This window comes from Equus quagga, chromosome 6 (assembly GCF_021613505.1).
Source record: "Equus quagga isolate Etosha38 chromosome 6, UCLA_HA_Equagga_1.0, whole genome shotgun sequence".
Lineage (NCBI taxonomy): Eukaryota > Metazoa > Chordata > Mammalia > Perissodactyla > Equidae > Equus > Equus quagga.
The window spans coordinates 11762858-11834946 of NC_060272.1; positions in this window are offsets into that span (position 1 = coordinate 11762858).

Genomic DNA, 72089 nt, shown 5'->3' on the forward strand with positions numbered 1-72089 from the left:
CCAACTCCAATCCCATCAACTTGCACAAGTCTTGTGTCCTATTTCCTGAGCCAACTAATCTGATGAACTAAATTATGGCAGGGCTATTTTTAGATCTATGTGTTTCTCCTGACAAATGACACATTTGCACTCTAAAGACTGTTTCCTTCTGTGTCAGATCCTACAAATCGGGCTCTTACGGGAATTTCTGGATAATGCAGGTCAGCAACAGAAGTCTTTGAGGAGTGCTGTGATTCTCAATTCATGCCCTATCATGAGATGACCTCATGTCTAAACTGCCTTTACTCACCCTCTATAATTCTGGAAAGTTTTAAAAACTTAATGCACAGCTTCATGTATGTTAACCCATCTTCAAAGATAGTTACAATTGCACATGTTGAATTTCAAACATGCATGAAGAAGAATGAATTCCTCCCTTCTTCCAGACTGGGTAGATTATTTGGGCCTGGAATCAGAACAGGAGGAAAGAAAAGAACGAATTCCTTATCTAATAGACAGTAGTCCTAGCAAATGTGATCGTCAAAGTCTGAGATTTAGAATATATATATATTTCCTTGTTTTTTGTGGTGGTTGTTTTTTAATTTTGTTGAGAAAGTTACTTCCATTCTCATCTGTAGAATGAAGAGATTTGATGAAATAAGATCTGAGATACCTCTTAACTCCAAGTCTATATTTAATTTGAGTTGGAATTAACTAGCAAATTACATTTAAAGGTAAGATCAACCACAGCCCATGCAAATTAGGTTTAAGAAAAACATTGTCTTTAGCTTTTAATCAAGACTTGTCATTTAGCAAAACTCCATAATCAGAACCCTGCCAACTGTTGATTAATCTCTATATAGGTTTTCAAAACAGTAGTCTGTTGTGCCTGCTTTAGGGACCTCGGATAGTAAACATGCTAAAAAAAATTTATTTTTAGTTGCAATTTAATAGAAAATATCAGAGGCTTGACTTGCAAGACAGCTACTGAAAAATTCCAGGAGTAGATTTAAAGAGGCTTTCTTATCTCTGTTTTTAACTTGTCTTCAGCTTTTCCTCTGTATGTGAGGTAGAGTGACTTTCGAGATTTTCAACTTGCTTCTACCTCAAGGTTCCATTGGGGAAATTCTGACCTTCTAGGAGCCAAAGAAGTTCTGTGGTTGGTTTCATTGCATAGGTCTCTGGGTACCCAAGCTTTTCATCCCACCTGAGAACGCTTAATCTCACCTTGACATAAATGAGTTACTAACTCCTCAAGATTATACACTGTCAGAGAAACTAGTGAACTCACTTTTACTCTTCTGGATATCAAATTAGGAAATTGCCTATGTCTTCCATTCCTGAATATTATCATTGTCACTGTTTATTCCATCAGAGCTCTCCTCTTAATAATTAATCAGAAAATAGACTGACATCATCCCCATTGTTTCTAACAGAAGCAGTAAGGTGGTTTAGAAAAATAACATAAAATTCTAAATTGCAAAACTTAGACCAAATCATTTCTCCAGCACTTATCAGTTGAAGGATGATGGGCAAAGGAAACTCCATTTTAGTATTATTTTCAGGTTAAATGGACTTGGATTGAGATGGTGCCTGGTACATACAGGGAGCTTGATAAATGTTAGCTCAGTTCTGCTTTGCCAGAACACACACACACACACACACACACATAAACACACACACACACAGACACACACGGTGGGAGCAAGGGGAGAGAAAGACAGAAAAACATACTCTAATTTAAATAGAGTCAAATTTGATTAAAAACTGTATATAGAGTGTATGACAGAGTGCGCAGAGGAAAAGCGGTAAAGATTAAGGCCAATTAAACTACTTTTTAGCTTCCTTTGTTTAACATTGTTTTGTTACATATTTGGTCAATGGTGTTTCCTTCTAGAATTTCAAGTACAGTCAAAGGATAAATGTTGGGAGTGTTGTGGGAACTTTCCACTTAAAGAATAAAGACCAGAAATTATGATAGCAGGAGGCCTTGGGAATTAATATTAATGAGTGTTTGGGGGAACCATTTCTGAGATTTAGCTCTTTGTAGTAGGGACTATCATAATCATTTCACTTAAAAAGCAACCCACTTAGCATGCTAATAGAAAATTCACACCTGAGCGAGGAGGCGCTCCCCCTTCCAAAAGCATTTCTCTTGTGCTGATTTTGATTGTACGTTATCTGGGGAATACATCTTCAAAGCTCTTCCTGTTGCCCTTTTTTTTCTGTGATTGCCTCAGAAACTTCCTGCTTCCTTTGACTATATATAACTCGTACCATTATCATGATGATATTTACCTTGCTGTGTCAGAGCCAGCCTTAATTTCATGCCCTGTCTTGAAATGATCAGCTGGTAACACAAGTCATTTTAATTGCTAGTCTATAAATTTTATTCTCCCTGAATGTCTATTAGAAAATGAAAGGGAAGCCGGCCCGGTGGTGCAGCGGTTAAGTTTGCATGTTCCGCTTCTCGGCGGCCCAGGGTTCACCAGTTCAGATCCCAGGTGCAGACATGGCACTGCTTAGCAGAAGCCATGCTGTGGTAGGCGTCCCACGTATAAAGTAGAGGAAGATGGGCATGGATGTTAGCTCAGGGCCAGTCTTCCTCAGCAAAAAGAGGAGGATTGGCAGCAGTTAGCTCATGGCTAATCTTCCTCAAAAAAGAACACGAAAGAAAATAAAAGGGAAGTATGGAACTAAAAGTGCTTTGTTAGTAATGGAAGAAAGAAAAAATGTTGTCCACTCATTGATTTTCTTTTTCAACAAATACTTACGGACAGGTAATTCTTGGTGCTGGGGAGATATCTGTGAACCAAAACAGACCAAAGCATCCTGCCTACATGGAGTTTATGTTCTAGTGGGGTAAGAATAATCACAATAAATAAGAAAAGTATAGAGTAAGTTAAAAGATGATAAGTGCCAAGGAAAAAGCATGGAGCAGAGCCGGGTGGGGGTGGGGGGTATTGGGGAATGTGCTGGGAGGTTGCAATTTTCAATAGGGTGAGCCTCCTAGGGAAGAGATTCTTTAGTACATATTGGAAGGTTGTAAGCGAGTTCACCTGTGGGCATGAGGAAAGAGCCTTCTAGGGTGAGAGAACGTCCTGAGTTATACAAAAAATGAGGCCAGTTAGTGGAGTAGAGAGAATTGGAGAAGGAGGAGATGAGCTCTGAGACGTAAGAGAGACTAATTTTATAGGGTCTTTAAGGCCATTATAGGAACTGGCTTTTATGCTGACTGAAATGGAAAACTATTTCATGGTTTTGAACAAAGGAATGACAACCTGCCTCAACTGTTGAAATGCTTTGAAGTTGACTAAAGGGGAATAAGGTGGAAATAGGAAGCTTTTTCAGTAGGAGATAAAAGATGATGGAAGCTTGGGCCAGAGTGATAGCAGTGGGGGTGGGGATAGTAGCCCTGATATATTTGAAGGTAGAACAGACAACATTTGCTAATGAATTAAGTGGAGCATTGAGAGATAGAAAGGCACCGAGGATGAATCCAAGTTTCTCGGCTTCAATAGGTGGAAGGTTATTGAAACTGAATAAAGGAACCAAGTCAAATGACTTTATAGCACAGTGGGTTCATTTAAATTATTGAATAAGTTGCTGAGATACATTCCAAGAGATTAATCACTATTTGACTTCAGAATATTTTACTTATCATTCAAGGCACAAGAATTTATGTGTCTATTTTCATGTTTAATGTTGAATCTGTTTTAATGTTTTCTTGTCTCAGTTTGGGATTGAACAAGGTTCAGAGCCCATCATTAAGTAGCCATTTACCCATTTTTGCTGCTGTTGTTGATTTTCTGGTTGTGACTTCAGATCCTGAAATTAATGAGAACTAGTCCTTGGGAAGATGGATTAGAGTCATTTGGCAAATGCCAGTTCCATTTTGTCTCTTATCACAACTTTCTGTTCTTTAAGGAACACAAGCTAACAAGAGGAGACAGGGCTTAGGGTTTTTTTTTATAATGCTAAGACATAGCTTTGTAGGAGGGCTTGCTGAATTCCAACTGAACTAAAGTATACTCTGTTAGTGTTTTTTCCTTTAAGTCCCTGCTGTAAGATAATAGCACTTCACAATATTTTTTTACATTTATCTGTATCGCAACCTCTCTAGAATGCTGTTGACAAAATGTTATGCTCTTAATTTTTCTCTTCCTTTTCCATTTTGAATTCACACCATACGTTTCTTGATGGTAATTTTAAGCATAGTCCCTGTGTAGTAATAACAGGATGAGTAAATCCATAACATCTTGATATGAATTTTGGGTTTTTCTGTTTGTTTTGGTTGTTTCAATAATTATAGCTAATTTTAAAAAAACAATTGTTACTTTCGAAATTTCAGTTGAAATAAAATATTGCTGTATACATGTGATTCCATTTATAGATACTAAATCTGAAACATTATAATTTTACACTTGAAAACTCACCCTAGTTTTGCTTTTACAATTTTTACCATTCATGTTCTCAGTTCATATGTAGGTCTATATAACACTACCTAAGAGTTTTGGTACATTTTTAGCAATCAGACGTTCTCTCTTCATATAGATAGTTTGTAGTTTCACATGGAAAACAGAGGTATGTATTTATAGTTGTGTAAATAAAGTAAAAATCTATAAGATACTTATATGATGACTATGTAAGAATGTTACAGTCATAAAAAGTTGGAACATAAGCATCTATTCAGATTGACAATTAGGTGAAAAAACAGCAAGGCTAAAAAGTTGTGTTTGGGGAAGGATTGTGAAAGATGGTAGAAAATATCGTTGTGGATTTTTTTTTCAAGATTAATTTTTCCTTTTTTTCTCCCCAAAGCCCCGCCATACATAGTTGTGTATTTGTAGTTGTGGGTCCTTCTAGTTGTGGCATGTGTGATGCCACCTCAGCGTGGCTTGATTTGCGGTGCCACGCCTGCGTTCAGGATCCGAACCAGCGAAACCCTGGGGCGCCAAAGGGGAGCGCTCGAACTCAACCACTCGGCCATGGGGCCAGCCCCTCGTTGGGGATATTTTGACAAGTGTCAGTGGGTTATTTGAGCAGTCACACGGAGTGGAAGAATGCTGAGTGTACAAAACATCACAGCCTGAGTGGAGGCAAAGTGCATTGTAAAATGTCTTGGAGATTCCTTGCTTTCTCTTAAAATTCACCCTCGCTGGTTGATGCCTAAATTCTGTAATCAGAGTTCATTTCTTTACCTGAAGTCTTTGATAGATACTTAAACATGTGAGGCCTCTACTCAGAGCTTCAAAGAATCTGTGGACTTTTAAGGGTACCAAAAAAGCAAAATGAAGCAATTCTCTCTTTTGCTTTGGCTGAATGATGGGAAAGAGAAGCAACAGCTTGACTATAGCTAAATAGCGTGAGAGATCTTTCTCATCCTCATGTACATTAATTGGGTTGGTTTTTACAGTTTGTTTTTTATATGAGTTACCATTTTCCCTCTTGCTATTTCAATCTTCTCTTTAAAATGTTTTAATGGTTCTGGAAAGTGAGAAGAAGGTTTCAGGAAGAATAAGTTCATTAGAGCATCCCTCATCCAAAGGAATGGGTCATTGCCTCGGAGCTGGAAGGACAGCCAGGTCCTCCCTTACCTGGTTGCCTAGTAACTTTACCTGAGTGGTCTCCTGGTGCTTTCTGCTTCCCTATATTTCTCCTAAGAGGCAAGTTTTATTTGGTCTTCAATCTGATGTCACAATATGTTACATCTAGTAAATGAACTTTTTAAAAATATGGATAAATTACCTATAGTATATGACGAACTCTTCTGGAGCTAAGCTAATTCCCCATTCTGCTGTCTCTACATTGAGAATTCATTCTAGGGGGAGGAAAAGAGGCTGTGCAGACAAACCACCAACATGTATCCTTTTGGGTTTTAACCATTTTTAACACTTTTAAAACAAAGCTTAGTTTTCTCAAATGTTGGACACATTTGGAAGGTATGGTTGATCTTTGGAAGGAGATGGCATAGAGAATTGAGAGAGGGATGTTTAAATTTGCTAGTCTTAGGAAAGAATGGCTAGTAGGAGAACCAGCAGTGAGAGAGTGAGAAAGCATATTTGGAGGAATTGAGGAAGGTCCTGGCAGACTTGTCTAAGGCGACTGCAGCACCAAACCTGGGAGCCATCCTTGACTCCTCTCTCTTACATCTGACCTTGGCTCTTTCAGCAAAGTCTGTGGACACTTCTTGAGAACATATCCAGAATGTGACAACTTCTTGCCACCTCCATTGCCAGAACTCCAGCCAAAGCCACCGTCCTCTCCCAGATTATTGCAAAAGATTTCTAACTGGTCTTTCTGACTCCACCCTTGTCCTTCCACAATCTAGAATCCAGAAACCAGATGAAGCCTGATAAAAACCAGGTCAGATGGCATCTGCACAAAATACTCCAATGGCTTCTCAAGACAATAAGAGTAAGAGGCAAAGTCCTTATGATCGGCTCTCACTCTGCCCCATCCACTGCTTTGCTAAACTCAGCTCCTACCCTTCTCTCTCTTGCTCACTCTGCTCCAGCTGTAATATCTTCTAGCCATTTCTCACACAGGCCGGGTAAGTCACCACTGATTGATCCTGCTTCCAGACTATTTTCCTCCCTGATAGCTATGTGTTTCCTCTGTCACTTCCTTCAGGTCACCTTCACAGTGAGGTTTTCCCTGGCACTCTATAGCATCACCTCCCCTCTTATCACCACCTGACATATTATATATTAGCATAGTACCTGTTGACATATTATGTGTGTATACATATCACATATGTATACGTATCTAGATTTAGATTGCCTGTTTCTTCTCCAGAGAATAGAGGCTCCATGGGGACACATTCTTCATCTGTTTTGTTCATTGCTGTGCCCTAGGACCAAGAACAGTGCCTGGAATATGATAGACTCTTATAATTATTTATTGAATAAATCAATGAATAACTTTTATCTTTCATATGATTTCCTCTGTGAAAGAAAACACGCTAATCCCCACTTTCTATGGTTCCTTGAAAGTCCAGACTTACTTGTATTTCATTCTGCATAAAAAGCATAAATTGTAACAGTGACTTTTGAAAGTCATTAAGTGCATGCTAAAGAAGAGAGAATTTAATGGAAAAGAGAGCATGACAAGACAGGAGCCAGTGTCAGAGTGCCTGTGTGTCTCTGGGGAAAGGACACTAAGATGAGCTACCCAAGGGCTCTCCAGGTGACTGTCAGCAAAGACATCAGGGCAGAAGGATGGGGACAACTCTGACTACTACCCAGATCCAATGGCATCCACAGAACCACTGAGTCTGTCAGGTTTCCTTCCTAATTGTCTCTGTAGCCTTTTCTCTTCTCTCTACTCTCACTGCTGCTTCCATTGTCTGCAGATTCTCTTGTCTGGATTCTAACCACCAGGTTTCCCAGACTTCAGTTTTGCCTCTTCCTTCTCGTTACCATGGTTGGAGAACTCTTTCCAAAAGGTGAATGTGATCCTGTCATGTCCTTGCTTACAACTCTTTGATAGCTTACCCCATTGATGGAAGGATAAAGTTCAAGTTCTTAATATGTTTCAAGGGAGTTTCTAACTTCATGACTCACTACTCTAGCTTTTAACATTCTTTTGCTGGACCACATTCTCTCAGACCCCTGGATAATTAGGAACATTGATTTCTCCACAGCCCTAATTCTTACTGCCTTGTAAGACTGGATCCTTCTGTTCATCTTCCATATTTGGCCTGGATGAGAAGACTTCTCTGATACCTGCTTAACTGAACTAGATGTCTTTATAAGAGTCCAGTAGCATCCTTACTATAGTACAGATTGCACATATTGCCTGTTATTGTAATTGTGTGTTTATGTATTGCTGTTTGCTCTATACTATAAGTTTCTTGGTTTGGACTAAATTTGCCTTGTTTACAGTTGTATTTTCAGTGCCTGTCACATATTGTGTTTTCAAGACTTGAGTGAATGATTTTGTTTCCCCACATGTCAATATCTCTGTATCATAGTCTAGGAGAATATATACCCCATTATAGGGAGTTGGGTGAAAAAAAATAAGACTTTCTACCCTTGGAAACAAATGTATGGGCTTGGGGCTAATAGAGAATGGCCCTTTGGAATGGCCTTTTCTTCTCTGGGGAAACGGTTTTGGACCTTGTTGGGGAAGTAGAGAGAGGGAGAGCATGAGAGAGGGATACAGATAATTGTCCTGCATTTGGAGACTGTTCTTACAGGGTCTTTCTTTGGCTCTAGAAAATCCCCCTCTGCTTCAGATCAAGGCCTCAGTTAGGGTGGTGTGTCACTCATGCTCCAAACAGGGAACAGAAGCCCACCTGGCTGGGGCATTGAAACTCACTGATGAAGATCCTGTCTACAGAGGTGTGGGCAGTGTTGGGGGAACAAACATGGGATGGGAAAAAACCAGGGGCCAGCAAAGTAAACAGCCTTTACTCCTTAGGCCTGAACAATAGCATTACCAGAGGCTGATGGGAGCTGGAGCTGGGCAGAGTCAGGAGCCTTGGAGGAAAGCAGCCACTGCCAAATCCATGGTCAGGATAGAGCAGGGGAAGAAATAGCCCCATCTCCCCCTCCTACTGTACTCTGGTCTTCTTCATGTGTCTACTACTACTAGCCAAACCGAACTAGAAGTCAGAGGGCAAGGAAACTGCAACCCATTGGGATCTGTCCACACCCCATGTGGGCATAGAGAAGAACAGAAAGAGCAGAGATGGCTGGTGGCTGAGGTTGGAGGTGGGCAAGCAGAGAACAAGTAGCACACACCATCACTTGGCTTTTTATTCAACACGCTTAGCTTGATGCTCTGAAGCTGACAGGGAAGATTCTCAGGCTTGATGGGCACCCCACTTTCCAACTTGTTTACGAGAACAGCTTGAGCACCATCTTCTGCGTTTCCAGTTCCCAGAGGCTTTTGTCTCTCCCTGCTCTTGACATCCCGCCGTCACTGTTAAGAGCAATGACTTAAACACAATCCCAGTTTCTCCAGTGTGTCACGGTCCTGCTCTACTGGCAGGGTACAGCTGATTCACATGCAAGGAGGCTGGTCCTGTGCCCGGCTGACCAGAGGTCACGCCTGAAGAGGCTGGATCCTTGGCCACCCTCTAGGCCACTCAGTAATTTGCAGGGGCTGGAGATGACCAAGGAGGTGATACAGTTGTGGCTCCACTACCCACGGCCGCTTCCTGCAACACCAAGTGCTCCATCTATAGGGGAGCCGAGCATACCTGGCGGAATTTAGTCCTGAGCTTTTTTCTGGAGATCTAAGAACCACTGATTCTTCTCACCTTCAAGAACCTCTTGAGGGCACTAGCCCGGTGGCGCAGCGGTTAAGTTCACACATTCCGCTTAGGCGGCCTGGGGTTCACCACTTGGGATCCCAGGTGCAGACATGGCACCGCTTGGCACGCCATGCTGTGGTAGGTGTCCCACGTGTAATGTAGAGGAAGATGGGCATGGATGTTAGCTCAGGGCCTGTCTTCCTCAGCAAAAACAGGAGGATTAGCAACAGTTAGCTCAGGGCTAATCTTCCTTAAAAAAAAAGAGCCTCTTCAAGTCTTGGAGATGCCACCTTGATAGGGTTGCCAGGATACTATTTGGGACATACTTACACTAAAAATTATTCATTGTTTACCTGAAATCCAGATTTCACTGGGAGTCCTATATATTATCTGACCATCCTACTTGGGTGGACACAACATAAAATGTGAGTGCACTGAGGCCTCCCTGGCCTGGAGCAGCCAAGAGAGACCCAAAAGATGAAATCGCACCAGTCCCCATGGGTAACACTTTATAGTACTTGGAAGTTTCTATCACTCACGTGCCAGGCCGCACCCCCAGCAGAAGTGAGGGGTGCACAAGGAGGGTCTTGTGTTCTCTTCCTGCCCCACCTCTAAAACTGACCGAAACTTCCTCATATGCAGCTTCCAGCAAGAAGTTTGTAATTGTCGGTTGTGACTGAACAGTCAAAATTATGTGAAATCAGCTGCCTAAATTTTGAAAAATAAGTTACAATTCTGTATGTTCTCTGATAGGGTCAAAAATTATAATTTGTCCTCAAGGGATAAAATGAAACCATTGGAAAACTTCAAGTGCTACCATGTCTAATAAATTGGTGCCCACCCCCAAAAGCAGTTTTAGTCGTGCTATATTTGTGTGCCACATTGCCAAACCCCAGCAGAGAGAACTTTTTTTTTTTTCCCAGAAAACTGAGTATCAAGGAGCAGACAAGTTGTTTGTGTCTGGGAATTTACCCAACCTTAGGACTTGGCAGCCTCTGAACTACCACTGTCAGAGTCTTCACTGGGCTGCTTCTATGTGACACACACGCACGGCACACACAGCACACACATATGCACACACCCACACACGCACAAGCCTGAGGCTACCTGAGGCTGGCTTGGGAGCTCGTGGGCAGGGCTGTGCCAGCTCCACAAAGCTTCCCCAGAGTGGCCCTCTACCCCATTCGGAACATCACATGTGGTGGGCAGGACTTTGGGTTCCCTCATATCACAAATGACACCCTCTCACAGAGAGTGCGATCCACGCCTTCTGCTCTGCAGAGGTCCCCAGTAGCTGATGAAAAGGAAAGAAAACCCTTTATGGGGACTGGGATAGCGAATCAAGTAGGCACCTGAAGGCTTACATTCTACTCTAAGAACCTGCATAGATTTTGAATTATACTTTATAATATATCCATTTTGGTATGACTCTAAAATATCTTAAATTATTTATATCTGAATAAAATTCACACTCTGGGAATTGGCTCAAAGTTTATCCTCTGGCTCCCCATATCCCCACTACTGTCTGTTTACTTTATCAGCCCGGATGTGGGCCAACACACCTGGACCAAGAGCAGGCAGGTGCCTAAAGAGCTCGTGCCCCATTTCCTGAGAGTTCACCATAGCAAGCCCAGCAAAATTGCATTTGGCAAGGATCTTCTCGCCTCTCGGCAGTATTTCATGTATCTTACAATAGTTTACGCTGATGGAAGAAAGGCCAGCCAGACTAGCTGTGTGACTCATCTATTTCCAGATACCCTGAAGGTGTTGGTTCTTGCTCATTTTTATGAGCCCTGGAAATTGTTAGTAAACATCCATCTGTGACCAAGGATAAATTTTTAAATTTGAAAAACCACTTAAAATTAGAGTTCCTGAAATCCATTATTTTTTTAAAAATCAACTCATTTGAAACAATGTTTTCTTTTTCTGTGGTATTGATATTACTATCAATAGAATCATTGTGATTGAAATAAATATTAAAAATGTACAAAGATAGATTCATCTGTGTTGTTTCATGTATCAATAGTTCTCTCTCTTTTATTGTTGAGTGGTATTCGATTGTATGAATATGTCATAATTACAAAGTTTTGATGTTTTTAAATTTGGACTAATTCTCTCATAACTGACTGCTAATTTAGTGATATTTAATTTTGAGATGTGAGATAATGAACTTTATAACCTAGAACATGGTGTTAAATTCTACTCATATTAGGCACTCAGTGAATATTTATAAAGTGAATGAATGAATGAATGAAAAGATATAACCTATAAAGGTAGCCTATAATTATGGAAGTTGCGTATGCTCATCACAGAATATTCAAGAATATAAAAAATAAGTAGAATAAAAATTTCCTAGCAAATAATATTTTTACCCTCTATCCTTTTCCTTTGTTTTACGCTTAGAATGTATGATGTGGTCACATATATATTTACTGATATACCTTTTCTTACTTACATTAATTTATTTTAATATTTATGTTCTTAACAATTTAGGATTTATTTTTGTAAAAGGCTTGAGGCAAGATCTAACCTTAATTTTCTTTTTCACTTGTGGCCTTTTAGAAAATATTCTTGAACAAAATGAGTTTCACCCCGTTGACTGGTAAGCACAGCTGGGGATATTTAAATGTTTGAATGACTGTGCCATTCATTCGAATCAGCACATTCTGAGAGGAAACGATGTGTCGGTATCTTGAATGACCATATTAGACCTGTGTTTATTTTATTATATTTTATAAAAAAATTACTAGAAATAAAGTATTTAAAAGATAATTTTCACTTTAAGATAATCCATATTCATTCCCCAAATTTTAGAACAATGCTTAAGAATATTAATTTGTTTATGTTTAATAAAATAGCACACATATAGAAAATTTTAATACAGAATGTATTAATATAGAGGTAATCCATAATTTTATGAAATGGATACTTTGCTATATTTCCTTAGTCCTTCCTTCTTTTCCCATTAATTTTTATATTGTTCAAGTTCAACAGTTAATAGGGATTTTTAAACACAATTAATGGAGGTATAATCAGGCCTTTGATATAAATATCACACAGCCAGAGAGATCTTCCACTTGATAGTTATTGCTTTTTCCCAATTAGCATAAGAGACTTAGCCAATTAATATAAGGTTTAAGGAACCAATGAATCACTGATTTTAAATGTATTGCAAAAATTTTCTTGCATTGAAATTGGCAATAATGTTTTTCTATGCAGCTTAAAAAGGGGAAACTATGTTTGAGTAAATTCAAGTTTCTTGGCAGTGTCCCAATCATGTGTAAATATTAGACTTTATTAGCTAGTACTGGAATAGAACAAAACCCAGGATTATTTTAACCATCATCAAAGATGGTACTAAATTCCCTGTGAACTATATGATAAAGGACATGGTATGATGCTTGCCGGATGGTGGACTATGAGTGGATGGGGAACTGGGGCAAACTCTGGAAACCTGCAGGGCCAAGGGTTGCTCATGGCCTTAAATCCACCCAATAAGCCAGGTGATTGCAGAGTTCAGCTGTGAGCTGGTGAAGGGAAAATGCAAGTGTGTTTTCATATCAGAGGTCAAAAAATTTTGTACCTCCTCCTGGCTAGAAGGAGACAGTGAATGTACTGTCAGCATTTGCATGTCATGCCTTTATGTGGGCATGGAATTTTCCACAAATATCACTATTTTCTATTGCCTTGCATCAGCCAATTTGCACATTTGCATTACTGGCCCTTCTCCAGTAAGACATTTGCTTTTGAGACCTCAATTTACAACTTTTATTTCCCTATTCCCTCAGTTCTTTGCTCCTATCATCTGAGTGAGGTTTCACATAATTTTTTTCAAAAAGTGTAAATGAGTGATATATTATCCAGTCCTTGCTCATCTAAAAATGTCTTTCCATTTTCCTCACACAGTAAAGCAACTCGGCTGTGTGTAAAATTGAGTCATAAAAGCTTTGCTTCAAAACGCTGTACAATGTCACCCCATTGTTCTATATTAGTTGATTGACAATGCTGGCAGGATTTTCGGGGGAAGGATATTATAAAGTGTTTAGAACTTGTAGAGCCTTGTATACAAATGACCTGTGTTAGTTAGCAAACATTTCTTTCATTAGCATTTTAATTATTGCTTCTGTTCTTGATGATTACTTAGTAATCCTGTAATTCTGAGAGTGATATTTTGCTCTTCATCCTTTATTTTTTTATCCCTTTCTACTTTATTGTTTACAGATCAATTTTTCTTTTTCTACAATTTCTAGAAATGGTTCTGTAGGCCGTCCTCAACATCAGTGATTCAGTTGGCCCCCGGGAGTTAATTACTCTTTGCTGCCTCCAGTGAGGATGGCAAATCTGTGTCCTGAAATTCAACCTTCTCTCCACCATCTATCTCTGCATCTTATTTTTTTTTCACTTTTTTTTTTTTTTTAAGATTGGCACCTGGGCTAACAACTGTTGCCAATCTTTTTTTTTTTTTTTCTGCTTTATCTCCCCAAACGCCCCCTGTACACAGTTGTATATCTTAGTTGCAGGTCCTTCTAGTTGTGGGATGTGGGACGCCGCCTCAACGTGGCCTAACCAGCAGTGCCATGTCCGCGCCCAGGATCCCAACCCCGGGCCGCTGCAGTAGAGTGCGTGAGCTTAACCACTCGGCCACGGAGCCAGCCCCTCTGCATCTTATTATAATCCCTTCATTCTCCACCTTTGCCTGCTTTTCTTCTTTCACAAAGACTGGATTTGCTTGCATGCTTATGAGAAGGCTCCATCACAGCAGTGAGCAGTGCCTCTCAGTTTTCATGATTTTCCCCTTAGTTCACAGTAATTTGCATGGAGATATGATATTTGTATTTTCCATTTCTATTTTGTGTGTAGAGGGAAGCAGTTCTAGCCGCATTTACATTTTTCCAGTAGCAGGTCCCTTTATAAGCATGCAGCTCCCACAGCCCCACAGCAGGTTTTTGTCTATTGTTATTTTCCGGGACTAAAATTGGACTTCCTCCTGTCCCTATTGCCCAGATCTCTCATGTTCAAGTTTCACTTCAGTGATAAAAAATGGAAACTATTGCCACTATATTATTACCCAGTAGGCATCTTTTAAGGAGGGATGCAGAATAGTGAAAGATAGGAGGTATCTGTATCTCGTTATCTACCATTAGTGTACAAAGATGAGATGCAGAAAGGGAAAATAAATGGATCCCTTTCTATAGCATCTGAGAAAATTGCTCATACAAATCCACACAAGAAGCATAGTGATGAATCTCAGTTTACTATGGCTTTTGAGGGAGAGGGTTTTGCTATTATTGAATCTTGACATGATGATTATAAAAAAATATCAAGAAGATGGAGAAGTGGAACAAAGGTAAAAAGGTAAAAAGAAGGTAAAAAGAAGGAAAGTAATAGATCAGATAGATTACTGTCATTAATTTAAAACTGAATATCCCCTGATGATACTGGAGCATCAGATCATCAACCCAAAACTTCACTGAAACACATTTTACTATGATTTATGTAGATAACTGAAAAATTGCTTCAGTAATTTTCTCTTTGCTTATCTACAAAGACACTATATTTAACCCCCCCTTTTAACCTCCCGTGCGATCTCGATCTGATTCTTTCTCTCCCTGTTGTTCGGCCGTTATTTTGCCACCTGCCATGTGCACAGGAGAGCTTCTGAGGGCAGGAAATAACTCCTGATATTTTGTTTCTTTTTCTCCTCCTGTGATGTTTACCAATGATTTAGAGAGGTTCTAGGCTGACTGATTTTTTTTTTTTTTTGGTGTAAAGTCTTACTTATTTTGACATTAAAGTTGTAAGTTATTTAATCACATATGCTTTTTTCCTCAGTTTAGCTTAGATAAGTTTTCATGGATCTTTTTGTTTTCTGGGCAATAGGGTTGTGGTCCTTAGAGAACCAGTTACCAACTGGAGTTAACGTTTGTGGTTTTGACTTCCTGGCATTATTCGTGAGAACAGGATATGACAATAGGTTTTTATATCCTATACTACAGAGGAAAAACTAACTTGTTAAAATACTACTCAGCCATAAAAAAAAAGACAAAATCATCCCATTTGAGACAACATGGATGGACCTTGAGGGTATGATGTTACGCAAAATAAGCCAGACAGAGAAAGACAAACACTGCATGATTTCCCTCATATATAGAAGATAAACTAATGCATGGACAAAGAGAACAGATTAGTGGTTACCAGTGGGGAAGGGGGTTGGGGGTGAGCTAAAGTGATAAAGGGGCACATATGTATGGTGATGGATAAAAATTAGACCACTAGGGATGAGCACAATGAAGTGTATTCAGGAATTGATAAACAATAATGTGCACCTGAAGTTACACAATGTTATAAACCGTTATAATCCCAATAAAATTGCTTGAAAATAAAGCAAAAGAACATGTTTTATTTAATATAGATGTCTCATGGTTGTCTTATATTCTGTGAAAACTCACTGGTGTAATTAAATTCCTTTGTCAAAATATTGCTCTTACAGTGCAAATAGAAATAGTTTCTATGTAATAGCTCAAAGATAGAGATTGGGAGTTGTGAGAACAGAGTCTCAACAGTTTTTCAACGGGCAACAAAAGCATGTCGTTACACCTCGTTCATCACCATTAGCAATGTTTCTAAATTATTTGCATGATATGAAAACACCAAAAATAGTAGTTGTCTGGGAGACAGATTCTGCTTCTGTTTTATCCATTGTAGCTAGGTGGCTGTGTACAAGTTACTTAATTATCTTATACTGCAACTTAACATTCATATGTATAAAATGAGAGAACTGAACAAGACGATTTCCAATGGCCTCTTCAGAATGAAAATGTGATGACCCTATGACTTAGAATAAATTCAAACTTCACATACATATACTTGTTTTGTGCAGACTTCTGTTGGAGACCTAAGGAAACACGTGTCTTCAAAGTAGGCCAAGGTATGCTCTGAAGGCATAGTTTCAAGTAGTGAAGTGGGGGACAAGAGCTTTTTCTGGGAAACAGTATGAAAGGTGGTGAGAAGTAAGTTAATGTTGGACAGTTGAGAGTTTTAAATATATATATATTTTTCTGCAAGCCATGGGGACCCACGCAGCTTTTGAGCAGGTGCATTTCATGATTCAAGCATGAACCTAGGGGTGGGATGGATGAGGAGGAACGAGACAGGAGCAGAGGCCTGGGAGTTTCCTGCAATATTCTAGGTACAAAATGATAAACACCTGGATCAAGAGGAGACAGGTATTCTGCAGATTCAAGAGAGATTTTAATGGAAGTATGACTAGGATTAATAAGAATTAGACCATCATCAGAGAAAGACACTGGGACTTAGGACTCATAGAATAAAGAGAGAAATGTGTCTGGAAAAAATATTTCCTTTTAGAAACTTTGGAAACATTGTTTAAAATATCATCTGGAAATTCAGAAGCATATTGGAGGGGATAGGCTTTGTGTTATTTATCTGGCCACGTAGTTTTTTTTTTGATGGGAGTTTTATAAACACGAACTTAGAAAAATAAAGTACATTTAATGGTGAAAAACTCATGTCCATCAGTGTCTTTACTGCTCCCTGTCTTTGGTAAAATAGCATTGCTATTGATAGGGTAATTTTACTGGTTCTTCTATTTTTGAGTGTCTAATTAGTTTTCAGTTGAAAATTAAGAAGCTGATGTAAATTAGATGTCAGAAAAAGTAATAGCTTTTTAGGATGTTCTCAACTCATATGCTACAGTAACAATGATAAAGAACTTTAACTACATGTTAAGGCACTTATTAGATGTCGAACTAAGCTTAATTTTTTAAAAATAAAAATTACTATAATGAATTAGCCTCCTATTTAAAATTCCCGGCATTCTACCATGATAATTAGTATGGATTCGTAATACATTAATAATCCCCTGCTTAAAAGCAGAGTATATTTTAAGCCACATGTTATTATTAATGTATTACTTAAGTGTATTCTTGGGCACTGACATTCCTAACTAGTTACATCTGAAATAAATAGAGCCAAGAGGTACATTCTTCTACTCAAAATCTACCTCAGGAAAATGACTTTTAATATTTGGAACACACAACTGCCTGAATCCTCTTTTATTAGATTAGCTGTCCATAGATAATGGTTAAAAATGATTGATAGGGGCTGGCCTGGTGGCGCAGTGGTTAAGTGCACACGTTCAGCTTCGGCGGCCCGGGGTTTGCCAGTTCGGATCCTGGGTATAGACATGGCACCCTTGGCAAGCCATGCTGTGGTAGGTGTCCCACATATAAAGTAGAGGAAGATGGGCATGGGTGTTAGCTCAGGGCCAGTCTTCCTCAGCAAAAAGAGGAGGATTGGCAGCAGATGTTGGCTCAGGACTAATCTTCCTCGGAAAAAAAAAAAAGATTGATAGTTTATTCATCAAGTTACTGGATGATTTGGTAAATTCCTGGTCAAGTCAGAATGGCCTTTTTATTATATATATTTATTTTTATCCAAGCATGTGTTATTAATTACTCCTTCATGTATTTTAAAATAAGCTATGTTATCTTAGGCTTCTGGAGTAAATTTTCATAATTGTAGAGAAGCTAATGCAGGAGAAAGGTTTCGAAGGGTTGTTTTAAGCTATGTTGCTTCATATCCAGAGACTCTCTGAGCTTGGCTGTTGATTGAAATAAGTTATGATGGGAGGAGCCAAGGGTATTGAGCTCCGTTTGACTTCAGTTCCTAGCAACAGAGCACAGTAGATCACATATGAATGATTAGCCTTGAGCCACAAGTTAGACTTTGTAAACATTTACAGGGTTGATATATATCCCTGAAAAAAAAGGGATATTTCTCTGCTGGAAACCTCCAATCTCCTTTCTCCTTCACGTGAAGTCCATCCAGGCCTAATAGATGGTGATGGATCCGGAGACTGAGTGGAAACTGATTAATTATTTCAATAACAATGATATTTGGAGCAAAGGACAGTGTTTAAACTTTTGGAATTGTTTTTATGGGAACATTTTAGTTTGGAAATGAGAGTGGCATTATAATATCACCTATCTGATATATGTGATAGAAATTAGCATTCAATTTTCCTATGTTTGATAGCTTGTTAAAAGAAACAATTGTACATACTTGAATTGTAAGCTATATAAATGCCTTGATTTTTAAAGCTATCTTTTATTTTCATTTTACGTTTTTCCTGTAAATATAATATATGTTAATACAAAGGTTTACATATACCTTCTTGGTTTTTGAAATTCACATAATAGAGTAATAGGTTTTTCTTCTTTCGAACTGCTTAAAAACTGTCTCCAAGAGGGTCTCAATTTGTATTAAATGTGATACAAGTAAATGTAACATAAAAGGAATATTTTTTTGAAATCAAAATCCAAGTGTTCATGAATAATGTTCCTTGAATTAACCTAGGCAATAAATCTCCTTTGAAATTTTAAGGAACATTGAAACTACTTCCAAGCCCGTGCATGAAGCACGTTGTCGTGAGATCTTCGAAAGAAAGGGTGAGAGTAGGTAGCTCTCCAGGCCGCTTCAGCAGAGGATCACTTGGCACTTTGTGTCTCAAGAGCACAAGCAATAAGTTTTCAACCATGTCTGTGATCAGCTCAGTAGACTCTAAGTAGGAACTCATTGGAAGCTAATCATCCCTGTCTTTAGATATCGCAAATTAAAAACGCTGTCTTTTCACACCTTGCTTCAGTTTTCACTCTGACCTCTGATAAGATGGAGTGATTTTTCCTGAGCAAATTATGCCCCAGTTTTATGGCCAGTGCTACCTTAGTCATTTTTTGAGACCCATCTCAAATAATATTTCTTCTCTAAAGACATTATTCATTCAAATAATACAATTCTTCAACATCCTTTTGCTTGTCTGGGTGCCTGGGTAAATTAAATGTCCTGCGCTGAAACAGCTCTAGAAAAGAAGAATGACTTCTAGAAGAAGAATGATTTCAGTTCTGGACATAAATTATGCATGTAAGTTTTAATAAGTGAAGATGTTTAATAATTTCTTAAATATATTTGAATGTGTCATCAGTACATAGATGATATTAAAGTTATGGATTTGAAAAAGGCCATTTAATGCAGATAGTGAGGTAAGTAGAACATCATGGAAGGACCCGTAGACTGCACTACATTTAAGAGGTTGCTGGATACAAAAGGGCCAAGTTAAAATATTTGTATTCCAATCTGATTATAGTAGTAGTGTATGCTCCTTTTAGAAAATAGGAGAAATGCAGAACAGCATAAAGAATAAAATTAAAATCACCTATAAGTTCATGTACTAGAGATGGTCACTATTAATTTTGTTTCCTTTGGTTTTTTAATTTTCATTTTAAAAAGAAACTTGTAAATACAGCAATTATAGTTTCCTAATCTTTTTTTAATTTAAATGAGAATGTCTAAAAATTCTTCAAAAACTTCTAGTGCCTGCACAGTAGTCCATCACATGGATATGCCAGCTTCATCGTTGGTACAATATATTAATTCTATTTTTCGGTTGATTCTCTTGCTTTTGGGGAAATATATAGGCATGTCATCTGAAAATTCTGGTCCATTTATCCGTCTTTTCTAATAATCTGTACATCTTATTCGTATCTCTTGTCTTATTACATTGCCTTGGTTTTTCAATCAAAATAAAATACTAGTGATAATGGACATTCTTATTTTGTTTATGATTTTAATGGTATTGTGTGTAATGTTTTAGCACTGAGTCATGTTGCCGGTGTATAACAGAAGTACCTCTTTCCAACATAATGTTTTAGATGCTATGAATAGGAATATATCAACGTTAACTTCTTGAATTTGACATATTTTTCGTCTATGTTCAAGGAAATATTGGTTTATAGCAGCATTTCCTAAATTGTGTCCTACAGTCACTCATTCTACTGTTTTATAGCACATTAATAATATTTTGTGAATAAAAGCATTTTATAATAATGAAAGTTTGGAAAACACTGATTTCTATATGCTTGGAAATTCATAATAGATATTATTTTATTATAGACTCAGAAGTTCTTCAGTTCAATAACAACAAACACCTTTAAAGCAAATTTCTCAAATTATTTCTTCTTGAGTTTAATGCGTATTTTATTATTTTTTAATTTTTGACTTTTTTTATAACTTTTGAGGGGGAATGAGATTTATCAGTAGCTAATAAGTGGGTTTCCTATTTTAACTCAAACTGAGTATCTTTTCTAGTTTATAGGAATGTTTAGACCATTTGCATTTATTGTAAAAACTGTATTATTTGGCTTTTGGTTTATGGTTTTTATGCTTCTTGGAGTTTTGCTTCTCTGCTGCTTCTTAGCCGTTCTATTTTATGCACAGACTCTTTGTTAGCTTTGTTATCGATTGCTGCATCACAAACCACCACAAACGTACTGGCAGGAAACAACAAGAATTGCTCATTATCATTACGTCTCACAATTCCGGGCTTGACTAGTCTCAGCTGGGCAGTTCCTGCTCTGGGTATTCAGGAGACTGCAGTCACATAACGGCTGAGGCTAGAGATTTCTCAAATGCTTCTTCCCTCAAACGTCTGGCAGTTGATACTGGATATTAGCTGGGTCACATCAGGGTTTTCAGCCAGAACACCCACCTGGGCCCTCTCTATGTGCCCTGGGCTTTTGCACAGAACAGAGCCTGGTTCCAAGGACAAGCGTCCCAAGACAGAGAGAGGCAGAACCATGCAGTATTGCCTTTTGTGACCTAGTACCAGAAGTCACGTAGTGTCACTTCAATCTTATTCTTTTGGCCAAGGCAATCACAAAGGCCCACCAGGTTCTAGAAGAGCATGTGGGATAGGAAATATTGTTGTGACCGTTTTTGGAAAATGCGATCTGCCACGATAAGCATTAGATTATTACTAACGATTATAAAGATTTTCAGAGATGTTCTTAAACATATTATTCATCTATAAAAGTGACTAAAACTCGCTAGTTTTTGGTTTTCATTTTGGAATATCAGGGATTTTTGCTGATTTTTCTTGCTTATCTCTCACTTATTAATTTACTTTAAAGTGATAAAAACTTTTTTTTTTAAGAACTGATGATCTCTCAAAATATTGCAAGACGTTAATTTTATAACACTATTTAGAAGATTTGTTAGGGTTTATTTCTCTGTATTTAACTGGTTTCATGCTCTCCACCAGTTCTTGATAACTCAATTTCTTCCTTTTTCTTGTATTGACTGTACTTCAGTTTGTTATTCTGGCATAGATCATCAATTGGATTGTTCAGGAGGCATTCCTAGGTGGTGCATTTTCTAAGTCCTTGATTATCCTTGAACTCTTCTTGTTTTCTACACTCCCATACCGATTTGGCTTCTGTGTAGATTTTGAGCTGCAATATTTTCCCTTTAGAGATTCATTCCTTGTGCTCTGCTTGGTGTGGGCACTCATGGGAGAAGTGAGTCCTCTGCCCTCCAGTATGACTGGTGCACTCTAAAGGCTACTGGCCCACAGAGGCAAGAGAGATGCCAAACTGGGTACCACTACTATGCTGAGGACTTTCCCCATGTCTAGCTCTAATGGGTTATGGGACCAAGATACCTTCCATTTACCTCCTCGATATTCTAGACTTTCAGAAGGCATTGCCTTCCTTCAGTCACATTTGATCCTCCCTATGTCTAGAAGATATTCTTTATTGGTTCTGGTATGGGAAGTAGCACCCATCATTAAGTTTCTAGAACGTAAAGAGCCCTCACTCCCATTTTGGGAGATCTTGTTGGTTATTTCACTGGGAATTTGGTGGGGTGGAGTTATACACTTGTGGTGACATAGGTATCTATCTTCATAAACCTTTATTTGTTTCTGAGTTAACAGAGAAGAAATTTCTGGTCTCTCTCCTTAGCAATTCAATATCTTAAGAAATGTAAGTATTTTAGATTGAAAAGCACTTAAGAGTCATGGCAACTAGAAACAATGTGTGATCCTCTGCTGGATCCTCATTCAGACAAATCAGCAACAATAGAAATTTTGAGGCAAATTGAAAATTTTAATAGGGCGGAGTATTAGATGACATGACAATGTATTGGAAAGGAGATATAGACATCGTTAATTGAAAAAAGTTACAAAGCCTGTGTATTATATTAATTTGAAAAAATGCATATGCATGTGTGTGTATATTGGGAATGATGCCCTTAGATGTAACAGTGGCGTTCTCTGAATGAAGAGAAAATGATGGGTTTATGTTTTACCTTTTCTATGTCTATCTACTTTCTGCAATGCACATGTACTACTTTTTAAACGATACCCATTTTATTTTTTTAAAAAACAATTACACACTTTCTTAACTTCATGGGCCAATGTAAAACCCCTAGCTGATAAGTTAAGCAGCTAACTTTCCTCCAGAAGGAAGAAGGACATGCAGACAACCTTGGTCTGTCCAGGAGGAAGAAGGACACGCAGACAAACTTGGTCTGTCCAATAAATGAGTTGGAGTTACTGAGAAAATCAATACAGATGCCTTCTAAGTGAGGGGAGTGTGTTTAGATTTTATATTTGTGTTATTCAGTTTCCATATATGTGTCAAGGAAGTTCTTAGAAAGCCAGGAAATTGTTAAGAAAATAGTCCCTTTTTTCTGCATTCAACTATAATCTCTGCTTGTTAGTAGCCATCAGAGTCTTCTAAGCAGGGTTTGTGTTGTGGCGGCTCTGGCCGTCCCGAGGCCGTAGCTTCTCTGGAGCAATGTTTGATTATAGAGGCTCAGGTCCTTTATAACAAGTGCCAATAAAAATAATAAAGACTTTACACATTTCGTGTCCATCTGCTTGGAACATGTTCTTGGCAAATGACCTGTTCTGAGTTGGTGGCTGAGACACAACAATAATAAAGTTATATGATTGTCGGTGGAGGAGTTTCATGGGCTTGCACAAATTAACTCAAAGTTACACTTGGTGATGGAAGAGAGTGAGTCCAAGATTCAGCACATGAAGAAACTAAGGTACAGAAATAATTAACTCAGGGTCTAAAATACTCCATTAATTGAATTGGGAATATACTTCTTACAGTTGATTAATTCAATCATTTATCCATTTATTTACTCTTTCATTCATTCAAGAAGTGTTTTTGAATCTGCACTGAATTATGTATTAAGAACTTGTCGTCAAAAGAGACATTGATAGTCACAAATAATTATAATACATTATTCTTGCTATAAATAGATATTTCTTCTATTTATATCTTCACTCAACAGATATTTATATCTTCACTCAACAGATATTTATAACATGCCTCCTATGTTTCAAATACTGTATTGGTTACTGTAAAGACAGTGTTGAAAGACAAACAAGATCCCTGTTCTGATGCCAGTTATATTCTGTCTAGAGGAGTCAGACGGTAAGTTAATAAATTAATAGGGAGATATCAGGTTGCTGTGGGTATTATGAGGAAAACACAGCAGACTGATGCGGTGGAGAATCTAGGGCACTCCCTCAGGTTGTTGGTCCAGAAAGCTGAGGATGACTCTTAACCTGAGGTCTGAACACCACACGAGGCCAGCCTCAGGAATATGTGTACCTCTCAGAGAGGGAGCAGCAGTGCAAATGCTCCAGGAAGGAAGCAGGTAGCAGTGTGGCAGGAACCTGGGAAGCTGGTTGAGAGGTGGTCTGGGGCTGGACACTGAGCCCCATAGGCAGACCCACCCCTTCCAGCCCTGGGGCCCAGGGCAGGAGTGCGAATGGACGCCGTATGCTCCAGGTCTAAAGACCTAACATTATAGCTCAGACTCACAGACTGTTAACTGGACTGTGTTCTCTGCTGCGACCTTGACAAACAAGCTTTCACAAAGAAAAGATTTTAAAATACTCACAGAACTTTGAGATTTGCATGACTAAACAGCAAAAGATTCAAGATGACCAAATTTTGTTATTATTGCTTATTTTTGGATTTTCTGTAAATGGGTCAGTGATCCTGTATTCATAAGTAATAAAAAAGATAACTTATAAACAATTATATTATTATTCCTTAGATTTTATTTTTCTTATTTTCATTTTAGCAAAATCTCTAATTAAACCTAAATGAAAAACAGTCAAAAAACACATTTTATTGGCAGCAATGATATAAAGGAATAAAAAATAAAATATAATTGTATTGGAAGTCTACAAAATTTAAATATGTCACCAAAAAATATGTCAAGACAAATCAAAAAGTTGAAAAATGTTTATATGCATTTTCAAACATAGTTGTTTTTCTAAAATATTCAAAATTACCTATTAGAATAAAAGGGAAATAATTATAATACATGTATATCAAAATTATTTATTTTAAAATTTTAATTACATTTTATATAAATATAAAATGTTCATTTTAGTTCTATAATATGTCTATATTATATTTTATAAATATACTACGAGGCTGGGATTCAGTACTGAATAGTTGTAAGGGTAAAGAATTAGGATCATGCCCCATGCTTGTTACATCTAGACTAACATGTATAGAAATTTGAGATAAAAATGAATGTTTTAATATTACAGAATGTTTCTTGGCAGCCATGTACATATAATGCACTAAATTGTCAGTACCTGTGGAACTATAAATGAGAACATGAAGAGAAGTAAGAAATGGACACTTAGCACTTTGGGTAAATAATATTTTCTTATGTAAGAATCTGCTGCCTCCGTATTGTCCTGGAGGAAGGATTTGATAGGATAACGAACGTGTCTTCTTATGTCTAAAGCACTCGAATCCTCTCTGGCCTCCAAAGAAGTAAGTGTCAATCACTGATGTTAGTGGTGGCACAGCCCACAGACACTCACACCACTTGGACCAAAAGTAGCCTTTGTTTTGAGGACGAAGGTAAAGGAAAGTTGAGAAGCACATCTTTGGGCCTGAATCTTGGTGGTCACAGGAGCAGATGTTCAGGGTTACAGACTGTGCCAGGGGCTGGCAAATTTTTCTGGAAAGGGCCAAATACTTTTGGCTTTCTAAGGCATACAATTTGTAGCTACCAACACTGTGGTTGCAGTGCAAAAGTAGCTTTAGACAATATGTAAATGAAAGGCTGTGGCTGTGTTCCCATACTGTTTTATTTGCAAAAATAGGCAGGCTGGATCTGGCCGTTGAGCTGTGGTTTGCCGCCCCCTGGATTGTGCTATGCCATCACTGAACTCCAGATCCCAAGTGACAGAGGCACTTCTGTGCTCTTTAATAAAGGAGTCGTGGGTGTGTTTTCGATGTGCTGAATGGTGGGGCCAAGAGCAGAGGCCCTGCTGCCGAGTGCTAAGGAGAGTTCTCCGGTAGGGAAGGGTAAGGAGTTTAGATTTAATCTAGGTAGGATACAGAGCCTTTGCAGGTTGTTCATCAGGAATATGTCATAATCTTAGTTATGTTTCAAAAAGATCCCACTCACTGCTGTTGGGAGAATGAATGAAGAGCTGTGAAAGCACAGAAACTAAAAAAAATAGATCGAGATTAGTCTCTCCGGGGGAAATCAATATGCTTTTCACAGAGCAGATGACATTTGATGTGATCACAAGGATAAGTTGAATTTTACCAGACATTGAGGCAGGGAGAGGTGTTTCAGGCACAGGTAAAAGTATGTGCAAAAGCAGAGAATTTAACAAGACTCAGCATATATTGGAGGTGATTAAAAAATTCAAAGTGACTAGAAAAACATGTGCATGAGGCAGGAGACAAGATTAAGGAACTAGGCTGGATCCTTGCATGCTACAAATGGGGCGTTGAACTGTGAGAAACAAATAAGGGACTGGCAAAGTCTTTAAGTGGGTAGGGTCAGATTTTATTTTTAGGTAGAAAACTGGGACTGGAGTGTGGATATTGGTCTGGAGCGGGAGAAACCAGTACCTGGTTGTGCAGTAATCCAAATGGAAGGTAAAGAGAACTGAAAAGGAAGCAGGACTGTGGGAACAGAAAGGGAAGCTAGTTTCAGAAGATCCGTTAGGAGTAACTCTGATGGGATTTGGCTGTCTGATTAACGCTAACCAGTGAGAGATGGCCTGAGAGCAGGAGCTTAAGGAAAGGGACACTTTCTAATTCTGTGTGTAATTCTGCAGCTCAGGATCCATTATCTAACAGGGGAGAGGGCCAAGCAGAGGTGTATGAGCCTCTCCCTCATGTTGCAAAACGGCCTGTGTTTAGTTCCGTGTAATTTAAATGTATCGTCTACAAAGGATATCCATTATAAAAGGGACGCTAAAATTCCAGGAAAGAAAATCTCCAAATACACTGATTTTTAAAAATTTCTTTTCATAAGAAAATTACTAGTATAATATCTCATACCAAAACGTGTGGTTGAAAGTTGCAGGCTTCTAATATCATGGTTAATTATTTCTCAAAATGTAATCTTACTCTTGGGGCCGGCCCTGTGGCCGAGTGGTTAAGTTCGTGCGCTCTGCTTTGGTGGCCCAGGGTTTCGCTGGTTGGAATCCTGGATGCGGACATGGCACCGCTCATCAGGCCATGCTGAGGCGGCATCCCACATGCCACAACGAGAAGGACCCACAACTAGAATATACAACTATGTACCGGGGGCTTTGGGAGAAAAAGGAAAAATAAAATCTTTAAAAATGTAACCTTAGTCTTTAAGTTGCATTTTTAAAAAGTAACTCAGTTTTCCCTTGCATAAGTGACAACAGATTGGTTTTCCTTGCTTTAAATTTAGTCCATTCTGTCTTGTCTTGTTCCCAAGAATGCTGCAAAAACCATGAGCAAATGTCCATAACTGTGGAGCTATTATGTAAGTATCTACTGCACCCATGTCAGCCATTAAGTCAGCCTTGCCCACATGCCTACAGTCTAAGGGAATCTGAGCAGTGGATGCTCCTTCATTCGTTCCTTTAAACCTTGTTGACTGAGAACTGTGTGCCAGGTGCTGTGTTGAGTGCTGGGGATAAAATGGTGAGCCTCAGTTCTCATGCAATTTGTAATCTAGTAAAAACAAAGGAAAAGAAATATAAAGGAAATAGGACTGAAATTCTATTTACTTTTGCATGTAACGATGTAATCATTGAGTAAAGACATGGTAGGGGAGAATTTGTAAAGTGGGGTAACCTTAACATCTGGGTTCCAAAGTATAATTTTGTAAAGTGGATGTTTCGGTCTGGTTCTCTGTAATACACCCTGACTGTCACCTATGAGGGAAGTTGGTAGAAAGAGTATAACCTTTTGAGTCAGATATAATCAATCCATTTCCAAATCCCAGCTCTGCAAATTACAAGTTCTTGGCCATTTGTTGTGTTGCTTAACTTCTCTGAAGTTTTTTCCCTGGGAAATGGATATAATTTATATCTACCCCAGAGTAGGAGGATTAAATGATATAGCATTTATAAAGCACTCAGCAAGTATGTGACACTTAGAAAGTGCTAGAGTAAATATTGGTTCATGGGGGGAGGGGGTATAGGGTGGGTAAGCTCTCACTAAGCACTGCAGGGTCTTTATGGGACTTGGTGAAGCTTAGCTCAACGTAATACATTTATTGTGTTTTGAACTGATAACCCTATTTTCTAAGTTTATTTGTCTAGGTGTGACAGGTAGTTTCTTCTTATGTGCCAAGTGGGATTGCCTAGTTTAGGAGTATTTTCAGGCAATTTCTTTCTCAGAGGGAGGGATTGATGCCTGCCAGGGACAAGAAATAGAGAAATGGAAGAGGTGACATGTCTGATTTGCTAGTTAATCTCGGACAATTCATGACATTTGCTATAGCGTAACTTTTCTTTTAGTGGATTTATGTTTTCATCACTCCAATTAGATTATAAACTATTAATGAATTAAGATTCTGTCTTATTGGCAGAATCTCGTACACAATAGGTATCCGGTAAGAATTTATTGATTAATTTCTTTTATTAGTGTGAGGTAGAAAGTGTTAAAAGAATATAAAATTCATAATCCCTTATCCAAAATCCTTGGAGCAGAAAGATATGTTTCAAAATTAAGGCCTAAAAAAATTGGAAATCTGTCATATCATATCATATCTATATGTCACCATGTGCTATACTATGTATAGTGTATCATATACTGTATTTAACCAGCGGAATCTGGGCAGCACCCCAAAACCCAATACTTCAAGATATCTGTAGGAAAACTATGATTGTTCATACTGAGGGGGATAAATAAGAGTGTAAAGAGCAACACATCTATCTGTCCAGGCCAGGTTTTGCCACCAAATGTGTTGAAAACTAAACTTTTGATTTTCAGACATTTTAGGATTTTGATTGTAGATATGGGATTGTGAGTCTTTTTGAAAGATGTAGGATGATCCTGACAGATATTATTCTGGTATATACATATCTTTGTGCCACATTAACCTTCTACAAATAAATAAATTTTGAAAGCTATTTTTTGTTTGTTTAGTTTTCTATTGTACAAAAGCAAATGAAGTTTAAGATTCCTAACATGAGACTGGAGTCCTACCATCCAAATAGTTTAATAGAAGTTAAAAACAGAAGCCTCGAATTGCTAAATTTCTTTGAAAGTATTGTCAATCAAAATAAGAGTTGGTTGAAAAATAGTTAACTTCAGAAGTTGTGGAATGATCTGTCATCATCTAAAATATCACTGTGGAGACTACAATATGTGGCTTTATTTTAAACTAACTAAATTTGATTTTTAAATAATCATTCACTTTTAAGAGAACTAGATATCTATTGATAAAAGATTTGAACCAGGTTTTGATTAGAAATTTTTCAAATTACTCTGAAATGAATCTGTAAGAGAAGCATTTTGTATAATACATTTTTGAAAAGAGATTGTAATGACATATTGGTTACAGATTCATTTTCATGTAGTTAATTCATTTTCATGTAGTTTCCTGATATGTATGATACATTGATTCTTAAGATAAAGAATAGACAGATTTATCAAGTAATTTTATTTCCCAATTCCCATAATCAGTCAGAACATCCATTTATTTCTAAGGTGGGTATAGGCATATCGATGGCTATCAGTTATTGAATATCTATAATGTGCTAGGTGTCGGTACAAATTCTACAAGTTCTACAGCAATCTGTACAAGTCAGTGGTTTTGGTGTTTGCGAGTATGATGACCATGAAGCATGATTCCAAAACTACATAGCTTTGTTTCTTTGCTTATGAGAGCTCTCCTCAACCCCAAGGTGGTTTGATGTATAGGATCCAGAAGCCTTTAGTTTTATGAATTTATGAATCTATTGACTTATACTGCCTCCTGATGCAGAAGAAAGAATAAGTACATCCTAGAAATTTCTCATTTATTTTCATCCACTTATCCTTGAAAGGAAATAAACTACATTGGACTTCGCCTTAGTTTTTCCATATATTTTTTATAACTTTTTGCCTAGAAAACAGAACACCGAGTCCCAGCAGCATGCTGCTGAGGCAGCCTTTGTATATTGGTTTGCTAGGGAGGCTGTCATAACAAAGCACCACAAACTGGGAGGCTTCAACAACAGAAATCAATCGTCTCACAGTTCTGGAAGCTCAAATTCCAAGACCAATGTATCAGCAGGGTCGGTTCCTTCTGAGGTTGTGAGGGAGAATCTGTTCTATGCCTCTTCCCAGCTTCTGGTGGTTTGCTGTCAATCTTCAATGTTCCTTGACTTGTAGATGCCTCGGCCTATCTCTGCCTTCATGTTCACGTGCTGTTCTCCCTATGTGTGCAACTATATCCAAAATTCTCCTTTCTATAAGGATGCCAGTCATATTGGATTAGGAGTCCACCCTTCTCCAGTATGACTTCATCTTAATTAATTACATCTGGAACAACCCAATTTCCAAATAAGGTCACATTCTGGAGTATTGGAGTTAGGACTTCAACATATGAATCTGGAGGGGGCACAATTCAAACCATAACACTCAGGCAGGCAAACAGTGGATATTTATGATGATTTGGACTTTTTAAAAAAATGACTTATGTCTCCTAATAGCTTTTTGTTTGGAACTGAAGAAATTATTAGAAGACTCAAAATTATTAAGCCCATCCAAGACAGAAAGATGGCAGCGAGGTCCTATGACAATGTCTCTAATCTGGGTGCTCTGTCCTGGAACAAAGATTTTAGAGTCAATAAGAAATTGAATTTTTCAATTCATTTAGATGGAGAAAGAGCACGTTTATTGATTTATTAAACTCAAGAATGTGGAGGTAAAGGAAAGGGCGTTGGATTGTGCAAGTCAAAGTTTGTGCCTTTTGTTGTAAATTATATATGGCCTCTAAGGATTTTCTGGCATGTTTGAGGTTAATATTTTCTCAAATTCATATGGGATTGCATTTATCTTCTAAAATTTCCTTTTCATGTGGTTGATTGGGATTGTTTTGACTATTGATTTTTATGTTGTTTTCTCAGGAGACACAAGTCTTAGTTTTTCGTCGTAAATTTTTGCCTTTGATTTTATTTTGTATCATAAAATTTTGCCTTTGCTTTCTTCTTCCTTGGAGAACAATCCAACTTCTTTCTCCCATTATCAGTTGAAAGACGGCAATGCTGAAGACTGCTAAAAAGGGAGTTATTCAGATTTCGATAACTAGTGTAACAGTATCTGAAGAATTAGAGTTGGAATGCAGAGTAAGGAACAGGAAAAGTCTGCTTTTCCTTCATAGCCAGTAAAGCAAAGACAAATTACATTATAAATGTGCATGAGTGAGGACAACCTCAGTTCTGGAGTTGGACTCAAGCTCTGGCTACTGTGGGTTTCCAATGGCCAATGCCACTCATCCCTGGCAGTGTCTTCCCACTACATTAGTTGCCAAATAGCATGGGGCAGCCCCTGCTCACACGGATGCACATCCTTGTCCCTGGCTAACACCTACCTGGTGTAAGGTACGGCCCAGGCAGGATGAGCCAGGGAAAGCACATTCTGGATTTGGAATCAGAAGACTCGCAGAAGAGTCCTGTGTGACAACAGGAAAGTAACTGAACCTCTAGGCTTTAAGTGTCTCGACTGGAATATGGAGATTATAATCTATCTCCCAGTGTTATGAGCATAAAAAATGGGAAACCATAATGAAAGATACAACAAAACATTGGTAGTAATCATATACTAATCTACTATATATCAGGTGCTCTAATTGTTTTACACACAACCATTATCCCTTAAGATTTTCACAGCAACCATACAGTGTAGGTATTTATTATTACTCCCCATCTTTCAGAAGAGAGAAATAGACTGAGTATTTTTCTTAAGTTCATAACAGCTTATAAGTGGCAGAGCCAGAGTAAGACATAACAGCTTTGCTTTTTCCATATCATTAAACAGCCTGTACTGGGCCATTTTGCCAAAAAAAAAATCTAATTATATGAGCCTTAGAGTAAGTCATTTCATGGACTAGAAACTTTCTTAATCTCTTCAGGGTAAACTTTGGTTAAAAAGAAAAACTTTTTATCAATTGCTGGTTCTTTTAACAGCCAAAATAATAACCAGGCTTACGAAAGTCTCATTTCAAAGGGATGTACACCATACCAACTGAAGAGACCCATTCTCTTTTCTTATAGAAATATGGTTTTGGCAGAAAAAGAAGGCGCAAAAGCATGGGTTCAATTTTCATTTTTAATGCTGACAAAAAATGCTTGTAAAGATGAAGATGTTTAAAACATTTCAGTCCTCATCCTGTCCTCAACAAGCCAGCCATAATAAGTGAATTTCGCTCAAGAGAAGGAGTATTTCAATAAGAAGCTTTCAGGCTTGCATTATCATCTGAATTATTCTTAAAATAACCCAGAGGTTTGAAATTGCCAAAATATACGCATGGGGCAGGGAAGGATATGAACTAGTTGATTTTGTTTAATAAAGCAAAAATCACCTCTGGATGATCTTTCAGGATGTCTAGATGTATTTCATTTCTAAATTCCTCATTTAAGTGTATTATCATTCTCTTCTTATCTAGGCTACAAACAAGAAAAATATATAATATTTCCTTGTTTTGTTATGTGAGTTTTGCATTCTGAGCATAGTTCTCTGATTCATATCCAGAGGTGCATGTGTTTGGTTCTTTGAATGCTAAAAAGTAAAACACTCTTTTTTGGTGAGGAAGATTGGCCCTGAGCAAACATCTGTTGCCAATCTTCTGCTTTATTCTTTTTTTCTCTCCAGAAAGCCCCAGTACATAGTTGTATATCTTAGTTGTAAGTCATTGTTGTTCTTCTATGTGGGATGCTGCCGTAGCATGGCTTGATGAGAGGTATATATGTCCATGCCCAGGATCTGAACCGACGAACCCCAGGCTTCCGAAGCAGAACAAGTGATCATAACCACTTGGCCATGGGGCCAGCTCCAGTAACATGCTCTTAATAGTTTTATGCTAAAATGTAACACCAACCTGACACCTCCTGAAAAGATCCATCTGATAAGATGGTTTGGTGGCCCAATTAATATTTTTTTCCAAAGTGAATATGGCAGTGGCGGTCATGGAGAGACCTGATTAATGGAGTAGGAAGAGTTGTTCTGAAATCATGTGAAAATTGATGTGGAAATCATGCTGTTAGTCCAGCAAATCCACTCATTTACATTTTTTTTAAATCCTCACTTGCAGATGGTAGAAAAGAAATTAAAGCTTTCAATCTAACAGCATAATCTTGTGCTTTTCAACAGTTGTCTGAAGATGAGATAAAGTAATTTTAATAAACCTTTTCAGGATATTCTACCTTTTATTGGATATCAAAGGCAGTACTTGCAATTTGTTAAGTGTACCATTGAAGGAGGACCAAGGAAAGCAAAATGGTAGTAACACAACAGTAGTTAAATTGTCAAACAAGGCTGCATAGCCAAGACCCCAAATCTGAGCCTGAGCATCTGTGTTCAATTTTAATATTCACTGCATGAGCATAATCCTGCTCTTTGCAGTTCTTCATATTTAATTCATGTTCTTATAAAATAGTAATAACTTGTGAGAGCTGTTATATTGGTGCTCTTTATATTAATAAAACTCAAAAATATTTCCTGGCAATGTGCATTAATTTTTCCTAGTCATTATGCACAAATTTTAGTGTTAATAATATTTGTTCATGGGTACAGCTAAACACAATCCATTCGTGTTTATAATTCTATTATAATGATGTATCATTTTTCATTTTACTAATTTTATTCTGACTATCTTTCCAGAAATCAGCTAGAGACTAGAGAGAGGCTTTGAAAGAAGGAGTTGGCGGTTGGGGAACTGGACGATCAGGGTGTCTTGATTGAGGCAAGGATAAAAGGCGTCTTTTTTTCCTTGTGGGTGGAGAGGAGGTGGTGAACCTTGACATCGACAGAGATCCTTGGTGGGCAGGGAAAAGACTGGTTACTTAGTGATTACTAAGTGATCACTCCTGTGAGGACACGTTAGCGAGGATCCTGGGTGTTCAGCTTTTATCGCCCTTAGTCAACGTGATTGTCGGACTCTGGACCCTCTGCATGAATGACTATCTTCATGCTACGGTAGCCTTCACGTAGCTACCAGGTTATCCTAAAGTTTGAGGAGCAAAGGTTTTCAGACCAAATTAAGATGCTTGAATCATGCAATTTATTTCCTCAATTTAAAACATACCATCAGATTCAAGGGGGAAGAGAGAGACGCATTGCACTTCTCTCAGTTGTACCAGGGATCGCTATGGTTTCCAATTAGATACATAAAATCTGTGGTTCTTCCTTTTAGGGGGTCCCTATGAATGACATAACATGTTCTACATTCCCATTACCCTGCCGGCTCCTTTCTATTCTTTTCTCGCTTGTTAAGAAAGTTTCTTGATAGATATCACAGTGCTGCATAGTAATCAACACCAGAAAAATGAGTTGTGCTCATGGTTTCCTCATGTCTTAACGGAGTCCTCTCTCAGCCTTTTGTGCCATTTTGCACATTTTCATCATTCTCTATGAAATTCTAAAAACTTGATGTTTGTGGAAGAGAGAAAGCATTGCCGTGTCAGGCCTCCTGTGAGCATTGAAACTTCCGTGTGTATTTGCATATATTTAGGTCTGTGTTACAGCTTTTCTTTCATCCGCACAGAAGTTTTCCCTCGAATCATTCCTAAAGGATGTACATTTAGCTGATGTGACATTCTCAGCCTACCTATGTGCTCACCTAGGTGCATCTGAGATGCTTCTCGGAACTTCACGCCCCAGTATACATCGTAACTACTCACAGTGAACATCAAGATTATCAGATGAGCAAAAGCCAACAAATAACCTCAGACTCCATGGACAGTTTCACTGACATGGATGTGGGATGTCAGTGAGGTTGCAGCCACATATTTTTGTCACTGTTGCTGTTCTAGTCCTATGCAAGCATGATAATAGGAAGATCTCCTTATTTACAGGCCACAGTGGGCAAGTCAGAGCGCACCAGCATTTCTCCAGTAGATCTGAAATATTTTGCTTGACATGTTTCATCAGTACTCTCATTAAACTGAAGCTATCTGGTCAAACAATGTGTCTGGAAGTTGGTGTGGAGGAGCTGTAGGAGATTAACAATGTATTTCTTTCCTCTTCTTGAATGATGGAGAGTAATCTGAGATTACGTTCTCCTCCTAAATGTGCCTCCTGCAACAAGAAAATAGCTTTGAGGGATCACGAGTTTGGAAATAATTAGTGTTGTAGTCACTCTAAGGCAGCCCTTTTGGAACTAGGTTTAATTCAATGCTTTGGAGTGTACCTGTGTCACCTGAAAGTGACACAAAATTTGGTGCATATACAATTTTTTTAAGGAAGAGGAGTCTTCGCTTTCATCCTTTTCTCAACAGGATCAATGATTTAAAAAACAATTGTCACTCCACAGTGAACATGTAACACAGGTTTTTGTGGACTACTATTAATTTATTAAAACACTTCCTTCTTCCCCCAAATAGAGCATTCTTATAATTTATTTGATAAAAGCAGCTTTCATAGTTTCAATCTCTCTTTCCAGTTGGGGGGAGGAGCACAAAGAGGGGAATCTTCTCTTGGATAATTAGCAATTAGGGCAGATCTGCCAGGAAGAGGAGAGTGCCTGTGTAGGTGGAGAATCCAATTAGAAAGTGCCTTCACCTGCAGCTCCCTGTGGAGTCACAAGGGCTATCAGTTGGCCCTCCTGATGGTGACCCCAGGTGGGACTCGGCAGGGGAAGCACAGTTGTTCTGGAGGGATCCCCTGTCCACATAGGTTTCAGGAGCAGTTAGCACAGCTGGCTGGAGCCACGCTGCCTTGAATTTAGGCTTTTACATTACAGTGTCATTTCTCTGCAATCCACTCATAGCATCCCAGAGCCAAAGCTTGACAGAACTTGACTCTGTGCGCTTGGAGATCCTTCTGATGGCCCTGCGTGTACAAGGACAATGCAGCAGCAGAGAGAGTAGCCTAACAGCTAGGTAGCATGTGGAAACTGCACGGACATTCCAAATCCATGTCAGTTAGGCTATCTCTAGAGTCTGAGATTATCTGAAGCGAGACTCCACAAAGTTAAATGACTCGCCCGAGATCACCAACTTAAATAGTGGAACAGCTGGAGGGAGAAGCCAGGTTTCCCAGCTCCTCCTCAAGCTTCACATTTCTCATATGGGTCACTCTTTTGGCACATAGTTGTTTTTATCCTGCTTTGCACTTCTCTGGCCTTATTTGAGGAGTATCTCAGTTTTCATGAGCCAAACTGAATTTCTTCTTCTCTTTTTAAATTTCTCCCCCAAATCTGATTTTAGAGTTATAAGACCTTCTTCTTTACTTCACAATTTTATTCCTTTAAGGGAAAAATGCCCCAGTTTCAACACAGTATTAAGTATTTGCTATGCTAAAAAGAAACCTGTTGCTTGGAGTTTTAGCTACAGCATTAGCAAAGTGTCTGGCATAGAGAGGACATTGTGGTATAGAAGAAATCTGTTGGTTGAAAGTTATTAAACAATTGTGATTTAATGCAACCAGGTACACACTGGAATAATAAGTAATCTGAGTGGTTAGAGTGGCTCAAAATGCAATGAATATTGAAGGAAAGTCTTGAAAAGAACAAAGACCGTTAAAATCTAAGATTGCCCTTGGGCATCTCATTTTACTTATCTCGATTGTGCTTTCATTTTATAAAGGAAGAAGTAAATATCAATCTTATTTTCCCAGAGATTTATTGTAAGGATCACATGTGCATGAATGGACTTCATACACTATAAGAGCAATATAAGTATAAGGCATTTGTTATTTCTTTGATTATCAATGCAAAGCTATTTGCTAGAATGCAAAGATAAATGCAGTCCAGACTCTGTCATCCAGAAGCTCATGATTTTCTCCTCTTCCTTTCCTGCGTAAAGAATCTGGTAAACTCAGATTCTTTAGACCAGTGTTTTTCTTCTGGGGGAATATTTGTCTCCAGACATTTTTGGTTGTCGCAACTGGAGGTTTGCTACTGGCATCTACTGGGTAGAGATGAAGGATGACACTAAACATTCTATACTACACAAACAGCCCCTGCAATAAAGAATTGTCTAGCCCCAAATGTCAGTGGTGCTCAGGGTAAGACACTCTGCTTTATTCCAAATAAATTTGATCAAGTGTCTCTTGACCACAGGAAATATTAGTTCTCTGCTTTTATAGTATCCTAGGAACACACGCAAACCTGTGTTGGCTCACCATCCCTAACATCGCGAGTCTATCTCCCCAGTTGACTGAGCATTCCATGAGGGCAGGGAGTTCTTTTTACCTTTTTGTTTATCGTGTTACTTCACACATATCGGACACAGTATTCATTTGTTCACTCATTCATTCATTCCAAACTTTTTATTTTTTGGCATCCATTATAGCTCCCTTCTAGAGTCTGGGATCCATGACTGGATAGAAATGACAAAAAGGCTTATCCTGTTGGAATTTATTCTAGAGGATGGAGAGTTCTTACTAGGAAACATGACTCTGACAGTTATTATTAAGTATAAGAATAGACAAGGTCACAAAGGAACAATAATTTTGACCTTCTAAATTCACCGAGCTGGACTGCAGTGACTAACAAGTGAGAAAGAGATGAGCACATCGTGCTCATCCGTTAGCAATGAGAGGAATTAGCAGACATTTCACAGTGTGGTGTCACGCCTGGAAGCTCCTGTTTTCCTAAGTGGTACCATATTTTTATTTTCCTTCATGTTAGCTGTCATGCCAACGTGAACTAACTTATCATCCTCCTTTATTTGACGTATAGAGCTCCTACCCTGTGCTAGGTAGTGTGTGAACCAGAACTCATATGCAAAAATTGATTCTGTGTTTTAGAAAAATATTTTATGCAAAAAGACATGACTCATGAAGATACAGTTTCTCTTCTTGGGTATGTTTATCTGTTTTCATAAATTTTGTTGCATGAGGTGTCCCCAGTTGAGCTTCCGTTGGCCTCTCAGGGTGTTAAGATGAGCACCCTAAAGTAGTAGATCTTTAGAAGAAATGAGAAGGAAATTGGAGACTTGCACTGTGGATGCTGATGAAACGTTAGGAAATCACGCAGAGAGCGAGAGTCTGAAGGAGTTTTCCTTAGGTTGGTGATTCCCTATGGGGGCACTACCAACCCCCGGGGACATCTGGACACTTGTAGAGGAAGAGGAGAAAGCACTTCTGGCCTTTAGCAGGTTTCAGGGCCCCTCTCTCTCAAACTGTCTTTTAAAGTGGAGGACAGCCCTGCACACTGAAGAACTGATTGCTCTGCATTCTCTTTCAAATTTCCTGTTGTACTTCAAATAAGAGAAACAATTGTTAATAATAATAAAACCTAACTCTTTTTTAAAAATAGGCTTTGTTTTTTAGAGCAGTTTTAGGTTCATGGCAAAATTGAGAGGGCAATAGAGAGATTTCCCATGTACCCCCTGCTCCCACACATGCATAGCCTCCCCCACTATCAACATCTGCCACCTGAGTAGTACACGTAGTAGGACTACTCAGTAGTGGTGGTATCTTGTTGTTTTAGTTAGCATTTCCCTGATGACATGTGATATGGAGCATTTTTTCCTGTGCTTATTTGCCATCTTTATACCTTCTTTGGTGAAGTGTTTATTAAGGTCTTTGTTCTATCTCTTTAATGTGGTTGTTTGTTCCTAACTCTTTTTTTTTTTTTTTTGGTGAAGAAGATTTGCCCTGAGCTCACATCCCTTGCCATTCCTCCTGGTTTTTTTGCTTGAGGAGGATTAGCTCCGAGCTAACATCAGTGCCAGTCCTCCTCCACTTTGTGGGAAGAGGGCCGCCTCCACAGCATGGCTGACAAGTTGAGTAGGTCCACACCTACTGTGAGCATTTTCTCCTCGCAGGTTAAGACACCACTCCACAGATTCAGTTTCTTTTTTTCTGCCTTATAAAAGGAAAAGAAAGTTCTTTCGAAACAGGAAAACTAGAGGGAAGATAGCGGTAGTTCAGAAAGCTTCCTTTTAATTAATGGGAGCAACCAGAACAGAGTGCAAATAATCCTAATGTGTGGGTCAGGTCATGGACTTAGACATCTGAAGGGCTCAAATTCAAGTTCCAGCTTTGTTACTTTACCACGTAAAGGACCTGTCTGTGTCCTTTCCCTGAGTCTCGGGTCCCCTGTCTATTAAATCATAAAGATAGCAGGCCTCGTGTCAAGTCACTGCTGTGGGCATTTGAGGAGGTAATCCGTGGAGTACTTAACAAGTGTCAGCCAGCAGTGCTCACAGTAGTATTTGTACTAGCAGAAGTAGTATTTATGAGACAGAAAAAACTCCCCTAGAGGCTCAGGTGAGTGCTACAAGGCCTTGAACAGACTAGCTCGGAGACAGACAGACAATTCCGGTTGGTTTGATTTAACATCTAAATATGCGGGTGAGGCATCATGGCCCGCTAGGAACAGGAAACAGATTCTCATCCTTCTGTTTCCTTCTCCATCAGATTGCCGTTAGTTGTCATTCTGGCCTTGGCAGAGGCGGCTCATGAGCTCCTGGGGTCTCTATTGTGTCTACAAATCTCTTCTGCAGAGTTTTAGGCTAGATTTGTTTTCCAGATTCACTCTACCTCTGCCTGCCTCCAGTGTCTACGGAATTCGCAGTCTATCACCCCTCTTTAGCTGGCTCCCTATCTCTCGCCAATCACTGCTTCCTGTCTGGCTGCTTTGATCTATGGATCCCAATCCTAGTAACACACACATTAAAGTATGCTTTTAGGGGAGAGTTTGAATACACTCTCTAGTGACCAGGGCTTGAGCCAGGTTAGATGCTGGGTTTGGCCTCCCCTCCTCTGCTGCACCCGGAACTCAGGATCCCAAATCTGAACTCAGCCACCTCAGCCCTGAGCCTGGAAACCTAGATTGATGCCTAGCTGGGGACAGGCTTGGCTTCGTGCACTGAAACAACTCCTTATTTGGGTGTGTTGCTCCAAGTGTAGAGTGGCAGCGTGGGGACAAATGATTCTTTACATCGAACTGTTTATCATAAGCTCCAGGCGGTTCTGGTAAACTTACTCTTCTGAGAAAAATAGCTCTTTTTGGTTCTGTCCTTCTACCCATGGTAGCTCCCCTAATGCATGCTGGCTGTTTTTGAGTTTTTCCTGGTGTGAGTTTTTCCTGCTGTGCACAAACTTTTTAATTATGCAAGTTGCTTCATGGAAACAGGTCACCTCCAAGGACGTTACTTCTCACCAGGCCACATTCAGGGAATTTTGGCCACACTGGAACGAAGCTTTCCTATGGCCCGAATCCTTTTCATTACAGAAGGAGGTAGAAAAGGTTGGTAACCTCATGTTCTTATGGTTTCTGCCTTTGGGCTTAAAAACTCTGCAGGCACACATGGCCAAGCAGTGACGCCAGGTCTGAAGTGCAGGAGCAGCTTCTAACACCACAGTGATGACAACAGTAAATGACATGAGGCTTCTGGTTCCTCAGTGAGAAGAGGGAGAAGGATCTAGAAGAGAGAGGCTGGTCACTTGCCGTACACACAGAGCCTGCTTGAGACAGAGCTCCCTGCCTAATCAGGAGCTCTGGGGTGGGGCCCTGCAGTCCGTGTTTGGACAAAACCTCCAGGTGACTCTGATGTTCCTGCAAGTTCAGGGGCCACTCATTCACCCTAATACTGCCAGAAGAAGATAAGTTAGTCCTGAAAGGATGAATGCATTAATGAAGTAACAGGTGTCACCCTTGGGGATCACTGACTCAATAGGGCTGCCTTAGGGCCGGAAACTTGCACTCTCACATCTGCCAAGTGAAGCTGCTGCTGCTGCTCTGGTGATCACTCTTGGGCAAGGATAGTTATTTAGTCTAGCCTTGTTTGCTTGTTTAATGCTATACATACCAGGGTGAAAGTGTTTACATGAACACGAATAGGTTCACCTGAACATTCCATGTAAAATACATTACATTGATGGAAGGAGAAATGACTTGCAAATTTAAAGCAGTGTTTATAAAGACATTATAATCAGACTTCTTCTAATGTAATATTTTAGAAAATCACTTCATTTCTTAAGAATACATATTAAAGACTTACAACTAGAATATACAACTGCGTACTGGGGCTTTGGGAAGGAAAAGAAAAAAAAAGAGGAAGATGGGCAGCAGATGTTAGCTCAAGGCAAATCTCCAATGGGAGGGAAAAAAAGAATAAGTATTAAATAATAAAATTATGATAAAATGTACATTTCACTTAATCCTTTGGAGATATAACATCAAAAATTTCACCCTGGGTTAAAGTATGTTGCCTTTGCTTTATAAATGATATTAAAAGGCCTGTGGATCTGCTCGTCTTTCACTCCCTCCCAGACAGAGTACAAAATTAATGCACATACCAGACATGGTCAACCGGGGATTAATAGGGTAAAGAATAAATCAAATTAAGACAAAATCACTTGCATGCTTGGGAACACTCCAAGTCCCTACTCAATAAATTTGTTGAACACAAGTTATCCGTGATGAATGAAATGGAAATTTATGGTTCACATTGTAATAATCAGGAACTTGCAACATCCTGGAAATTAGAGTTAGGAAAAATGGCTAACATAATCGTTCTCAACTGCTCGTTGGCAAAGGCCCTTCATATTGCCCTCCAGTCAATCTGCACTACTTTTGTATGTGTAATTCTCATGTAGATCAACTTAATGACTTCTTGAAATGGCTGTGCTTACTAATAACAGATATTCTTAAACAAACTGTTAGTAATATTTTTCCTTTTCCATTTTGAAATAAAAGAAGTTAGGCAACTTTCAATAATAATTGGCCCAAACTCATTGGTGTTTGGCTTTAGAATGAATTTATGAGCATAGAGTTCAATATGGGCATTTGTGAACTTGAATAATACAGCATTTCTTGCAAAACAATGAAGGTGTACCATGGATCCCCAGCCTAGAAGTTTTGAATTGGCTCCTCAGTCATCTGTCTAACTCTAAACTATGTCCTTCTGCACATCGCTCTTCTTAGACTGGTTCAGAAAATCATTTTTACTCCTATTTCTGCCTCATTCACATTATCTTTCCTTCATTGCTTGTTTGCTTGTTTATACTGGAGGTATAATATGGAAGAAGTAAATGTTTGATAGAAAAGAAGAGATCTTTACAGCAGTTAGGGAGTGACTTGCTCTTCAGTGGATGAACAGTTCTATGACTCAAGCCCTGGGACATGAACGCATCACTAGGCTCAGTTAGTTTGAGTATCAGTTTGTAATGTGGTTGATGTGCAACTTATTTTCTTTAGTTAATTTTTCTGTAGCCATTTTTCTGTAGCCACTTTATTCTAAATCAGTTTGCCAAACTGCTGACTTTGACCAGCAGAGAATCTGGCACACGAGGCACTTGCTCAGCATTAGTAATTGTGGTAGTTACTGTGATCTTTCCCCCATTCCCTATTTTCTCCTCTTCCTTGATGAATACTCTCTCTTCACGCTTCTCATTTTTAATTTCAAGACAGAATTCTTTTGGAAGTTACAATTTTAAAGATTTTGGGATGGGCTTTTAAAGCATTTTACTCATATTACAAATAACGTTTAACTAAATGTTTCATCTGCTGTGAATAAATAGCAGATCTATGTGGTCGGTTGAATAATGTGCCCCTTTGACCTGCAAAGATATCCATGTCCTGATCCCTGGAGCCTGTGAACCTGTGAATACGTTGCCTCCCATGGCAAAAAGGGTTTTGTAGATGTAATTAAGGGCTTTGATATAGAGAGATTATCCTGGATTATCCAGGGGGCTCAGTCCAAGCACATGGGTCCTTACAGTGACAACCTTTCCAGCCTGTGGTCAGAGTGGGAAGTGTGACTTGGGAAGAAAGGCACGGAGAGCTGCAATGTTTCTGGCTTTGAAGATGGGGAAAGGAGGCATGAGCCAAAAAAATGCAGACAACCACAAGAGGGTGGAAGGGCGAGGAAGCAAACTCTGTCCTTGAGCCTCCAGAAAGCAATACGGCACTGCTGGCGGTGTGATTTCAGCCCAGTGAGACGTGCGTCAGGCTTCAGGCACACAGAACTGTGAGATAATAAATTCGTGTTACTTTAAGCCACTAAATTTGTGGTAATTTGTTACAGTAAAAACAGGAAATAAGTACAATAAAGTAAGACTGTAGGACATACTTCAACAATAATTAATAACCAACAAACTCGTAATGAGCCAAGAGATGGTTTTTCCAAAATGCTGCCCGATCAACACTGTCATTCTTCAGAGTGAGGGAAGACTGTGGAGAATTCAGACAGTAGGCTTTTCTGGAAATTTGCTGTTCTGTGTATTTTTCTGTGGCCACTTTCAGATTTTGTGGTTGTTAAGAAAGAAGGATATCTCCTTTTCTTCCTCAATCTCCTCTTTCCAAGATTATTAAAATATAAGAGCAAACAGCATTCTTTTTCCTTTTTCTAAGTTAATATTCTTCGTTGCCCTTAAATGTGTTTGTGACATAAAATTCTGCATTTCTCAGAAGCTGAATGTAGAAGTTTGTAACTTTGATCCAGGGCATGATGTGTTTTTGTACTTGTTGTTGCTCAGTATGGAATCATAAGAACATATTTTTGTTCTCCTTTTCTTTCCTCTCTTTGATCCAAACTTCTAATTTCCTGCTGTCTCCTCTCTCCAGGAATTTGTGATAAATTGTGTAAGTTATAATATAGCCTCTGACAGTGCCACTCGTAGCATCACAGGATGTTGTTTCCCAGATTGCTGCTCCGCACCACAGTCAGCACACACTAAGCCTGAACTGTGCCCTTCCTCCCTCTTCAAGCTTGGCCTCCAGGAGTTAGAGGTAAACTTTGTCCCTCCTTTTGGTTACAGCGTCTCAGTCTTGGGACCGATCAATAGTTCTGCATCTGATCATCCATAACTAAAAGCAGGAGGGTATCATTCTCACCACATTCCTGGGGACGTCTGTGAAATGCAGACCGGCTGCCACATCCCCGTTCCCAAGAACTCTCATCCCATTCCTACGTTTTCTTAGAGCTCTCTGATTTCCCATTAGTCGTTGTGGTGTTGACACAGGAATTTAATGGAAATATCTTTTAAAAAGGCATTGGCATTATGCTCTATCCCAGTGGTTTTCAAATTTTAGTGAGCATCAGAGTCATCTGAAGGGCTTGTTAAAACACATTTCTTGTGTCTGTAGTATCTAGAATAGTCTCTCTCCCTCTGTTTTCCTAACCCCCACCCCACCCCCACTCCAGCCTAGCAGCTGTAACTCTTCTGCTCCTGTTAAAAACTAACCTTTCTGCCCTTAATTTATGACATATGAGGTGATTTCTCTGAACTCGATCTTCTCACCCCTAGGCCATTCTTTCTGATTTATCTCCCCTTTATGTGCTCCAATTTTTGCTTCTGCTAACTTTGACTTTAGTATGTCTTCCCAGAAATATAGACACAGAACTTTAGAGCTAGAAGGACCATTGGCGACTCTCAGGTCAGATGTTGCCAATTTCCACGTGTAGAGCACCTGCCTTATCATCTAGTGCATAGGTGGGGAGCGAAATATTCATTCTCTGACTCAACAGAAAAATATAGGAGTGAAAGAACTTAAATAATTATAAAGTGCTAAAAAACGTTAAGATGTTATTACAAAAATCAAGCTTCTTTCTCCATGAGACTGAGAATTAGCTCCATGCCATGCGTGTGAAAATGTTAGGCGCAGACCCAGAGGTGGCTATTTGATTTACTGACTGTCCCAGGTCAGCCAGTGGGCTTGGCACAGTGGTGCTTGGAACATGGGGATCAGCTTGGCAGCCTTTTGGGTAGCAGTGCTCATGTCCATTACAGGGCCGCGTGGGCCTCTTCAGACACATACAGTCCAGAATCCAATAACTAGTCCAGTAAACTGGATGGGAAATTGCTGATCTTTGTTGGAAAGCATTTCAGGATAGGACAGAAGGGACAGAGATGAGAGACTCTTCCTGGTAGTTTCACATTTAAATAAAGCTACCTGGTTTCTTTGAACCAATAGTCATCCAGACACATTTCTGCAAAAGAAAAAAAATATAAGTAAAAAAACACAAAAAAGGAATCACACATTCTCCTCTACCTTCTCTTCTTGGACCCAGCTCAGATTTCTCTCTTGGGTCTCCTTAGAACCTTAACTCTGACAGAGATTTTTCTAACAGTCTCATATACTGGGATATAGGGCTCTTCTGGGGGTACTCAGTTGTTTAACTATTGACTCAGGAATCAGAGATCCCCACCTGGCCCTTCTATATTATTTCAAGTCTTTAAAATGAATCGAACAAGTTCCAGCACATTTCATTATTAGAGGATAATAGCATGATGACGTGGAAAGAGCACAGGAGATGGAGTTAGACACCCAGGTTCAAATCCTGGCCCAGATACTTGACTTATTAGAACCTTAGTTCCATCATCTGTAACATGGAACAATAAGGGTGACCTCAAAAGTTTTCACAGATTAAATGGGACACTGTTTATGAAGAACCTAGTCGGTTCCTGCATGGACCCTGGTAGGTGTTCAGGGATAATAGTGTGCTTTCTCTGTAGTGCTTGCTGGCATGCCCATCATTGAATGCTCTCAGCAGCTCTCTGAAGAGCAGGACCAGGACTCAGATGAGATAGGTGAGCTGAATGGTGCAAAAGAAGGGTCGTATTCTATTTTAATTAAAAATGTGATATTTTGTTTGCCATGGATATTTTTGCATTAATTTCTGTTTTAAAAATATTGTATTGGAATATCATCTTGATTCTGAGGTTTTCAGCTCTCCCTTAAACTCTGTGCCCAAGGCTGGTGCCTCACTTACCTCATCCTCATTCCGGCCCTGGTCAGGGGGTAAACAGGAGGAAGGATGTTTTCCTTATTTCATGGAGACAAAGTCTAGATGCAGTGACTAATGCTGCCACTGCCATCCTCTGATTCCCTGAACAGCCAGCATTGTTAAGGAGTCCTCCGTACAAATCACCAGCCTTGTAGCTATGCTTCTAACTCTTAAGAGTGTTCTCATTGATCCGTCTCTCCTCAGCAACCAGAAAACACTGTGACTTCATCAGAGGTTCCAGCTGACTTGTAATTCGATGACTTGTCACGCTCGCTTGAGCCAGCTCTATCTCATTCTGTTGGATCCTAGAGTCCTGGACTCCTGGAGGGGACGTTCTCTAGGGAAATTGAGTTGTCGCCTCTGTATTAACATTCTCTGCTTTTGTATCTGCTGCCACATTACACGATCATCTTCTTTCCTGCTGTGAGATAAAAGGGTGCATCGATCCTAGAAAGAAGGGAGGCACAGCTGTTGAAATCACAGCAGTAACAAAGCTTGCATTTTTCTCTGATGTAAGACCTCAGCGTTCTAGGTTTGTTCTGAGATGCAGCATTGTGCTTTTCAGGCAGACGGCATGCTGACACCCTGCAGTATATGGGCTCCACCTCCCAGGATTGTACATCTCCACACCGCTGAGCAGAGCTGATAGGAAGTGTTGGTTTCAAGTGCATTGACTTACAACTGCAAAATTGTTTAAATGTTTGCATTTAGCTGAAACCAAATGGTTCTTTGCATATAAGCTTTAAAATGAATATAAATGTTTTAGAACCAGTGAGAGTTCTTACTGAATAGACATTGCATCCGAATACAGCCCAGGTGCCAGGCTCTCCTCCCTTTTCTTAAGCATCTATTTCAGCTTGGGTAGCTTAGATCTTGCCCTGAAAGGGGCTTTATAAATCAAGAGAAGGTAATGCTGAGGTGACAAGCCTAAGTGCGTAAGCCCTTCAAGTCTATTTTGAGTTTTATGGTGGCTCTCTGTATGTGTGCATGAGTGTGTGTGTGTCTATAGACTGAAATATTAATTTGGATGGTTCTGTTAAACTGAGTATTCTGTTAAAATATAGAATACTCCTTTTTCTCCCAGGATTTGGTCTAACCTAAACCTTTTCATGTTGATTGCCCCACTATCCAGTCACTTCCTCATGTTGATCCTTTCATAGAACTATTTGATTTCATTTGTGTTGTGTTATGTGACCTGGCTCCTATTTGGCACACTTTGTGGTTTTGCGTGGTTAGTTACAGTCAGATGTGGCTCAAAATGTTCTGTAAATCAGAGTATACTTGAAATGCAGTGAAAAAGTAACAATGATCATGAAGATACGATGAAAACTATCATGTATTTTCATGGAAATTCCAACTTGTAAAGTCTATGAGTAGAGTATTCAGGGATTTTTTATTGCAAAGCATTTTTCTAGAGCATGAGGAAATTCCAGAAAGCAAATACAGAGTTTGAGTCAAGTGAAGTCTTGAATGTTGTCCTTAGGTTTACCAAAGTTAGCCTCTGAGCCACTAGTCACTGTCCCTCCTCAGGTAAATTTTGTAAAGGTCATTTCCAGGGAATAAAATCTTGGCTGGTAAGAGATGAACATCCAGGAGGGGATGAGTAGGACACATCTGGGGTCACTGATGGCTTTCCTTGGGAAATTTCCTCATGGATCTCTGCCTCAGTATGATGCCATCCTGATATGACTGTGAAGAAACAACTCTAAGGAACAACGATGTTCCCGGAGAGAGCCAGAACATCTGCACGGTGTCTGTCCCCATGCCTGGCTCCCCCTAGCTTGTGCAACCCTTACACACCAGCAACCCACAGTACAGCCCGAGAGGGGCTTGAGTGTTAAGAAACATAGCAGATGTGAACAAAGCACTGTTCAAAATAACTCAGGATCTATACTGGGATCTCTCAAATACCACGAAGGGAATAAATACATAGTTTCTCAAAATATCTTAAGATCTTATCAGTTTTCTCCCCCATCGACTGACTTCACACACTGTGGCTGCTCTCTCTCCATTCCTCTAAGGTTTTTTTTGTTGTTGTTGTTCTGTAAAATTCTACCAGTCCTCATCCTTTTGCCCATTTTCTTGTCCTCTTTTTCTTCCTATGTCTTTTGATTCTCAATCACAGAGCCCAGCAACTAGGCAGACAAATCAGGACCCTCCTTGGAAGGGAGGAGAAGCCAGAGGCTGAATAAAGCCAAACAGAAATCATATCCAGTGGGTGGGGGGAGAAGAAGGGCAGAAAACAGTTGTGTTTCAGTAATTTTTATTTCATCATAAATATAAACTTCCAGTGGACAGGGTCCTTTGCTGCCTGCTGCTTGGTGTGAAGCGAATGTGGAGCTGTGGACCAGCAGGGGTTTTCGAGTCAGGCACTCTTCGGTTTTATTTAGATTATCAGGAGTAGCAGACCTGTAACCTTTATACTGATGTTATGAATTCAACCTTCCCCCCCCCCCATCATTTTCATGGTTCTGTTTCCAGGAAACTAATTAACTGATTTGTAACTTCAGAAATGTACAGAAACTATGTTAATGTCATTGTTACCCTTTAAAAACCCTGATGAACAAGTAAATAGAAACCTTGTCATGATGATTCTTTAAATTAATGTTTTATTCTTTTACAAAAATGTTTTTATTAAATATTCACAGAAATAGACTCAGCTATAAATATTTGAAATGGGCTGTATCTACTTTTTTAGTCTTAAGGGATACATTTTTAAAAGTCATTTGAGACCCATTTATGGACTCAGCGCTATCCGAAGGTCTAAAATGAGGACTGCTGATATTGTTATACTTTTTCTTTTTTGCATTTTATCCTTTCATTGTATCTTTATTGGGATTTTAGCCAAAATTCAATCAAATAAGAAAATATAGGTTTTTTTCCATCTTTCATCTGGAGGAATGTTTACATGACTAATTTCGTAACAAGAGTTGGAAGTGCCAAAATTTATCAAAATATTAATAAATTAGGAAGAAGAAGAACTTTTAGTGAAGAGGGTGTGGGCTTCATAGTAACTCATATCTGAGTTCTAATCTCATCACTAGTTATACAAATGTGGGCAAATTACTTAGCGTTTTTGGCCTCAAGTATTATCAGTGCATAAGGATACCTAGCTCATTGCGAGGAATAAATGATGCGCAACACATTGCTAACTGTAAGCCACATCCACCTTATTCTTATACAGCACAATTTAAATTTCATTTTTTTACTACAGAAAATATTCTGTGCTTGGTTCTTTTTCACAGTCGGGCCCCCAGTTATAAAACATGTAAACGAGTATATAGAATGGAAGAAAGTTAACCAGTTTTTATATTCGTTGTGGGTGGTTACATAATACGACAATGCAGAAATGCTTGGGAAGCCATAAATGTAAGGCATGAACATTTTTGCTACTTATGATGTTTATGTAACTATACGGGAGGCATGGAAACCAATTTTATTTTGACTTATGTTATAAAGCTGTTGCCAAACCCCCTGTGCTGAAGTCCTGCTTCACATGGAGATAGTAATGTCTAGTGCATTTCCATGTAATGTGGATCTTAATTTTCCCCTGTAATACCAGAATTGCAATGCGATCCCATTGACATTCACACTGAGTGTTCACTTATATTTTCAATTGAGAATAACCTCAGGAGCCTGGATTGTTATGGGAGTGAAAATGAGATGGTTGCTGTGAAAGAGGGGAAAGGAATAGGAGAGAGGGCTGGAGCGAATTTTGTATCTGCTTCCACTGTGGTCACCTTTCCTCCAGGATTCCCCAAAGTCCCTGTCCAGGACTCAGGTTGACTTGTGATGCTGGCAAGATAGGGATCAACCAAAGACACAGTGAAGTTGGATTCCTGAGCTCTCTTGAAATGGACTCTTACTGTTCAAGATTTTGCAAAGAAAAGGATCAGAAACTATCTTGAGGACGCTTTCTGGTCTGGAACCACAAAGTTTATGATAATCTTTCCCCTGAATACGTTCCTTTCATCCCTCTCTCATTGCCTCGTGACCTTCCCTGGCTAACTGCCCTCCCCTGTGCCTTGGCAGCCCTTCTTGTTGAAGACTGATTGGTTGGTTGCAGCTATTTTACAAGGATGTTGTTCAGAGCTATCTCTAAACAAACTGCCCCACTTAGTCTCCTTGCTTCATCTTTGAAGGCATGTGACAGTGTGTCCTCCTCAGGACACTGATCTCTGGAACCCAGGGCAGATAGATTAGATTAGCACTTTAATTTTTACCATCCAGTAGACTTTACAAAGTCAAGGGACAGTTTTTTTCTTGGCTTCCAATAGATTTGTCTGAAGACAAATATCCATAGTCAAAGATACATTACTTTTATTAAAGTATATTGTTTTTTCTTAGGGATTTGGGGGCTCAATAAATAATGGTATTATGAATGGAAATCTCTCATAGTTGATCTAGTATTGCTGAAAATTATATTGTGTACTCGACACATAATACCTCTTTCTCGCCTTCTAATAAGGAGAGTGCATACTGTATATATCTATTAACTTATTTATTCACACAAAGATCTTAAGCTCCCACACAAGATCTTAAGCTCTATGAAGACAAGAGCTGAACAATCCAGAGCCTCTTCCCATCATTATTATTAAATAATTTTTCTGACTCCCAAAGAAAATGTTAGTTCTTTTCCCATTTTGGCCATTGTTCTACATGGGCAAATGATGGGAGTGGAGATAAAAAATAATAACTATTCCAAAGATTTCCATTTTTTTCTCTTATAAAATCTTGAAGTCAAATATTTCTGTAGCTTTATTCTCTGGGTTAGATTCTTTAAAATTATAGAATGAGAGCTACAATGGGCATTAGACATCTTGTAGTTTAATGTTGCTTTAGCTCTGAGTTATTTGTGATGACACAATTCATGTCAATCTACACACACGATGTTATAGTGGCTCAAGCTGTTTCATTTCTCACATGCATTTGTTTTGAAATATTTTGTTCATTTGATTAGACCAAGTGTAAGATAAAATATTTGTGAGGTAACAATTTGATCAGTAGTGAAATCTTCTGCTTTCTGTGTTGCTTCTTCTACATTTATTTTTTCAAAATAATTGTTAAAATACAGAATACTTCTTTTTTTATTTCCAGAAATTCATAATGATCTTAAGATTGGATGAGGAACGAATGTTTTAAGTTAACTGCCTTCCTCCTATCCCCCAGAGCTTTTTACTACACATTGTAACCGAACTCTATATCTGCTGGATCCAGATGTTTCAGGAATCAGCTGAACTCTACAGGACCTCAGAATAAATGCTTATGTCATTTTACAGGTTTATTCTACAAAGGACTGATCATGGTTAGAGGGAACCTGCAAGGGGGTAGTTTGTAGATATGGAATCTAGTTAATGAAGATGAGATGGAGAGAGTTTTGTATTCTAAGTTATACTTATTATAAAAGGAAAGAGATCTGATTTATGCAAAATAGCAATGAATTAACCAAATCAGCCTCTTTAGACATAAGAACATCTGTGGTAAGTAGATCTGGCCACTTGACTTTGAAGACAGACACACATGGCAGGCAACACAAGAGCTCTATTCTGCCCTCCTCTTTGAAGTGCTTGTTAGTTGATTTTTGGATAATTTCCCAAGCCAGTGAAGTCACCATGTGTGCTGTGACAATCATGTCACCATTGTTTGTAGATAAATCGGGTGTGTTTGATTTCCGCACTGACGAGCTATGGATTTCTAGAGTGCACAGAGAACGCATTCCGCTGAGCCTGGTCTCCGGCTGAGCGCTCCTTCCCCTGTGGGGAGACGAGACTGCTTCCTGTTTCACAGAAACTAGAGCCAGCGCAGCAGGAGCCTTGCAAAGCCCAGGACACCTGGACTCTATCACGGGAGTAAGAGAGAGAGTCTCAGGTAGAATGGTTCATTAGATGAAATTTGTTCACACCTTCAAATTTCTCCTCATTCAGTCTTCCTTTATTTGCAACAAGGACATCTGTTATTCAAACCTTAAAAAAGGAAAGAAAAATCCCCCATTAAGAAGACCGAAGAGCCAGGGCAATGGCTAATTTTCTCAGCGTTTTTCTCAATGCGTGGAGCATCTGCTTTTACATAGTAAACATTTAATAAATGCTGGAAGAAGGAGGTAAAAGAGGAGAGACATTGACACAGCTGTTGTTTGAGGGGCACGTTTTCCTTTCCTTCCTCCCTTTCCCTTAATTTCTTTTTCTTTCTCTTTTGGGGATGACTAGTAGACAGTTGGCAGAGTTGTGTTATACCTTAGAGAACTGGTAGAGAGAAATTTAGGTGTGCCTGGGGTCGAGCGATACAAATCAAAATCCAGAGCTTTGTTTTCCAAATAAAGCACAGTGAATAATCAGAGAACACAACTGCTTCTATTAATTTCTCTATTGAAAGAAAAGCATGTCTTGGATTGTCACCCTCTTTGGTGACACAAAAATAATAACCATTGTGAGATGTTGCTATAGAAATATCTATAGCTTGGCCTATAACAAATGTAAGTTTTGAGGGGGATGCCCCAGTAACCTGAATCAAACATAAACAATCCCCCACAACTACACACACACACACACCCCTGAATTCCATCTACATCTAAACTCTTCTTTTCTCCAAAAGGCTGTAGTTAGCAAATCAGATTATACTAACTCAGGCAAAGGTTGGGTTGTTTAATAAGTGAGATAGCCATATGCTAAAATGTTTGTAAACTTTTGCATAGATTTGACGTTTTTCACAGATTTAGGAAAATTTACCTGCCGTTTTTGACTTTTATGTGTGGAATGGAAAATTGGGGGATTCAAGATGGTTGCAACCTTTGGAAGTTGATGAGTGTATAAAGTATCATCAGAATTATCTCTCCTGTTAGCTATTTAGAATATTAACAAAGACCTATATTACAAGAAATTTGCTTATATACCCCCTTTTCTCTTCATTTAATCTTCACGATATTCTGAAAGAAGAAGAATATTTGTGACTTAAAGCTTACAAAGGAAAAAATATTCCCCTGCTGGACTATTATCGAATCATAATACATGTATGTCATTTTATACTATTTTATAAGTGTGTGTGTGTGTATTTATGTGTACTATACGTATGTCCATATGTGTGTATGTGTTTGTATTCTTTTTATTTCTCAAGCTGAGTGAATTCTTGTTAATTAAGGAGTTGGTTTACTGGTTACTCTTATTTAAAAGTCTGACATTAAGTCCAATCTTGACTTGGGAATTGGTGAGAGGAGTGGAGCAAAGATACCACCTGCTCTGAACATTAAACACATTGATGGTTTACTTTTCAAGTTTTATTTATTCTGGTTCCTAGGCCACTCCCTTTAAGCTTACAAATTTAGTATGAGTAGAAAGACAACTGATTAACTGAATCTCAATCAATCTACTAATAGAGTTCATCCCATAAGTCTTTCATTGAGTTCAGAGTGAAGTGAAACCTCGTTATGTTACATAGTGAGGACCTTGTGCTCTCACGGAGAATTGACCCGTAACGCTATTTCTTATATAAACAATTACTCAGAGTGAGAAAAAACACAGAAAATGAGGGGAAACTAAATTCTGAAGCATTTATAGGTACTACTCTTGAAAGTGACATTAAAATGAAAAATAGCTAGTTTTATTTCTACTTATTAAGTGATCTCGTTATTCTTTACTGATTTGATCGGGTTAACTAGAAGACTTAATAAGAATTACAAAACTCGCCTCCATAAATAGACTTAGTAAATAATACTGAGCACTGACCTCCTAGTTCTCTGAAAAGTAAAAGGAACAGTAAATGGCGAACTTTAAAAAAGAGAATTTTTTCTTAAAAAGATTCCACTAAACAATGTATTTAAGATTTTTCCAAGACGTAGAATAGGGAATAAGTACTTCCCAACTCATTCTGTGAGGTTAGTATTACCCTGATATCAAAACCAAAGATATCACAAAGAAAGAAAACTATAGATTAATATCCCTTATGAAAATAAATTTTAAAATCTTATTAATGTAAATTTTAAAATTCCTAATAAAATATTAGAAAACTCCATCCAGCAAAATATAAAAAGGAATATTCACCATGACCAAATAGTATTTATTCTAGAATTGCACAATTGTCTTAACATTAAAAAAAAATAAATTTGCTTATATCACATTCCTAGAATAAAGAACAAAAACTTGATCACCTCAATAAAAGCAGAAAAAGAATTTACAATACCTTTTGATGATAAAAACTGAACAAAATAGAATGGACGGGAACTTCCTCAGCCTGATAAATGGTATCTGCAAAAAAACCCACGCCTAACGTCATGCTTAATGATGAAAGACTGAATGCTTTCCCCCTAAGATCAGGAGCAAGATAAGAATGTCTGCTCTTGTCACTTCTAATCAGCATTGTATTGGAGGCTCTAACCTAGATACTTAGACAAGAAAAAGAAATAAAAGGAATCCACATTGAAAAGGAAGACGTAAAATCATCCCTATTTACAAGTGACATGATACAGCATATGGAAAATTCTAAGGAGTTCATGCACATACACACAAAATATTAGGACTAATAAACAAGTTCAGTAAGGTTGCAGGGTACAAGCTCAATATACAACAAAAATCTGAAGGTGAAATTTAAAAAATTCCGCTTGCAATAGCATAAATGTTAGCAATGAAAACACCTGAAGGTGAAATTAAGAAAATCTCATTGACAATAACATTAAAAGAATAAAATACTTACAAATAAGTTTAACAAAAGAAGTGCAAGACTCGTATACTGAAGGCTACAAAACATCATTGAAATAAATCATAGAATACCTATATAAATGGCAAGACATCCCATGCTCATGGATTGGAAGACTTAACCTCCTTAAAATGTCAATACCCCACAAACTGATCTACAGATTTAATGCAATCTCTATCAAAATTCCAACTGCTTTTTTTTGGTGCGGAAATTGACAAGCTGATCTCAAAATTCTTATGGAAACACAAAAGACCCAGAAGAGTCAAAACAGTCTTGAAAAAGAACAAAGTTGGAGGACTCACAATTCCACATTTTAAAACTTACTACAAAGCAACAGTAGTTAAGGCACTGTGGTACTAGGCATAAAGATAGACATATATATTAATAAAATAAAATTGAGAGCCCAGAAGTAGACCCTTACATTGATGATCAATTGATGTTTGACAAGAGTACAAAGATAATTCAATGGGAGAATAGTATTTTTAGCACGTGGTGCTAGAACAACTGGATAGCCACGTGCACAAGAAAGAAGTTGGACCCATACCTTACACCATATACAAAAATTAACTCGAAACAGATCATACACCTAAACTATAAAACTCTTGGAAAAAAATATAGTTGCAAATCTTCACGATCTTAGGTTAGCAATGGTTTCTTAGATGTGGCAAAAAAACAGTGATAAAAGATGAAATAGTTAAATTTAACTTTATCAAATTAAAAATATTCTTCTTCAAAGGACAACATTAAAAAAATAAAAATAACACTTCACATTATGGGAGAAAATTTTTACAAATCCTATGTCTGATGAGAGACTTTTATCCAGAGTATATAAAAACCTCTTATAACTGAACAATAAAAAGACAAATGGCTCAAATAAAAATGGGCAAAGGGTTGAATAGAGTTCTCTAAAAAAAGCTGTACAAATGGCCAATAAACACAAGAAAAGATGCTCAACATCATTTGTCATTGGGGAAATGCAAATCCATGGTACAATCAAGTATCACTCCCCCCTGCCCCACCCCTGTGTCAAGAATAACCAAAATAAAAAATTCAGACAAAAACAAGTGTTGGCAAGTCTGTGGAGAAATTGGAACTCTCATACCTTGCTGGTGGAATTGTAAAATGATGCAGAAACTTTGAAAACAGTTTGGCAGTTCTTTAAAACATTAAACCAAGAGTTACTGTATAACTCAACAGTTGCACTCCCAGTGAAAGCCTTATTTATCCAAGAAAATTGAAAACACATATCTATACACAACTTGTATGTGAATTTGTATAGCAGCATTATTCATAATAGTCAAAAAATGGAAACAACCAAATGTCCATCGACTGATAAATAGATCACTAAAATGTGATATGTCCGTACAATGGAATATTACTTGTCAGTAAAGGAATTAAAATGTTTTGTTTTCTGACCACAGTCCACTCTCCCTCTAGCTTTCCTGTTTATTTTCTCCCACTGAGACCATTCTTCAGCCTCGTTTGGACCTCCCCATTCACTGACATCTCGTTTTCTTCTTCTCTCTTTTTTTATTTTTATTAATGTTATGATAGATTACAACCTTGTGAGATTTCAGTTGTACATTTTTGTTAGTCATGTTGTGGGTACACCACTTCCCCCTCTGTGCCCTCCCCCCACCCCCCCTTTTCCCTGGTAACCACCGATCAGATCTCCTTATCAATATGCTAATTTCCACCTATGAGTGGAGTCATATAGAGTTCGTCTTTCTCTGACTGACTTATTTCGCTTAACATAATGCCCTCGAGGTCCATCCACGTTGTTGTGAATGGGCCGATTTCGTCTTTTTTTATGGCTGAGTAGTATTCCATTGTGTATATATACCACATCTTCTTTATCCAATCATCAGTTTCTGGGCATGTAGGCTGGTTCCACGTCTTGGCTATTGTAAATAATGCTGCGATGAACATAGGGGTGCAACAGACTCTTGAGATATCTGATATCAGGTTCTTAGGATAGATACCCAGTAATGGGATGGCTGGGTCATAGGGTATTTCTATTTTTAACTTTTTGAGAAATCTCCATACTGTTTTCCATAGTGGCTGTATCAGTTTGCATTCCCACCAACAGTGTATGAGGGTTCCTTTTTCTCCACAACCTCTCCAACATTTGTCGCTCTTGGTTTTGGACGTTTTTGCCAATCTAACGGGTGTAAGGTGATATCTTAGTGTAGTTTTGATTTGCATTTCCCTGATGATTAGCGATGATGAACATCTTTTCATGTGTCTATTGGCCATATTCATATCTTCTTTTGAGAAATGTCTGTTCATGTCCTCTGCCCATTTTTTGATCGGGTTGTTTGTTTTTTTGTTGTTAAGCAGTGTGAGTTCTTTGTATATTATGGAGATTAACCCTTTGTCGGATAAGTGGCTTGTAAATATTTTTTCCCAATTAGTGAGCTGTTTTTTTGTTTCAATCCTGTTTTCCCTTGCCTTGAAGAAGCTCTTTAGTCTGATGAAGTCCCATTTGTTTATTCTTTCTATTGTTTCCCTCAACTGAGGAGTTACAGTGTCCGAAAAGATTCTTTTGAAACTGATGTCAAAGAGTGTACTGCCTATATTCTCTTCCAGAAGACTTATTGTCTCAGGCCTAATCTTTAGGTCTTTGATCCATTTTGAGTTTATTTTGGTGTGTGGTGAAAAAGAATGGTCAATTTTCAATCTTTTGCATGTAGCTATCCAGTTTTCCCAGCACCATTTGTTGAAGAGACTTTCTTTTCTCCATTGTAGGCCCTCTGCTCCTTTGTCGAAGATTAGCTGTCCATAGATGTGTGGTTTTATCTCTGGGCTTTCAATTCTGTTCCATTGATCTGTGGACCTGTTTTTGTACCAGTACCATGCTGTTTTGATCACTGTAGCTTTGTAGTATGTTTTGAAATCGGGGATTGTGATTCCACCAGCTTTGTTTTTCTTGCTCAGGATTGCTTTAGCAATTCGCGGTCTTTTGTTGCCCCATATGAATTTTAGGATTGTTTGTTCAATTTCTGTGAATAATGTTCTTGGGATTCTGATTGGGATAGCATTGAATCTGTATATTGCTTTAGGTAGTATGGACATTTTAACTATGTTTATTCTTCCAATCCATGTGCAAGGAATGTCTTTCCATCTCTTTATGTCATCGTCAATTTCTTTCAAGAAAGTCTTGTAGTTTTCATTGTATAGATCCTTCACTTCCTTGGTTAAGTTTATCCCAAGGTATTTTATTCTTTTCGTTGCGATTGTGAATGGGATTGAGTTCTTGAGTTCTTTTTCTGTTAGTTCATTGTTAGTGTATAGAAATGCTACTGATTTATGCACGTTAATTTTATACCCTGCTACTTTGCTGTAGTTGTTGATTATTTCTAATAGTTTTTCTGTGGATTCTTTGGGGTTTTCTATATATAAGATCATGTCGTCTGCAAACAACGAGAGTTTTACTTCTTCGTTACCTATTTGGATTCCTTTTATTTCTTTTTCCTGCTGAATTGCTCTGGCCAGCACCTCCAGTACTATGTTGAATAGGAGTGGTGAAAGTGGGCACCCTTGTCTTGTTCCTGTCCTCAGAGGGATGGCTTTCAGTTTTTGTCCATTGAGTATGATGTTGGCTGTGGGTCTATCATATATGGCCTTTATTATGTTGAGGTACTTTCCTTCTATACCCATTTTACTGAGGGTTTTTATCATAAATGGGTGTTGGATCTTGTCGAATGCTTTCTCTGCATCTATTGAGATGATCATGTGGTTTTTGTTTTTCATTTTGTTGATGTAGTGTATCACGTTGATTGACTTGCGGATGTTGAACCATCCCTGTGTCCCTGGTATAAATCCCACTTGATCATGGTGTATAATCTTTTTGATGTATTGCTGTATTCGGTTTGCCAAAATTTTGTTGAGGATTTTTGCATCTATGTTCATCAGTGATATCGGCCTGTAGTTCTCCTTCTTTGTGTTGTCCTTGTCAGGTTTGGGGATCAGAGTGATGTTGGCTTCATAGAATGTGTTAGGGAGTTCTCCATCTTTCTCAATTTTCTGGAACAGTTTGAGGAGAATAGGTATTAAGTCTTCTTTGAATGTTTGGTAGAATTCTCCAGAGAAGCCGTCTGGTCCTGGACTCTTATTTTTGGGGAGGTTTTTGATTACCGTTTCTATTTCCTTACTTGTGATTGGCCTATTCAGATTCTCCATTTCTTCCTGATTCAGTTTGGGGAGATTGTAGGAGTCTAGGAATTTGTCCATTTCTTCCAGGTTGTTCAATTTGTTGGCATATAGTTTTTCATAGTATTCTCTTATGATCTCTTGTATTTCATTGGTATCTGTTGTGATTTCTCCTCTGTCATTCCTAATTTTATTAATTTGCGATTTCTCTCTTCTTTTCTTGGTGAGTCTGGCTAGGGGTTTGTCAATTTTGTTAATTCTTTAGAAGAACCAACTCTTTGTTTCATTGATCCTTTCTATTGTCTTTTTTGTTTCAATATCGTTTATTTCTGCTCTTATTTTTATTATTTCCCTCCTTCTACTGACTCTGGCCTTTGTTTGTTCTTCTTTTGCTAGTTCTGTTAGGTGTCGTTTGAGGTTGCTTATGTGAGCTTTTTCTTGTTTAGTGAGGTGAGCCTGTATTGCGATGAATTTCCCTCTTAGGACTGCTTTTGCTGCATCCCAAATGGTTTGGTATGTCGTGTTCTCATTTTCATTAGTCTCCAGATAAAATTTGATTTCTTCTTTAATTTCTTCAATGATCCATTGTTTGTTGAGAAGCGTGTTGTTTAGTCTCCACATTTTTGCACCTTTCTCTGCTTTTTTCTTGTAGTTGATTTCTAGTTTAATAGCATTGTGATCAGAAAAGATGCTTGATATTATTTCAACTCTCTTGTATTTATTGATGTTTGCTTTGGTTCCCAAAATATGGTCAATCCTTGAGAATGTTCCATGTGCACTTGAGAAGAATGTGTAACCTGCTGTTTTTGGATGAAGTGTTCTATATATATCTATTAAGTCCATCTGGTCTAATTTTTCATTTAATTCTATTATTTCCTTGTTGATTTTCTGTCTGGATGTTCTGTCCATTGGTGTTAATGGTGTGTTGAGGTCCCCTACTATTATTGTATTGTCGTTGATGTCTTCTTTTAGTTCTATTAAGAGTTGCTTTACAAATTTTGGTGCTCCTGTGTTGGGTGCGTATATATTTATAAGTGTTATGTCTTCTTGGTGGAGAGTCCCTTTTATCATTATATACTGTCCCTCTTTATCTTTCTTTACCTGTTTTGCTTTGAAATCTACCTTGTCTGATATTAGTATAGTGACACCTGCTTTCTTTTGTTCATTATTAGCTTGGAGTATTGTTCTCCATCCCTTCACTCTGAGTCTGTGTTTGTCTTTGGGGCTGAGGTGTGTTTCCTGGAGGCAGCATATTGTTGGATCTTGTTCTTTGATCCATCCTGCCACTCTGTGTCTTTTGATTGGGGAGTTCAATCCATTTACATTTAGAGTGATTATTGAGATGTAGGGGCCTACCACTACCATTTTGTGTCTTGTTTTCCAGTTTTCTTCAGTTTCCTTTGTTTCTTGTCCCATGGTTTAATCTGTTCTGATGTAGAGCTGCTACTCTCTGTTGTTGTCCTTCTACTTATCTCCTCTGCTCTTGGTTTTGTAGCCCCTTTCCTTTTTTGGATTTTTCAGGAATGAGGGTTTTCCTGAGGATTTCCTGAAGAGGAGGTTTTGTGGCAATGAACTCCCTTAATTTTTGTTTATCTGGGAAAGTTTTTATTTCTCCATCGTATTTGAAGGATATTTTCGCTGGGTAGAGAATTCTTGGCTGTAGATTTTTGTCCTTCAGATTTTTGAATATATCATTCCACTCTCTTCTAGCCTGTAAAGTTTCTGCTGAGAAATCTGCTGATAGCCTGATGGGGGTTCCTTTGTAGGTTAGTTTCTTTTGCCTGGCTGTCCTTAGTATTTTCTCCTTGTCGTTGACTTTTGCTAGCTTCACTACTATATGCCGTGGAGTTGGTCTTCTTGCATTGATAAAGTTTGGAGATCTATTGGCTTCTGTCACCTGAAGATCCATCTCTCTCACCAGATTTGGGAAGTTCTCAGCCATTATTTCTTTGAATAGGCTTTCTGCCCCTTTCTCCTTCTCTTCTCCCTCTGGTATACCTATAATCCTTACGTTGCATCTCCTAATTGTGTCTGATAATTCTCGGAGAGTTTCTTCATTTCTTTTTAGTCTTGCTTCTCTCTCCTCCTCTGCCTGCAGCAATTCTATATTGCCATCTTCCAAATTGCTAATTCTTTCCTCCATATTATCGGCCCTACTGTTCAGAGCATCTAGATTTTTCTTAATCTCCTCTATTGTGTTCTTCATTTCCAATATTTCTGTTTGGTTCTTCTTTATCGTATCAAACTCTTTTGTGACATAGCTCCTGAACTCGTTGAGTTGTCGGTCAGAATTCTCTCTTAACTCATTGAGGAATTTTAATGATGGCTGTTTTGAAGTCATCATCATTTAGGTTATATATCTCATTTTCTTTGGGATTGTTTTCTGTGTATTTGTTACTTTCTTTCTGTTCTGGAGATTTAATGTATTTTTTCATATTTCTTGATGTTGTTGATTTGTGCCTCCGCATGGAGATAGAGTTTAGTTGCTCCTTTCACTTGTTTCAGCTGCTGCGGTGGGGGAGCAGCTGTTTATACTGCACCAACCAGGAACCCTGTCCGCAGTTGCTAACTGGGCCTGGGCCCCTCCTCGTAGCTACAGTGGCCCTTTGGATTCCCTCCTCTGCCGTGGGGGCCGTCACAGGGGGGCTTCAGGCTGCTGGTGCCTACTGTTGCAGCCCACCTAGATGTGCTCTCTCCTTAGGGTCTGCAACGGTGTTATGGGCTTTTACAGCGGCCAGGGGTGGGATCACTTATATTTGTCGCTCCGTTGCTGTCGGCACCCACAAAATCTCACTTGTCCTCTATGGGTCGCAGGAGAGCTATTGGCATCTTCTACAGTCTGTGGTTAGTTCACCTAGCTATGCTGCTTTTGCCCTGGGGTCTTCCAGCCTTGTGGCTGGCGGCTGGGTGCCTTCTACTAGTGCTGTGCAGAGGCTTTCCCTGAGGCTGCTGTGAGCCTGTAGGGTTTCCCCCTAGGCTACGAAGCTGGGACTCTGGAACTCACCCCAGCCCCAGTCCTCTCCGAGATCTCCGGCTATCCCTAGTCCCACGGGGCGGGCAACGGCAGCTGGGGGTCGCCCCGCCCTCTGGGATTCTCTCCGGGCCTCTCCCGGAGCCGTGAATGCTGGGCGTGGCCCCTCTGCTAATGGCAGACAGAGAGTTTTGTCTGCTGCCCGGGCGGAACTCTGGCGCTTCCCCTCCGGGTCGCAGAGCCGGCCTTTGAAAGTTCCCCCAGCCCCGGTCCTCTCCGAGATCTCCGGCAATCCCTACTCCCACAGGACGGGCAACGGCAGCTGGGAGACCTCCGTACCCTCAGCGACTCTCTCTGGGACCCTCTGGGCACCGCGAACACCAGGCGGGGTCTCCCCACGGGCTCAGGTGTGCAACTCCAAAGTTTCCCTCTGCGTTTAGGAGTAATTGCGGGGGGTTTAGGTAGGGTTCTGGTCACCTGTTTCCACCGTCGCTCCTCTGTTGTGTGCTCGCTCCTGCCCTAGATGTGTGTAGATCCTCTGGGGGCGTCCGTTGGAAGAAAGCCGCTTGCGGGTACTAGGCTGCTCGGTCGGGGTCGGAGAGTTTTCACCTATTTCCACATCCTCCCAGAGGAAAGTCCGTCCGCCTTCTGATGTTTAGTCGCGTGGGTATCTCAGACATCCTGAGATGCTGTAGTTTCTGTAAGTGGATCCAAGTTAATGTTGTTGAAGCGGAACAGGTCATCGCACGTGAAGGCCCGGAGGGTGGTCATCGCGCCGCCGCGGCCGCCGCCGCCCCCGAAACCAGACCGCCGCGACCCTCTTCTTCTCTTTTTATGCATCATTTTAATGATCCTTATGCCAATGCTTTAAACTCACTTGACTCTGACTCCTCACTGTACCTGTCATTATACCATATTACAGCATGAGTGAACCTTGAAAATATCACACTTGGCAAAAGAAGACAAACACAAAAAGCTACATATTGTATGATTCCATTTATATGAAATGTCCATCACTGGCAAATTCATAGAGAAGGAAAGTGGATTAGTGGTTTTCCCGGGCTGGGGGAAGCAGGGAGTGGGGAGTGACTGCTAAGGAGTATGAAGTTTCTTTTCATAATGATGCAAATTGTGTAAAATGAGAGAGTGGTTATGGTTGCACAACTGTGCAGGTATACTAAAGACCACTGAATTGTACTTTAAAAAGGCAAATTTTTAATATATGAGATATATCAATTTTTAAAAATTATAAAAATAATTTAAGAACTCTACACTCTGAGATGTTTAATATTACTATTTTTTATCAAACAAGTCCTTTCCATTATCAAAAGTTGGGTTGGTAGCTCAGTGTAGTGAAAGGAAGATCAAATTTGACTCTAAGTTCAAACATTTGTGTGCTTCTTATCAGATATGTAACCTGGAGCATTAATTCAATTACCAAATCAAATGAATTTTGAAAGGCTGGTATTAAGATTAAACTGGAATATCCACCTATACATATCTATATCTATATATCTGTATCTATATCTATCTATATCTGTATCTGTATATCTACATCCATAGTTCTTGGCACACTGTGGCTGCTAAATAAATAGGGTAATTGGTTAATTGGTGTAATTATTTCAAATCTTTCTCTAAGAACTTTTTCCACCAATTTGATCTAGCCCATCTCTGAAATATAACACTAGCTTTCTTTATTAGTCACCTAGGAATAAGTTAAACACTACCTGGCAATGTCAATCTGTTAGTTATTTTGTGTGGGTTATGTATGTTTGCATGTTTGCAGACATTTTACTATGTGTGCATAGTTTCCTGCCTGGACTATAAATTCCTTTAGATCAGAAGCCCTGCCTTGTACTCCCTCCTGTTCACCCAGGAGCTCAGCACAGGGGTTCACACAAGATGCTTGTTCTGATTTGTTAATAGATTGAGAAATTTTCTTAACATGCTGTGATGGAAACAGGTAATTTTGAGTGCACATTTGAAAAGTGACACGTAAAGCACTTATGTAGAATCCAAAATTAATATACAGGCTTTTTACAAAGATTTTCTTTTTTTCTAATTTAAAATGGAACTTAACATATATTTCATTTGAATACTATTTTACTATGATATACCTCAGCATTTTGTGGCATTTAAAATACATTAAAAGAAAGATTTGTTTGCCTTTCATTTGGATGTTAAATTGAGTAAAGGCAAAATTATTGGCCGTCTGAGACTGTGGTTTCTATCTATTTATCTCCTCTGAATTTCCTCCCATTTATTTTTAATTCCCCAGCAGTCTTCATGCCAATCCAGGAAGAAGATTTGGTTCCTCTGAGCAGATGGAGTCAGGGGGGAAAAAAAGCAACAAAAAAGAGACATTGATATTACTGTCTGTTTGAGAGAGTTTAGCTCCTCATCTCTATTTGGTGGCACTCCTTGCACTTACAATCTGAAGGGACCACCTATCTTTGTGGGCTTTTTTTAAGGCTTATTAGGAAATCTCCCCATTACTCTTACCATTCCCCCCTCTCCTCTCCTTTTTATTTAAAGGGATGATTTCTGGCACTAGAAAGGTGTGGTGCCCATTTGTCATTTTTTGAGTGCCGGGAGAGGCAACCTGCTATGTCCTCTAAATGGTGGAAGGAATTCTCCTGCCCATATAAAAAGAAGGCTCTATCTGAATGTTAGGCAAGACCATTAAGTGAGGAGGGCCCCATCCAAAGGGGCTCTGAATGTTTGTGGGACCCATGAAATAGGGTAAAATTCAGCCAGGGTAGTTGACAAAGTGGAAGTCAAGTAGATGTGGCTGGTCCATCTCAGGATTTCTAGTGAAACATGAATGGCATCATTGGTCTTGGGAACTGGAAAGGTCATTAGTCATTATCTAGTCAATCATCACTCATTGTTCAGGTGAGAGGTTTAGGAAATTTAAGTGGTTACTCAAGGTCTGACCACTAACAGAAAAACCAAGCATAGAAATCATAGCTCCTGGTTCCACCCTTTGTGAGATTTAAAGAGAATGTGCTTCCTCGTGGATCAGATGAGTGCATTAGATTCAGGATCATGGGCTGAGGGAAACAGTTTGGCATTCTAGAAGTATATATGAATTGTCTCATCTGTGGGTTCTCAGCTAAGGTAATTTCTCAGTAAATATCTGCTGAATTTAATTGATCAACAGTTTTCCCTGCTTGGTCCAGAGCACACCAGTTCTGTCGATCGTCCTTCCCTTAGCTTCAACCATGCCAGAATATCTGGCATCGCAGTTCTGTGACTCAGGGCTGCTGCTGAGTGAGACACAGCATCGAGGTACTCACAAAAGCACTGAATCATGGAAGGATCAGATTTAGAAAAGCTGAGTTCCCCTGCAATGCCCTTCAAGGGGCTCTTTCTCTCCTCATCACATTTCCTCACAAGCAGGAGGTGAATTGATGTCCACCGTGGTGCCACCAAATCGTTACTATCTTACCCTCTCTTAGAAACCTCTGTTCCTTCAAGACTGTTGCTATTTAAGTGTATCATTGCTTTCCCCTCCTATTCCTAGACCTATAAACTATCCATTTTCTGCTCTTCAATTATCCAAGACTTTGGCACCAGATTCGTCTTCTTAACTCTAAATCCTACTTCATCTTTAATGATGTATAATCCATCTCACCTTTGGCCTTTAGTTCTATGACTCCCTCATCTCCAATATCTTTCTCTACTCCACTTAGGCCACACACACCCAATGGTCATACCCTAAGTATTGTGATCGTTGGAAACTATCCACTTCCAAAACCACTAATTCAAATATCTTGTGCTCTGACCACGATACTCTCCCTCCAGCTTTTGTTTATCTTCTCCAACTGGGACCATTCTTCAGCCTCATTTGTACCCCCATGCTCATTCACACCTCATTTTCTCATTCTCTTCCTATGCACCATTTCAATGATCCTTATGCCAATGCCTTGAATTCTCTTGACTCTGAGTACTCATTGTACTTGTCAGGCAACACTGCAACTGTGGAGTGACCCAATTGTCCATTTTCAGTGTTCCTGTACTCTAGCTTCTAAATGCTACTAGAGAAAGTCACAAATACTGGGAAAATATACATTCCTTGTGATCAACCTTAACTGCGCCCTCAGCACTACCAAGAATCCTGCTCCATTTCTTTAATCATCTTACTTTTCTACTCTTCAAATAACTGACCTTTCCACTGTTTTCTGTCATATTTTCCTACTTCCCAGAGAAAATGAAAAAATTAATGCTCTCACCTTTTCACTACAGAGTCAACAAATCTAACCATATCTGCACCCATTCTTACATCCCTCCCTCCAATAAAGCCATTCCCTCCATTCTTCCTCCAGCCTCCATCCCTTTCTCAAAAACCTCACACTAGAATGCTTACACTGTTCATCAACACCAACAGCATGATCATCACATGATGCTTTCTATAAATTAATGAGAAGATTAAATGTATATGTTTTCCTTAAATACTTTTTATATAATGCAGCCTTTCATGCTTTTGTTTTGCTGTAGGCAAGTACGTAACAAAAATAAGATTGTTTGTTCTCTTTGAGCTAAACATCATCTCTAACTGAAGATATCTGCACTGTTCACACCTGTGCTGAAATGGGATGACCCTTCTTCTGGGCAAGAATACAAGTCCAGCTCTAAACCTTTTATAACAGAAGGACATTCTGCCTCTCCCAGCTCTGGCATTTAAAGTGTACAGTTCTTACATAAACAAACAACACAGCATATCTGCCATGCAGCATAAAGAGAATTTAATTATGAATGTCCTAGGATCAGTGCCTGCCACAGGCTTGCCTAAAACATCTCATTTTTTTTTTCCGAGGAAGATTAGCCCTAAGCTAACATCTGCCAATCCTCCTCCTTTTTGCTGAGGAAGACTGGCCCTGAACTAACATCTGTTCCCATCTTCCTCTACTTTATATGTAGGATGCCTTCCACAGCATGGCTTGCCATGCAGTGCCATGTCCGCACCTGGGATCCAAACCAGCCAACTCTGGGCCGCCGAAGTGGAACGTGCGCACTTAAGCGCTGTGCCACTGGGCCAGCCCCAAAACATCTCATTTTTGAGAGAAATATCTGATCAGTATGCTATAAAAGTAGAAAGAGTATGACCTTTAGAATTAGAAACCTGAACTTGAATACCTGCTCCATAACTTAGGAGAATTTAAGCACATTGTAACTTCTCCCAGGGAGAGGCAGGACTATCAGGGAAAAATGGAATGATTCTCTCTCATGAGACTCAGGGACAACAGGCACAAGGCTGGCACCAGGGACTCTATGGAACGCCACCCAGGATCCCAAAAGTCTCGACCAGTAGAGGAAGGCAGGTGATCAGGCACATGCCATGTTGTGGTCATGCCTGGAAGGAGGATCAGCAGAACCGTTCTTCAGGTTCATAAAGCAGTGGAAATGATTCATAAACCTTACCGGGTGGCAGGACGAGAGTTTCTGCTGTCTTCTTCCAAAGAAGGCTTGGTGGTTTCTAATTCCCTTGTAACTCAAGATGAAGAGCTGGCATGGGTTAGGCTATGAGGAGAGGGTTTGATCAACTATCTATGTTATCGTAATTGTCGTGACTGCGTCAGGTTGGCTCATCCCAAAGCTAAGCATATTGCCATAATGCTTTGCAAATTATCTTCATTGATTTAGAGCTTAGTGAGATTCTGTTAGCATCTTGCATTTATCGAGGATTGGTACATAAGGAAGCATTTTGAATGTGATAAATTATAATGATGCGTAGTCTCTGCTTGACTGAACATAAAACTCATTGTGGATATTTGTAAGATGTACATGTTCAAGCCCATGCTTGAAGGTTCTGATTCAGCAGGTCTGGAATGTCACCTAGGAGTCTGTAATTCTATAAATTACACGATTGATTCAGATGTACCACATTTTTAAAAAGCTGCCATATTTGAAAATATTGTTCATTATGTTATCTAGTTCTGAAACCTGTGCAAAACAGTTCATACCATATTTAGGCCTATGGTTTTTTATAGATTTTGGTCCAACAATGAAAACTCCTCGGTAAATAAACTGTGGTAACTAAATTATCTCAGTTCTCTCATATTGCTCCCTGTTTCTTCTAGGTGGCCTTGTTCAACTCATTAATTTTAAAATGTTCATTTTTCATTACGTTTAAAATTTCAAAACCTTTTCAAGTTATCCTGATGGCAAGTTAGCTAAAATTTCTAAATACATATAGTCATATACATTATGATGTGGGAAGAGAGAATAGAGAGTTTTTCTTAACCTCCGTAAACCTCAATTTCCTCAACTGTAAAATGGGAACTATATTGATTAAGTTGAACTAACTCATGGGGTTATTTTTGTGATTAAATGAACTAATTCAACCTAGAATACTTAAAATGATGCCTTGGCTTATATCAGCCACTCAAATGCCAGTCGTTATTCATGACAATAAGGGATTTCATTTTCTTTTATCGAGAAAGGATATTATTTATGCCAAAATCCATTATACCTGGCTTCCAAAGGGAGCTTTGGAATGAGGGACTAATAGTCCTATATTCTATCAGCTCAGTTTTGAGGGCTAATAAAGTACCAAATTTGAGAGAATATTTCTATTTGTTTTGGTGATTTTTTTTTTTAAGATTTTTAAATTTTTTTCCTTTTTCTCCCCAAGCCCCCCGGTATATAGTTGTATATTCTTCATTGTGGGTCCTTCTAGTTGTGGCATGTGGGACACTGCCTCAGTGTGGCTTGATGAGCAGTGCCATGTCCACTCCCAGGATTCAAACCAACAAAACACTGGGCTGCTTGCAACAGAGAGCACGAACCTAACCTCTCGGCCATGGGGCCAGCCCCAAGTTTTGGTGATTTTTAAAAAAAGATAGCACACTTCTTGCTGAGATGGCTATTGAAGCTGAAAAAATAAACTTGAACTAAGACTATTTTCAGAGTCTGTAGGGAGGGAAATGCAAATTTGTTTCCATTCAGGTAACAGCATGCTTTGAACTTTTAATTTTATTAAGGAGGCTGCTTCAGACTCTTTGGAAGATAGCACAGAAATAGATGGTGTGTTCCTATCCCTCCATCCTCTAGGGCCTGACCCCACAGGGAGTTCACAATCTGGACAGGCATTGCCTCCATGTTCGATGTGCACAAAGTTGTCTACGATAATCAGTCCACATGCCATAAGCAGGGACGAAACACTTCGAAACAGCCTATCACTGATTCCCCTCAAGTGATTTATTTCAAAGGCTTTCTGTGTGTGAGAACAATAACAGAGAAGAGCAATTAATGTTAATTTGTAGTACATATTTTTATTGCTAATCTTAAAGGTAGTTATTTTTTGAACTTATTCTTCTACTATGAATCATTTAGAATCCAAGCACTTGTAGTTATTGAGACTGTGGTGATGTGAATGCAAGTTAATGGGTTAAAAAAATATTCTTGTAGTGATACCAAAGAAGAAATCTTTACTGTTTAGGACAAAGTAGAGAATGGATAAATATTTGGTGAATAAAAGTGATTAAAAATACAAGGTCCAAATTTTGCTGGTGTTCTTCATTATGAATTTTAGCAGAAAAAAAGTGACTTTTTTTAATGGATCTGAACTTCAACCAAATCTTACATACAGTGACTTTTCTTAACTCTGATTCCTTCTTTCCACTCTTTTGCTACAAAGAATCATGAGAATTATAATTTTTTTAAGAAAAAGGAGATTGTAATATTTAATTTGTGTTCTTTAGCTGTTCTGTATTATGATATAATCATTCACTTCATAAAAATGATTTATTATACAAGAGAAAATGGAGGACTTATATTTTTGAATCAACACCCATTTTATGTCGTTTTAAAATTTTGAATTACCAACTCTTATAGACTGAGAAAAGAGATGAAGGATGTATTTCTTGGTTTAATTAAATATCAATTACTTTTTTTTTGATGATCAGTTGCTCTGTGTTGCTTATCATCTTTGCTTTAGTTGACTTTGCATCTAAGCCAAAGCATTTGCCATGATACGTATAACATGGCCACAGTCTTTGTGACTTCTTGGCTAGTTTTCATACTAGCTGCTTAGGTATAACTCTCCTTCAGAACATTCACTGCTAATGAAGAGACGTGGTTCTCTGAGAGACTATGACGTTAAGTTTGGGAAATTCTGTATACCATCTCTCTCTCTCATCTTGCTTCTTTCCTCGCCATCTTCTCCTTTCCTTCCCTCCCCCTTGCCCTCTGCCTCCCTCCTCCTTCTCCTTCTTCCTCTTCTTCTTCCTCTCTCTCTTTCTCTGATTCACAACGAACACTAATATATGAAAGAGTTTGAAATATCCTGCAATTTTAAAAAGTTGATTTGTTTTTGTTTAAAGCATTATAACATTTTCAGTGTTTAAGAGTTATATGTCAGGGCTGGCCTGGTGGCACAGCGGTTAAGTTTGCACGTTTGGCTTCGATGGCCTGGGGTTCACAGGTTTGGATCCCAGGTGCAGACCTGTGTACTACTTGGCAAGCCATGCTGTGGCAGGCATCCCACATATAAAGTAGAGGAAGATGGGCACGGATGTTAGCTCAGAGCCGGTCTTCCTCAGAAAAAAAGAAGAGAATTGGCAGCAGATGTTAGGTCAGGGCTAATCTTTCTCAAAAAAGAAAAAAAAAAGGAGTTATATATCTTTGTATAAATTATAGATTTTGTGTTCACACATTTTCTCCCCAATCCATGATTTATTGAGTTTAATACCTGGAATAGACAATGTAGCCATATTTATATCTTCTGATCTGAATTTCTAGTCTAGCAGAACTTTATTGGAGAAATAGGCTACATTTCCAGCTCCTTCATCAGGGCTGGTTGTTATTACCTCTATTGGTGAGAACGGCGAAACGTCATAGGAGACCAGCTTAATACCTACAACAGTATTTTGTATTTTTATTGTGTACTATGATTTTCCAAGTGCTTTTGAATATACGATCTCCTGTTGTTCTCTGAACAGCCTATGAAATTATGATTCCTACTTTATTGGCCATAACACTTGTGCTTGGAAGAGAAGGTGGCATTAGCAAGGCCACACAGCTCTTGAGCACTTGTACTGGAACACAATGCAGCCCAGCCCCAGGATTCTCACAAGATGTGTTTGCAAAAGAGCATTTCTTGCTTTAAATCCAACAGCTCCTCTCTTTCTTGACCCTTTGCAGTGCAAAAGAAGACTCTCTCCTGGGACTTCCAAGGTTTTTACGTGCACTGTCAGGATTACACCTGGCTCTGATCAATCTATACATCACTAAGATAGCACTGAATATCACAGAATTGTTACACTGTTGAAAAGAAAATTTTCATTTAAAAAATTAACTGAAAGTTGCTTTTTGCACTTTACTTATCTCAGCCAACCAACCAAAAGCATCAGAGAAGCAGAGATTAGCAGAGAGTTTTGAGATCAGCACAGAAGATTAAAAGTTCACCGCTGATTTGTGCCTTCCTCTTTCCACTCACGTGTTCAGGCAGTATGTTTAATGATTCAAAGCACAGGCTCTAAAGACAGACTGCTGGGGTTCGAATCCAAGCTCCTCCATCCAGCTTTTTGACCTCGGGTGTGTTTCTTAACTACTCTGTGCCACATTTTCTTCACATTTACAATGGGACTTTTATAGATTCTTACTAACGTTGTTGTGAAGATTAAAGTCATTGATACATCAAAAGTAACTGACATATGAAGAACACTCAATAAATATCAGCTATTGATCTTCCTTTATGCCCTTTTTTGGGGAAATCTCTTCTCTAGACTTGATTAAGCTGCTGGACTATAAGCAAGTCCCATCATTGTCTCAATATGACATAATTGTGCAGAGGACAAAATGAAATAACATATACGTCCATGCCTGGTATGCAGTAGGGGGCTATGAAACAAAGAGATGTCAAAAATAAATTCTTCCAAGCAACCTTATATTTCTTCAGTGCAATTAGGGGGCAAGATGGATAAGTCTAAGAAATTGCTCATTGTATTTAAGTTGTCAAATTGTGTGGTTGACGGATTTTGTATTTCAAGAATTGCCCAATTCCTTTGGGTTTAAGAGTCCATTTATTTATAAATTCATGTTTCTGTGTAAAAGTTCAAACAGCCCCATAGCAGGGCAGCGCATAGTTTGTGAGCATCTCAAAATTTGTGCCAGAAACTTAAAATGCCATTTGAGAGAGTTTCTTTCCAAGAAAATGATCCTTAGAAGAACGATAATACCTACAATCAGTCGTATTTCTTGAAACCTCTGTATTTTTGACATTTGTTCCAATGGTGTTCTCAGAAAAGCTTATGATTAGTCAATTATTTATTTAATTTATTTATTTTATTCAATTTTTAAAAATTAAACTTCAACACACGTAAGTAGGAAATTCTAGGTATGGAGGGCTCACAGTCCTTTTATGAAGGGCTCGTAGTCCTTTTACTTTTTTCAATTTTCCTTTCTCTTTCTTCCTCTTCTCCCTTCTCTTCCTCCTCCTTCTTCTCCGTTAATGATTCTGTTCTTTAAAAAATATTTTTAAGAATTTATCTTTTTAGAGCAGTTTAAAGTTCACAGTAAAATTGAGCAGAAGGTACAGAGATCTCCCATACATCCCCTGCCTCCACACATTCATAGCCTCCTCCGTTATCAACATCCACCGCCACCGTGGTACATTTGTTACAACTGATGAACCTCCGTTGACATGAGACACATCATAATCACCCAAAGTCCATAGCTTGCATTAGAGTTTACTCTGGGTGTTGTACATTCTGTGGATTTGGACAAACATGTATGTATCCTGTGTTATGGTATCATACAGAGTATTTTCACTGCCCTAAAAATCCTCTGTGCTCTGTCTATTTATCTTTCCCTCCCACAACCCATGGCAATCGCTGATCTTTTTACTGTCTATTGTTTTGTCTTTTCCAGAATTTCGTATAGTTAGAATTGTATAGGATGCAGCCTTTTCAGATTGGCTTCTTTCACTTAGTAATATGCATTTAAGTTTCCTCTGTGTTTTTTCATGGCTTGATGGCTCATTTATTTTTAGCACTGAATAATGTTTCGTTTCTGGA